The sequence below is a fragment of the Camelus ferus genome, chromosome 14 (genome assembly GCF_009834535.1).
Source record: "Camelus ferus isolate YT-003-E chromosome 14, BCGSAC_Cfer_1.0, whole genome shotgun sequence".
Classification (NCBI taxonomy): domain Eukaryota; kingdom Metazoa; phylum Chordata; class Mammalia; order Artiodactyla; family Camelidae; genus Camelus; species Camelus ferus.
This window is the reverse complement of record NC_045709.1, coordinates 29,811,252-29,868,255: the sequence shown is the minus strand read 5'-3', so window position 1 is coordinate 29,868,255 and position 57,004 is coordinate 29,811,252. Positions and strand designations below refer to the sequence as shown.

The 57,004-nt window shown below is 38.8% G+C and overlaps 1 long non-coding RNA gene across 1 annotated transcript; it reads right to left on the bottom strand.

The window, feature by feature from the left end:
* Positions 1-954: 954 nt before the first annotated feature.
* On the bottom strand, positions 955-44,479 carry LOC116668642. The gene is made up of 4 exons (XR_004325873.1): positions 44,347-44,479; positions 40,645-40,806; positions 16,129-16,312; positions 955-1,437 (listed from the first exon to the last, which is right to left on the bottom strand). It is a non-coding gene; the product is annotated as an uncharacterized LOC116668642 (long non-coding RNA).
* Between the last annotated feature and the right edge of the window lie 12,525 nt (positions 44,480-57,004).

Below are 57,004 nucleotides of genomic sequence, written 5' to 3'. Positions count from 1 at the left end.
TTCTTCCTTATGGATGCTCTCTTCAGCACTTTAAGTCACTAATCATCTTATCTTCAGTTTTTAAAGTTTCCTGTGCCACTGGTTTATAAAATATGAATGATGGAAAGGCCATCTATTGTCACTGCTGTATTTTTAAGGCATCATTTCATAACAGGGGTAGGGGTGTGTGTGTGTGTCTGTGTACACAGTGCTCCCCCTTACCCCTGGTTTCACTTTCCATAGTTCCAGTTACCTAAAGTCAACCACAGTCCAAATATTTTACATGGAAAATTCCAGAAATAAACAATTGATGAGTTTTAAATTGTGTGCCCTTCTGAGTAGCGTGATGAAATGCTGCACCACCCGGCTCTGCTCCAGGACATGATCATCCCCTTGTCGTGTACATTCACTCAAAGAAAATCACACAACACAAGAGCTGTGAGTTTAAGTTTCACTCGGGGCCGTGCTGAGGACTGCAGACCGGAGGACCGGCACTCAGTCAGCTCTGATGAAACTCCTCCCGGGCTACTGTCTTCAGCAAGGCCTTACATAAAACTTAAACTCACCGCTCTCATGCTGGGCGTTCTCCTCTAAGTCGAAAGGTACTATCCGGTTTCAGGTAGCCGCTTGAAGTCTTGGAACGTATCACCGATTGGGTAAGGAGGTATTACTGCACATATAATTGGGTCTATTGATTCTTCACAGTAAGCTGCTCTTAACTAAAAAACATAAATGAATATAAAATATAGTTAAAATAAATCTCTGCTGTAATGCTACTAAATCCTCCTAAAACATAATATTTAAGAAGTACAAAGAGGAGTATTATTGAAAAGAAAACATATTGGTGTTAAAAATAATAATACTGTTTTTTAAAAGACTAGTATCATGAAACTCATGTGCATATCCAAAGAACACATCAAATATTTTATTTAACTCTTCATTTAATTAGAGAACTAGTAAGATGCTATAGTCAGTTCAAGGCAGAATTCAAAATACCGACACACACATACACATAGGTGAAGGGAAACAGAACTTGCCAGTGTAAATTTTTGTCTCTTTGGCATATTAATTATATTTGAGAGGCTGGAGAGACAGGAGACATTCTGAAAACAGAGTAGATGTTGCCCTCTGTAAGAGCGATTTACATTATAAGGGAACTCCATTTTTAAGGGTGTCTCCCTCTGCAGCAGGAAGAGGATGACTAGATCTCTAAAAACTCTTACCAATCAAGAAGGCAGTGACTGAGCTACGCATACCCACCATACGCTGTTTACTGTGCTCTTCCTGGTGACCCCCAACAAAAGCCCCCTACTCCCCGCATTTCTCCTTTGTCTTTAGCTGGAGGCGGCAGTTTCCCTGGGTTTCTCCCATGTATACAGAAGGCATATGTGCTGTTGGACATCAATTTGGTTTTGTACTATTAATTTCTTTTATTTCAGGGGTGTCTCAGCCAAAAGCCTAGAAGGGAAGAGGGAAAATTATTTTTCCTCCTCTACACAGATAAATCAGAAATGCTGAAATGTATTTACAAACAGATGCAAAACTGGCTTTTCCATGGAGGTGTGTGCGGGGGAAAGGTGTCCAGGAATCAGGTGTCCTTCCTACAAAATTCATTTGCATTTCTATGGACAGGTGTCACTTTAACAACACCTGTAAAGTTATTTACTACTTACAAAGTTCTACTGGTTCAAAAACACTTAAAACAGATAACCCGAAAGGTTACCCTGAAATAGACAGGAAGCTGTTGGATTTTCTGTTTTGTTTCACTTTTTCCATTTCAAAATCTTTCACTGTCTCCTGACAATGAAATATGTGCCTTTGGCTGATGACTACATTCTATGACTTTGCCAGACGTCTAGGTCCCTGTCCATCTCAGAAAACCCTGCATGCCTACCTTAACATTAGCTTTATCTCCCTTCAAGTTGGAGCAATGGTATCCATATTATATGACTTTATGTATGTTCTTCAGTTAAGAGCAAACAGTTCTGAAAAATCAATGGATCCTACACACACACAGGCTCTGGAGTAGAACCCCTCAGTTATTCACTGTTCCATATTATGGTGGCAGTTCAGTTAAGCAGCATTGTAAAAACAAACAAACAAACAAAAACAAAAACAAAAACCTAGCAAAGCTTCAGGTGACTCTTTTTTGCCCAGATCTTAAATGGGATCTGTAACCTGAATAGAAAAGCTATTTTTCCTCTCCTTTCTTCTTTTTTTCTTTCCTTCTTTCTTTTGGAATTCTCTAAATTAAAAGAAGAAAGAAGGGGAGAAGGGGGAGGGATTAGGCAATAGGTCAATTAATTTCACCAACATAAACAAAGTTTGTGAGTGGGCTGAATTATCAAGATCGACTGTTCTGATTGATGCAGTTAAATCAAGGCAATTTCCAGCAGTCCGCTTCACTTGGTGATGTACAAATGCAGCCTTAGGTGTGTCTGAAGTTGTGACTGGAATGTAATCACAGGTAGGGTAGGAATAGCACACACATCAAAACCAAACAATGAGCATCTAGTACTTTACAGTCCTCATGCTTTTTCATTATTCCTTAGTTTTATTTATTTATGCCTTTAAATTCAGTCTTTTCCTAAAAACAGAAAAAAACTTAGTTTGCTTTATGAATAAAGAAGCAAAATAAAACGTCTCAAAAATCAGGAAAATGAGGCAAGTGAAATGAAGCTTACAAGGTTAAGAAGCCAGGAGCAAAGTTAAATCCATAAAATTTGCCTGTGAAGTCACCGACTTTCCTAACAAGGAGTTTCAAGGTCAACTCTAAACTTTTGGCAATGTAAGAGGTCTGCTCTAAATACTGAATAAAACAATTTTCAGATTTACTCCCCTAAAGAAGACACTCTGTGGCATAATGATTATCATCTTTAAAAATATCTTACACTGATTTCTTAAAAACCCTTTCAGATAAAGCAATATCATCACAAAGTCCAAATTAGCAAAACATTTTTGGGAGAAAGGGAAGAGGAAGGGCACTGAATGATGTCCAGATATTTAGGTCTCTGATGCTCTAACTTAATCCAGAAATAATTTCTAAACAGGTAGTGTAGAATGGATTTTACCTGTACATCTTCTGTGTTTTATCTACTTAATCTTTCTTCATTTTTTAAAATAAGGATTAACTCTTTGGTGTTCTTCCCTGAACGACTAACAAAAACCTAAACCTTAATAGCACAAATTATGTTTGTTGCACACACACCTACAAAGACTCTTATGATGTTATTAGTACTCTGTCGTAACCATGGGAGATAGAGCACAGTAAGTTTCTATTAAAAGTATAAAGCAATTTCAATAAATTGATTAACTCTAAGTCTTCTCTTTTATAAACTCCATACACTTTCTTCCTACTATCATCAGGGGAAACTTTGTCAAATGACTAGTTTCCTCTTCTTTACCTGCGATCATGCCCAGGTCCCCTGTCATGTGGTTTTTGCTGTCAGCAGACCACAGAACTTCTCAGGCAGAAGGCTTTCATGACCCTCCCAACACGGTGGACATCGCCCCTTCCTTACACTCAAACTCTCTAGGGCCTCTGATTCTGTCCCCATCAACGTCCCTGGCTGTCCTCATTACTCACGGTCTCCTGGGTCTCTCTTTCCCGAGCTATTCTTTTACTCATCCTGTGAAGGTCATAGTCCCCTAGCTTCCATCTTCAGCCCACAGCTTTTCTTACGCTATCGGATCAGCCAGGGGCTCGGCAGGAAACAGATAGCACCCTGCTGCGGCTTTTTAATTACCGAGAAGAGTTTAATAAAGGGACTATCTACTAAGGGGCAGGCAGGTTTGGGGAAACCCACAGAGGGTCAGAACAGTAGGGCTGGCAGCAGTTGGGAGACGTCATCACCCCTTGGCCTAGAGGGTCAGGGCCCCCGAGGGAGCTGCATAAAGAGCCCCGTCTGCTGGAGCTGCGGTCTCTGATAGACAATTATACTCACTGACCCAGGAGTGGGGAGCTCAGGAAACAAAGATGATTTTACTTACTTTCAACCTGATTTTCTCTCAATGTCTTCCATTGATGGATTCAACAGAAGCCAGAGCTCAGGAGAGCCCACTGATAACAGTCCACTTGGGTCAGTGTTCTGGGGTCCAGAGCACAGTGACAAGTGCACATCTAAAGGGCAGACGGAGGACATGAAGCCATAACGTGTACTCTTGGTTGACCTCATCCATTCCTGTGATTCCCACTGCAACCTTCGTACACGGGACTCTACAGCGTTAACCGCAGACCAGTGGTTCCCAAAGCCGGCCACATCTTATCATCACCCAGGGAGGGTTTTTGGTTTTGTTTTTTAATTTAAAAAATGAAGGAATAATACCAAGTCCAGGCCACACCCACAAAAACTATGATTTAATTGGTTTGAAGTTGGGCCTGGCCTTCATTAATTTTTAAAATTTCCCTAACATGCAGTCAGTGTTGAAGACCAATTTTAGGCTTAAAGTCTGTGACAAGTTTTAAGCTCACTTATGCAACTGCCTACTAAAATCCCCCCGAGACTTCCCATATGTGCTTCAACTAAACTTTTTATTTTCCCCCAAATATATTTCCCCGTTAATCTTCTTTTTCTTGGTCGGTGGCACTACTATCCAGCCAGGCATTCAAGATAGAAGCCTCAAGTCACCGACGACCCACCGCTTGTGCGCAGTTCTCTGTAGCCACTACGCTCTTTCTTACCCCTTTAGCTGTCCTGCCCTTTTCTTGACATAAATGAACTCCTCCTCTGCCCTTAAAATGTGTCTGTTATTTCTAAATGTTCACAACTATTCTTAGGTGTCTTCAAAATTTTATTTAACATTTTTATGTATAAGCAATATTCTTAGAAGTATAATTAAATACACCATGTACCCCCAAAATGAGTTATAAACCAAATTTCAGCCCATTAAAAAGCACTGGCATTCATCTCTATTTCTACTGATTGACTTTGAAATAAGTGAATTTTATAAATTTGAATTTATAAAAATACTAATGATACTATTTTTATGTTTTAAATTGTGTGTTAATGTGATTAGGTGTATTTGAGGGGGTGCGGAATGACAGAGTTCGCTATGCACTAGGTAGTGTGCAAGTCCCGGGGTAGGAAAATAAAACCATCTGAACCTACTCCTCACCTTCCCAAAGCTTTACAGTCCCACAGCTTGATTTACCACAGTTAATCAAGAGGCAAAAAAACAATAAAAATTTAGCATTTCTAAATTCAGAGTCAATGAGACTAGAGTCAACACATTAAAATGGCAAAATTTTTGATCCCATCAGACTTCCTTGCATTTGTATAAACTGAACTATTTACACTCACACGCCCACTTCTTGCACCCAGGACTGGTCTATGTCTGAGACGCTCCCTGGCGTGAATACTCCTCAAGACCAAGCACCTGGAGAGATGCTGCGGGTATGGTTCCAGACCACCACCACAAATCGTATATAAATAGCAATAAAGCGAGTCACATGAATTTTGGGGGGGGGGTTTCCCAGTACATATAAAAGTTATTTTTACACTGTACTGTACACTATTGAGTGTGCAATAGCATTATGTCTAAAAAAGCAATGTACATACCTTAATTTTAAGTTTTTTGCTAAAACACACTAACCATCATCTGAGCCTTCAGCAACTTGTAGTAGAAACATCAAAGATCACTGATCAAACATCACCATAACAAATATAATAATAATAAAAATGTCTGCAATATTGCAAGAACTAGCAAAATGTGACACAGAACCACAAAGAGAGCAAATGCTACTGGAAAACGGCTCCAACAGACTTCCTAACACAAGGCTGCCACAAACCTTCAGCTTGTAAAAAAGTGCAATGCTCGTGAAGCGCAATAAAAAAAAACACGTAACTCTTGTATTACAGACTGCCGGTGACTCAAAGTTTTACTTTTTCTCCTTAAAGAGATGGTATGACATGTGCAACGGAAGGACCACTAAACGGTAGGTCAGAAGAATTTCAATTACCTGATTCAGTCATAGCTTTGTCACTCCCATGACATGTAAGCTTTCATTACCCACTGGAACGTTCAGGGATTCAGTTTCCACGTGTAAAAGAATGAGTGAACCAAATGAACACTAAGATCTTTTTAGCTCAGGGACTTTGCACGTCAGTTTACTGCTCAAAGTTCTAGGATTGTTAGCATCACAGTGCAAAAATTCACTCTCAAGGTAATTATGACTACGTATAGCGCCTTGAGTATTGTCCTTTAACAGAAAATCAGACTGGGTTCGTTTTTACACTTCATGGTGTTTGAAAAACGAAACAAACGTCTAATAGTTCCCCTTAGTAGGTAAAAAGATGTGTTTACCTTTCAGTGCATCTCATTTAACATAGATTGTGAAGGTCTAGTAAACAATTTCCAAGTTGTTTTACTTTTAATTATTTGTATTGTCTCTGAGAATAAGTCTCAACCACAGATAGACACATTAAGTGGACAACAAGGATCAGCTAAACACTCATGTCATTACAGCGCACACACAAAATAGCACGTCGCAGTCCACATTTTCAGCTCTTATAAAACACTGTTTTTTCCTACATATATTTTCCGGATGCCATCTTTACTCAATTAAAAAAAACACATTTCTGAGGCATTACTGTGAGTTGCTATTTATGCCAGTCAATAATTCACGTCATCTGCAAAAAATATGTTTGTATCCTTTCGACACCCTTGAGAGATGAAAGGGAGGAATTTGTGTGCTAAAACGGCTTCATGTGCCCAGATCATGCAAATTCTCTCAGCCGCTTCCTCAGATTTGCAGATGTGTAAATTGCTTCTGTTTTTCTTTTTTTTTAAGAGTAGGTATACAATGGTATGAATCTCAAATCAGGTTTTGTCCCACCTCACAGTTCTGAAATGTTCTTCAAATGATTAGAACTGATTTATTACCAAGGGATTGTGAAATTCTGAATGGAGTCTAATCTGCCATTTTAATCTTTTATGAAGCAACTGGGTAAAAAAAATTACAAATGCAAAAGACGCGTGTCAGTGTATGTACGCACACATACTCATGTAAATATGCATGAATGACACACTGATGGGGATCAGATCTCAGGGAGCACCAGAGAGGCATGGGGGAAACCTTAGGATTTGGCACTGAATAGGAAAAAGACTGTATTTAATAAGATCTAGAATAACTGCAGGGCTCTACAAATGTAGAAGACACTCAATGAAGTGTTTTCTTACCATGTAACCCCGGGATCACCCTCTTTGTGGGTATATACAGAAGTAATGTTTTAAGTTGTTCGATTCCTTACACCTGTTTTTGTTGAGTTTATTTCTTTTATACAATATGCATGCAACTACTTCACCCGTTGAGGGGAAATTACCTTTTCAAGATAGCAGAGAAGCATTGATTTCTATGAAAGAAATGTTATTTTCAAAAGATATCCACATATCTTGAAAACAGTTCCTTTTTCCCAGTGAGTTTGGGATGGCCCTTCAAACCACATTAGAGCCTCCTTAACAAATATATAATGAGGAATGCCGTGGGGCTGAAAAGTCACTCCAGTGGAAAAAAAGACATTAACGTTGTTCTTGAGTAAAAGCTTGACAAACACTTGCATGTTGGTGATCAATACAGTGGGTCATGGTAAGGATGGATATGCATAAATTCTGACTTCCTAGGGGCCACTCTGGCCTGAGCAAAAGACAGGAACCCCTTTGTCTTTTCTAAAGAAAGACTCAAAGTACAATGGAATTTCCCTTTTTGAATTTTCTGAGTAGGTCCTGTTTTTGTTTTCTCCAAAATAGCCATTTACACTGTCCAGCAACTTCCTGGGACAAGAATGAAATCCACAAAGTTAAACAGAGCACCGCGAGGAGCCATCTGTAGCATGAAACAAGAGTTTGGCAGAAGCTAGGACAGGGATGTCATGCTGAATGGCTGGGTGTGGTGACCGTTCTCTCTCTGGCCTGGCGTACACCTGCGCTCTTGTTTTCTGAAGGACTCCTTACATGTTCCCAGTGTGTCCCCTGGCTGGGGATTAGCAAGCAAAAGCCACAAATAAGCAAGGGAGAGAGCTGGGGTTCACCGTCCTTCCTCTGAGTAACAGCACATTATCTTATGAGTAGAAGTCTCCTCAAGGGTGCTGAATCCTCAGACCTGGGGGAGGCTTGAGAAGATGATGGAGAGAGGAAAGGAAGGAGAGGGAGAGAGAAGAGAAAAGGCAGAGAGTCCAGCAGGACACTGGATACACTTTCTTTAACATTTCAACAATGGTTCCTGGGCAGCTTTCTGCTACATACAAGTTTGAATTGGGATCGCTTCGGTAAGGTGGGGAAATGTAATTCTCTCCCCCTCCCTGAATGCATATAGGAAATGCAGGCAGACCTCGTTTTACTGCCATCACTTCACTCCACAGATACAGCATTTTTCACACACTGAAGGTTTGTGGTAACCCTGCTTCGAGCAAGTCTATCAGAGCTATTTTTCCAAAAGCACTTGCTCACTGAGGTTCTGTGTCACATTTTGCTAATTCTTACAATATTTCCAACATTTTCATTATCATTTATCATTATATTTGTTACGATGATCTGTGGTAAGTGATCTTTGTTGTTACTACCATGACTTGCTGAAGGCTCAGATGATGGTTAGCATTCTTAACAATAAAGTACTTTTAGTCAAGGTGTGTACATTTTTAAAGACATATTGCTATTGCACACTTAACAGACTACAGTACAGAGCAAACATAACATTTATGTGCATTAGGAAATCAAAAAAATGTGCGTGACTGGCTTTATTGCAATATTCACTTTATTGAGCTGGTCTAGAACTGGACCTAGTATCTCTGAAGTCTGCCTCTGTCAGTGATAAAATAAGCCCACTTTTTTTTCTCATTTTTACTTGTTGATATCTGCAACATCACTCTATATCTACCTCAGAAGGGATCCACTTAATCTTACTTTGGAAAGTTTGAACTTAAATTGGAACTACACCACTGAACTACACCATTGTCAGAAAAGAGAAAGTAAGCCCAGAATGGAGTCACCTGTGTGAAGCCCCATGTCAGCAAATCCAGACTTAATACCTAAACTGACTGCAGTTACAGCCTCTACGAACCAATCTGGAATTACCCAGCCAGCGCTAATAAGATCATCTGCCTGACAGAGCCCTGCCTTCCCCAAAGGAAGGTGATCTTCCCTGAAACAATCCACCCTTTGCAAGGTAACTTTCTTGCCCTACCTCCTTCCATCTATAGAAGTCTTCCACTTTGTACAGCTACGAGGAGCTGCTTTCTGTTCTCTAAATGGGATGCTGACCAATTCATGAATCATTCAATAAAGGCAAGCAGATCTTCAAGTCTATTTAGTTTAATTTTGTTTTTTTAGTACCACCTTTCCTAATGGTGCCACCAGTGATGATCATCTCACCAATCCATTGTAAAATATTCAATAATAAAAGAACCAGTATTATTCCAGTGACATACATTTTAGCTCTAAGGAATATTAGGAACACAAGCTACTGCAAAAACAAACAAACAAAAAAAACCCTGTAATTTGCCAAAAGTGTCAACCACTTCATTTAATCATCTTTCTAAAAAATTCATTTTCCTTTCTAGCATGTCCTCAAATATTTCTGGTCTAAAACAGAAACGTAGAGAAAGATTTTCCAGAAACCCCTTCTCAGCAGTGTTAAGCCTCAGCTGCTGCTTGTTTTTTTAGCCCCTGGCCATCTTGGTTTCTGTTGCCCCAATTTATTAACTCCTTCAATCGCTCCTAGATGACTAATGTCCACAAGCACCACGCCATGGACCTCCTCTTGGCCATCATCATCCTTGGACCTGTGCAAAAGTTCCCATGGCTGAATGGTTTTTGCCTTCTACAAATCTCATCTACTTTGGCCTCTGTGGATCTCAAATTTTCAGTTCACCATGTCTCCCTCTTTTTAACTTTCTCTTACTGATTTCATTAGTCTCCCTCTTACATATGTTGAGAGCCCCCACATTTTACTCTATATGCTAATTCACTCAGTAAATGTACCTATGATTTTACTTCTATGTCTGGTAATCCTCACCCATCTGTCTACCTGTCCAAATGGTAATCTCCTTGGATAACTGACTGTCACCTCCGACTCCATGTGTTCAAACTGAAATTCATCATTTTTCTTCAAAAACTGGCTTCCCTTTAAAACAGTTCATTTCTGTCCCTGGTATGAAGTCATTGCTCTTGCAGTACGTTTGGGAATCATCACTCTTTATCTACTTTTTCTTTCTGACAATCTCTTCTCAACTTATTCATGTCTTTTCTTTAAAAAATGATTTGTGTTGGACCATTTCTCTCCACTCCTATAGCTATCACTTCACAACCAATCATCATTGTTCCGTAACTCCACATTTACATTATCTCACAATTCTTGTGCCAACACCACTCTGGCTTCCAAAGCCCACCACTCTCTCTCAGTACCCTGGCAAAGCTTCCTAGATCCTACCTGCTTCAAATTAAATCCTCTCTCACATGAATCAAGCCTGCCCTCAGTTGAGGGTGTTCAGTGTGGTTGAAAACTGTCACATTCAAACTAAACAGGGCAGTATCTTTATTCTATTACGTGTTATATATTATACATTTTTATGTATGTTATCTTATTAAAAATTATTTTTGGGCTGGGAAATGATTTCATATTCTTCGGTATAAAAATGATTTCTTACCATAGACTTAACTTAGATTTTAAGAACTCAAATTTTGTCTCTTTTAGCAGTTTCACCATTGCTTCCTTTGAAGAAAGCCAGCCTCTCCATCTATGTCTGTTTACCATTTTAATTTTATGATCTCCATAACCCTTTCCCTGAAACAGATACAAAGCCTAGAGTATCTCCTTTATTTCTTACATCAAATTATTAAGCATAAACGTAATTCAGGAGCCTCCAACATATTTTAATGCTTTTGACTTTTTTCTCTTACCACAGCATAATTTCTAATTCACTCTCTTTACAAATAAGTCCATTTTTCATCTCCCTCATCTCATTCCCACATCCACTGACGCCAGCCTTCACTTCCCTCCACTTTTCCCACACACCTTTCTCTGAACCCTCTGACCTGCCTACCCAAGCAGCTCCTTCCTCTCTTTCCCCTCTTGTCAGGCTCTCTTTAACACATTGCCTTCTGAGCTGACTTCGATCTGCTCTCATCACATTAATCGCCGGCCTTACCTGACTCTCAGATCCTCTCACAGTGTAACTGATCTGACACTGTGAGCCTGCTCCTTCCTCACTGGCCCTGGCCATGTCTGAAACTCCTTCAGTAAAGGCGGTTTGGCATTAACTGGTAGTAAGTTAAAGTAAAAGAAAAGGATTTTTTTAGTTATTTCATCTAGTATATAAGACCGGAGCATATTCTTATTCAATAAATATCATATGATACTGGCAATAACCTCAGGTTAATAACAGTCTAGAAGATTAGATACGATATAGTCAAATAAGTATATCCTTAGGTCCAAAAAGATAAGATATTCAAATTTAAGGAATACTGCTCAAAGCTTATTTTATCCAAAGACAGATAAGCAAATGTGTTTCATGGAAGACTGCTTCACCCCAGATTTCACCCCAGGCTCTCCAGTTCACAGCACAGCATGCACCACAGCCCCCAACCTAGCCTAAGTATATCAATTAATGAACTGGATTCTCGTAAGGCTTACAGTATTTCCTGTTGGCAGTCCACACGTTTATAAACCAAATGCTCTAGAAAGTGAGGTCAAATACAACAGGTGTAGCTACAAACAACACCCACTCCGAAAGAATCTAACTTTGTAATGGAATACAGTTTATACTTGGCAAATCTGCCTCAGTATGAAATGACAACCAAATTGACTATTTCCGCCTAGATCTGCTTTATCTGTGTTTCTCCACGTTCCCACAGAATACATTACATTCCTATTTTGGAAAATCCCTAACCAGTCTGTATATGTGGGCACCTCGAATTTTTTCACCTATGTTTTCCCAAACACCTTAGTAGATGTTTAATGCCTTGTTTGTGAGTGAAAGGGAAGGCGTGAGTATTTGTTGCTGACCCTTCTCTACATAAACTTCTGAATTACTGTTTGTTTTATCTCATTAAAAACAGTCATCAAGTAGCTGTGGAAGGACAAGCCTCTCAAAAGAACACTGAAGTAACACTGACTGCCATGACTTCAATCATGAATCATTATCAGATGCCACCCAAAAATATCTCTGGCCCATGCCCTCAGTTTGAGCTTGAAATCACATACCCAACCGCTTAATCTATATCTCATCCTGGGTCTCCTAGATATGGACAGACAACTGGAGTCATCAGCTCTTCTGCCCTGTGTCCCAACATCACTTCCAATCTGTGCTGAGTGAAGTGACTGGTACCTCTATCTACAAAGTGACTCAAGTCAGAAACGGGACACTCTTCTCAACTCTTCCATCTACCTTGTTCCCCAAGTTCACACAGTCACTAAATGTCACCTGTGCTTCCCCTCAAATGCCCTTCACATCCCTTCCTTACTGGCCCTATGCTAATCTAGGCCAAGCTGTTCTTGTTATAGTAACGGCTCTCCTCTCTGCCTTTATCCTTTCTCAATTGCAACCACTCCCCACACAGCATCCAAAGTCACCTTTATGAAAGTGATACCATGACTGTGGCTCTCCTGCTTAAGCCACTTTGTTACAAAGCCACAGGTTCAAAGTCTAAAAAATACGTGTCACTCCATAACACAGTCCCTTCTCCTCAAACTCTATTTCTTACCACTTACCCAATGCCTCCCCACTCCTCAGCTTTTTACTCCTATTAATTCATTTCCTTCAGCACCCTGAACACAGCATGCTTTCTTTTACTTGTGGGCCTTTTCAAATTTTGTTTCTTTTGCTTGAAATCCTCCCTACTGCCATATCCTTCTTTCAGGCCAGCCAGTCTTCAGGTTTCAGCTCAGACAGGACCTCCTGCCAAGCTTTTCTTCATCCTTAAACTCAGGTTCAGTCCCCTCCTCTGTGGTGCTTCCTCATCAGAGCCCTTGTGCTTTAATGCCACTTTAAATGCCAGTTCACTTAACAGCAGTGAATGATAATTACAGTATGGTGGCCACGTAAATACTGTTCTTTAAAGAGCCAAGCAGGAAATAATGATGTATTATTTTCATTTTTATACAAACTTTTGGTTTTCTTGGAATTTCTAATTGCCTTTTTTTTTCTTCTTTTATTCCTTGCTTTTTTCTTTTTCTTTCTTTAACAGTATAGCCTCTTATCATGTCAGTGATTTGTCCAAAGTCTCAGTACCATCAGGTACCTTATCAGGATATTTTCCTTCATTTAAATTTTTTCAAAGTCCTCACTCCTGACGGCATTTTTCTTCTTCTCCAATCCAGGCCAATTCCTCTACTGTTATTATTGTGGGATTTCCCTCCACTATTTTCCTAAATTGCTTCCACCTTTTTCCTATATTCCATATCATACTTTTTCTTAGTTGGTGCCTCTGTTTTGCTATAGCATATTGTAAAGTATTTAAGAAAATGTTGGTGAAAGTAAACTTCCAGAATGTTTCCACATTATGAAAATATCAAGATTTGGACTTCACACTGGACTGACACAACCCTACTAACTGAAATGCAGACTTCATCTGGGTTTTGCTGGCAGTCCCCTGGTGCCCTTTACTCTGTTCTAGGCGTCCATCCGGTAAACCGCACGCATCTCATCTCCCTGTCTTCAGTCTCCTTCAATCTGAGACAGTTCTTCAGTCTTTTGTTTTTCTTGGCCTTCACATTTTTGAAGAGTACTGGTCAGGTGTTTGGGAAAATATACCTCAACTTTGCCTTGGCTGGTGTTTTCTCACAATTAGAGTGGGGTTATGGATTTGTGGGGAGAATGCTATACAGTTAGTGGCTTTCTCTTCTAAGAAGATTTTGAAGGAAGTCTGATTCTTATTTTTCGTAGTTGACCAGATTTTTCTTTGTGGGTCTGTTCTGTGATTTCAAGTGTTGTCTCTAAGCATAAGTCTTCAGAGTCAACATGCTAGGTCTTCAGTGAACTCTTTTTGATGTGACTGTATTCGTAAGCTCTGGAAAATTCTTTTATTTTTCTTTGATATTTCCTACCCCCTTTTATCTTTATCCTTACTTAATCTTATTTATAGCAGCATTTATTAGCTGTTTGCTTACAGTATATCTTGAATTGCTTTTCTTTTTTGAGTAAATTAGTCTCGAGGATAATTTACTAATAGAGATTATCTTTTACTTGTCTTAGCCCTAAGTTTAAGAGATGAAGCAAATGGATTTTCTTTCTGATCTCCACACATTCAAAACTGAAGTACAGAGAGGTATAATTTTGAATTTTCTTCTTCTTTATATAGTTATAATAAGAAAAACAACCTTTGTCCTATTTTGTCCTCTGAATATTTGGAAGCAGTGATTCATAATGTACTGCATCCTTCATCCCCTCTGCCCCACAGCTGACGGGGTAGGCACACTGGATGTATGCCTTGGCTTTCTCTCCACAATCCTAAAGGGATGAGAGCCAAGAGCATGGTCCTTCTGACACCAGAAACTGTAAGCAAATTGTGGCTGTGTTTCCTCTGGTGAATAGGGAAGATGGACTGTAGCTGACATTGACAAGACGGGTTTCGGTTACCAGCTGTTGAGCCATGGGTCACTCAGGTGCCTGTAAGTCTCTGAGCCGCCAGCATGAGGTAACGTTTCCTTTGTCAGCAGCAACACTTTCCATAACCAAGTTTTAGACCATTAGATAAAAGCTAATTTTATGATTTTCATTTCCTCATTAAGGCAGGTCATATGCATAAAATGTTAATTGGAGGCTGTCTTCCAGATTTTCATGCCATGGTTTACTCTGGCTTGCCTAGTCCATATTGAGTTACTTCAAGAAAACATTTTCAACTGAAATTGTAGAGGCTCTTTCAAAAACCAGTCCATCAAATACATACAACTTGCTAAGAAAATTAAGGATTTTTAGTGTAACACAAATCTTAGTTCTCATAACTGGAGCCAACATATTTTTACAGCTAATTCTAGGTAATTGAGAGGCTGTTTCTCCAGGTTACACACTGCACCCACACAGTGCATCTAGCTACAAGCTGCCACCCAGCTTTACCCATCTCAGTATTAGTACTTCCATAATGATGGCAGAAAGGTATTAACATTAAGTTCATTCTTTCTGGAAGTGCTGTTTAAAAATATTCACAAATGAGGAAGTTCAAAAATGGCTAAAAGGAGATTTTAGATTATTAATGGATTACAGTAACTGCATATCAAACATCAATAATTACAAATGAAGCTGCGCTGTATTTATTTTGTGCAAGAAATTTTAGATAAATATAATGGAAAGAGGATGGTTTTGTTAGTTAAAGTGACACTTGACAAAATTCAAAAACTATGACAATTTCCTCATATTAGAAATAGCTGCTGCCGATACAGCATTTTCTTCAAAGTGTAGCTTAGCTCACAACATGAAGACACAAAACTTCATGACTGGGTCCGAAGGGTCAGCTGCCTGCACATCAGGAGGAAGCTTCCCTCCTCTTTACGCTGCAGAAGCCAAACACGTCGTTCAGCATCAATCCTGTTCCTACTCCTTTCTTCCCAGCTCAGCTAATGGCATCACCATTCGTGCAGCCTCCAGATCACACCACTGGCTACGCAAGGCTCTAGGAAAGTTTCGAGATTCTTTCAAGAACAAAACAAACATACAAACACCTCTGACTACGTTTGGTCATTTGGTCTACGACAAATCTACAATGTAAGGTCTTTAAAAGTGAAGTTTAGATGTTTTATTTATTTAAGAAGTATAAGGGATTTCTACGTCTGTGAATGTTCAGTGTTACAGGTCTGTAATGAGTTTTACCTCTGACAGATGCTCGAGGAACTCTAGAAAAGCCATGTGACTTCAAATCTCTCTCTGCATAAATGGGAATGCTTGTAGGTATTCAAATGTTTGTCAGGAGGGTATTTATTAGCAACAGATAAATTAAGTGACTTGTGCTACCTGGCATTCAGAAGTGCTCAGCAATTGTAGTTAGTTTTTTAAACATAATATAAAAATAAAAAAGGAATCTCTCCCCATTCTTGATGACACAAGTGATAACACAAAAAACACTATGTCTCCCAGAGTGTTAATAAAATGTAAGATTAGATTTGAATTAAAATTATCTGATAAAGAAATACGAGTATGAAGTGAAATCACGTTAAGTACTCACACGTGAACGAGCAGGCGTCTGGGAGGCTGGAGCAGAATTTGTATGCTTCTTAAGTGATTTACGCTCTGCAGGCATTAAGGTTCTCAGCAATTCTTGTCTCCCTCTGTGAAGATACTCTTGGTAAACAGTCCCATTTCTCCTTCGTGTCTTCTTTTCTTCCCTTCATTCTAACAATGACCTGTAACTACAAGAAAAATTACTGTCAGGTAAAAGCCTTTTTAATAGATTCTGCAATGAAAATTATAATTACTTTAAAGCAGTAAAATTGTAATCCTAACAGGTAATACTCAGAAATGTTCTTCCTCAGCACTCATTTGACTCTTCAGTATAGTTTCTGAAGCTCTGGAGTTTCCCCTTTCAAAGAACTGACATGTGAAATACACCCAGTCTCCCACTACAGGTAAAAGCCACTTTAATCCCATATTTTATTATCGTAGGGATAGATAAGTGGAAAGATAGATGATGTCAAGCACTCAGATGACCAGATCTATAAAGGTCTGGAGACGGGAAGTCATAATTTTTCAGACTTCTTCAACATTTGGCCTATTATCGCTCTACAGGATAAAACCCAAAGATACAATTCTAAAAATTAAGGTGAAAAAAAACATATTTCAGTTGAGTGAACACACAGCGATGGCCTCACAGTTGGCTCTCACTGTGCACTGTTGCTACTGGATTTGTCTACTTGACACTTAATATTCAGTTTCTGGGCACTGGGAAAGGTCTACTGCTCAATTGTGTGGAGCCGACACTTTCATAAAAATAAGAGTGAACATTTTACTTTAAAATTACATCATGTGCCAGAGCTATGCTAATTGCTCTACATGGATCATTTCATTTAATCCGTTCAACAGCTTAATGTTCTATGTATTATTGTCCCTTTCACTTTACAGTGTGGAATGTGAGGTTTGAAAAGGCTGGGTTATTCACCCATCCCTGTTTGCAGCAGCATTAGTCACAACAGCTAAAATGCGGAAGCCGCCCAAGTGTCCACTGATGGATGAACGTATAAGCAAAATGGGGTATATGCATATAATGGAGTATTATTTAGCCTTAAAAAGGAAGAGAAGTCTGACATATGCTACAACATGGATGGACCTTGAGGACATTGTGCTAAGCAAAATAAGCCAGTCAAAATAAGACTAACTCTGCATGATTCCACTTATGTGAGATACTGAATCATCAAAATCATAGAGACAGAGTAAAACAGTGGTTTCCAGGGATCATGGAGGAGGGGAAATGGGGAGTTGTTGTTTAATACTATGCTAAACAGTATTATTTCTGCAAGATGAAGAGGGTTCTAGAGATGGATGGTGGTGATGGTTGAACAAAATAAATGTACTTAAAACCACTGAGCTATATATTTAAAAATGATTAAGACAGTAACATTTACAGTATGTGCATTTTATCGGTTTTAAAACTTGGGGGAATAAAAGCCTAAATAACAGGACTAAGGGCACAGGTTAGCACTCAGGCAATCTCAAGTTGGTATGCACTCAACATCACGCTTGTACGCTCCCTTTTTATAGAAGATGCACTGCCCTGGACTTAAGAGGGTACTCTCTGGGCGTCTCGATATACACCCTTTTCCACTGCGGTCTTTGAAAGAAAACCTGCCTTTCTGATAAGCCAGAAGAAATTCTGAACATACTGAGATTACTCTTCTATGCTATGGTGCCTGCTTAAACTGTATACTAGAGGTTACCTATTTTATCAGCCTTTTCAGAGTGGATTTTTTTACAATTTTTGATACAGATCATCATATTGAATTATCTAGGTTTTAAAAACTGCTTTAAACTTGATTATCTGAAACAATATTTACAGTTGATTCTTGAACAACGTGGATTCGAACTGTACGGGTCCACTTAGATGTGGATTTTTTCAGTAGTAAATACTACAGCACTGCAGGATCCCAGGTTGGTTGAGTGTGCAGCCGCCGCACCGCAGATAAGGAGGAGTTACACGCATCTACACAGGGCCTACTCTAACTCACAGGTGTGCAGCCCAGGAGACAACCTGGGGTGGGGAATTTTTTTATGTGATCGATTTGTTTTTGTTTAGTTTCATTTTTTCTTTCTTTTTTTTTTTAAGGGCAGGTAGCTATCTCAGCATATGTAATTAGGTTCCAAATCTCCAATTTTGGTGTATTCTGTAAAACTGCCAATTTATTTATTTATTTTCAGTTCATTATCTTTAGTCACAAGATTATATTGAAGAGGAAAACAAAATCAATAATATTTGAGGAAAAATATGGAATTCAGACCTAAACATTTTTTTTCTCTTATCTATCCAGCTTCATTGTTATGTGATTTATAGCCTTTTGCTGAAGGACAGCCTTCAATCAACTCTTAAAGCCATCCAATTCATGGAGCATACTAAAGACACATTTTCCCCAATACACTCCTACACACGGCGGGCGGTGGGGGAAAGAGTTGGGCGGGAAGGAGGGAGAGAGGGACGGAGAGAGGGAAGGGCTAAAAATCTCTTACTTCTTACTTCCTTAAATTCCCATGACATTTTATCTATCCTTTTCACAGGACTTTTCACTCTCTTTTCTTTATTAATGATGCGCTAATATTATTGAGTATGTGCTGTGTATCAAGCTCTGTGTTATGTATTTTACAAACATCATTCAACTTAATTATTGAAATAATTTAGTTAAGGGTCCTTATCTTGTAGCCCTCTTTCCATACGAGGGCATGAAGTCAAAATTTACGTCTGATTTTTTTTTTCCAAACATGATATATAATATCTTCACATATATCCTTTCACACAGTGAGCACATAACTTGGTGTGTGCCTAAGTAAATGAATGAATAAAGGTCTTTAAAGGGGCACTTGGTTATTACTCTTAAACCAAATATTCTATTGGTAAACCTTAAGTGTGGTTATAAAAAAGAATTACAGATTTTTCCATTGGCACCCATTTGCAGCAATCATCATTTTCTCTTTTTATCCTATCACATGCTAAAATGAGATTTTTAAGCCATAATTCATAATTGTTTATAAATCCACATTCATGAAGCCCAAATATTGCCATAAAAGTACTTAAAATTATCTTATAGTCAACTGCTTTGTTAAGGAAGAACTGATACACTATGAAGTTCACGTTTGAAGTGTACCATTTAATACATTTTGACATTTTTAGATCACTTAAAATTAACATTCCAATCAAGATAATGAACATTTCCATAACCCCCAAAAGTTTCTTCATGTCCCATTTAAACCTTTCCTCCTATACCTTTTTGATTCTGACTCCTTCACCTCAAAGCAAACATTGATGTGCTCTAATATTAGTTTACGTTTCCTAGGACTTCATATAAATGGAATTAAAGAGCATATTCTTTTTTTAATCTGGCTACTTTCATTCAGAATGATTCTTTTGAGATTCATCCACATTGTTGCCTATATCAACAGCTCACTCATTTTTAGTACTTAGTAGTATGTCATTGCATGGATATACCATAGTTTGTATATCCATTCACCTGCTGATGAACATTTGTGCTGATTCCAAACTTGGGCTATTACGAATAAAACTGCTATGAACATTTCTGTACAAGTCTTTGTATGTAGATGTATTTTTTCCTCTACAGGGAAATACCTAGACTCTTAAGCAACTGTCCAAGTGTTTCCTAAAATAACTCCATGACTTTATATTCATACCAGAAGTGTATGAGAATTCTCGTTCCCTCCATATCCTGAATGAAAATGTTCATGGTCGGTGTCTTGAAATTTACCTGTTCAAATAGGTGTGTAGCTGTATCTCACTGCAGCTATCAGGCTGAGCATCTATTAATGTGCTCCTTGCTGCCCATACCTTCTTTGGTAAACTGTCTGTTCAAATTGTTTGTCCATTTTTAATTGGGCGTTTTTTTGTTTTTTTAATTTTAGAGTTATTTATTTATTTCAGATAGAAGTTCTCTATTGGATATATAAATTGGTAAATATTTTCTCCCAATCTTTGGTTTCTTTTCATCAACTTAGTATCTTCTGAAGAGCAGAAGTTTTAATTTTGATAAATTCCAATTTACCAGTTTTTTTGAGCATGCTTTTGGTGTACTATCTAAGGCATCTGTATCTAACCCAAAATTACAAAGCATTTTTTTCTAGAAGTTTTATAGTTCTTGGTTTTACATTAATATATTTTATATGGGGCACGGTATGGATCAGAGATTTTTTTTTTCACATGTGGATACCCAATTATTTCAACATTATTTGTTTAAAAGACTATCCTTAATCCACTCAACTGTTTGTGCAACTTTGTAAAAAATCAGTTGTCAGTAAGCGTTTGGGTCTATTTCTGGAACATCTGTTCTGGTCCCTTGATCTATTTGTTCTCATACCAATACATATCTTTATTACTATAGCTTTATAACAAGTCTCTATTGTGTTTTGCTTTCTATTGTCTTGATTATTCATTACTTTCTTTCTTCTATTTACTTTGTGATTAATTTGTATATCTTTTTCTAGTTTCTTATGTTGGAAAGTCGAATCACTGATCTGAGGCCCTTTTTTTTCTAATACAGAGGCCGAGTACCACACATTCCACCAGAAGAAGTTTAGCAGTAGCATCCCACTCACGTGGAATATTTTCTAACTTTCATTTTGATTTCTCATTTGACACATGGATTATTTAGAAGTTTGTTATTTACTTTCCAAATAATTGGGAAATTTTCAGAGATCTTCTTATTTATTTCTGGTTTAATCTATAGTCAATAGAAATACACCTTACATGAAGTGAATTATGTTAAATGTATTAAGACTTGTATTATTGTTCTGAATATGGTCTGTCTTTGTAAATGTTACATGTGAACTTAAGAATACTATGAATTCTCCAGGTGTTGACAGGAATGTTCTACATGTCAATTAGGTTAATTTGATTGCTCAGGTCTATATCCTCACTATTCTGTATTTGTTTTATTAATTATTAATATATAAAACACTTTTTATATGATTTTAATAGGTTACCTTAGGGTGACACAGTGTTAGCTCATCACAGTCCACTTTCTCATTTCTCTAAAACATTGTCCTGAAAAGTCTACCTACTTTGATCTTCTCCCCAGCTCGAGGGTTCCCTTGGATTCTGACTGGGTTCCCTCTCTATATGCCATGACCTGGAAACTCTCTTAAAGATTGTAAGTTGGGGAAATTGTAGCACTCACATTGTTTATTTTTGATCTTTCAAGGATTACTGTCCTTTTTTCCCTGATGCAAAGTGTCTTGTAAAACATTGTTTTATGCACTTTGTCCACCCTCTCAGTTTTTTGAAGTAAGAGAGTAAATCCATTTCCTGCTAATCCTTACCCATTATCTTTTGAAAAGCTTTTTCTTACATGGGTTGTATTTTTTTCATACTGATTAAATAGCCTATTAAACAGTTAACACCATTTCTGCAACCATGATACATTCAACATGTCTGCATCCATGATATTTTCTTTTGTAGTTAAATAGTTCACCATTGCTTCCATTAGATAATCAATCTGCATCACATCTGGATAAAAATATTTGTAACTTTGTAGGTTTTGAAGAACAGCAGTAAACTAATAATGGCAGTGCCTTTGAAATTCATTGCAATACCTTGCTAAGGACCCATGAGATACCATTTGCAAATGAGAAAGCTAAAGAATAGCTTTATCGCATAGCTTTTCATAAAAAAAAATTGGCAACAATTAAATCAGCATTTTGCCAAATAAATGAATATTAAAAAAATCACAGTCTGTTGGCAGCGATGGGAAAAAAAATTTCATCAAAAAATTATCTCTGCACAATCTTTCTTTTGTCCTCTAAAGTATTCAGGAAAAAAACATATAAGCAGCTAATGAAGAAACACTGTTCTCCTTTCAGGACAGTAAATACATTCAATGATCTGGGAAGTTGAAATTGCTGACAAATACACATCTATTTATTAGCAACTTTGGAATTCACTTCAGGAATGCCTGTTTTGTTTAATAGACTTAGGTCATAGACTTTTAGGATCACATATTTCCAAGGATTCTTTGGAAAATCACCCAATAAAGCAATGTCTTCCTGCAGGAGATTAGCTTCAGTATTTTGACTTCTTTTTTTAATAAATAAATTATGATAAATTGAGCAGAAATTGATGATAAATTGTGTGACAAAGGTGGGAAGTGAGATTCTTGTCTGTTGATATAAGTTGTTTTAACTGATAATAAATACCAAGACTTTTTTCTGTGCTTATACTAGAATTAAGCACTGTGAGATTTTCTCTGAGACCTCAAATACTTTCTATCACTAGGAGAATTTTACTGAATGCAATTTTGCTGGGAAACTCTTTCAGAGTTGCCTGAAAATACCAGGATGTCTGGATCTTGGTTTGTTTGGATGAAAGACAAAAGGAGTGATGTAAGAAAAGCTATTATAAGAAAAGGCCATTATTAACATTTCAATGAAACTGAGTAGGCTGAAGGGGTTCACATCTATGTTGAAATAGTTGAGTGACCTTGTTCTTTTATACCAGGAAATGTTATGCAGTCATTATTACTTATAACTATGACCATAGTTCCAATAAGTGAGCATAAGAGCTAACTGAAAAGAGTAATCCTAGTTATTAATGCCTATGGTCTAACAGAGAAGTCAACAGCATAAATACAGGACAAAAACTCCATGTTTACAAATCAAATGTGGTAAAAGACTTATTCCATATCTGCAGAGGAAGAGTGTCCAGTGACAACTGGGCAGGAGAATAAACGAAATCCTGTGCAATAGAGCCAGAACAAGATGTATAAATGAATTGCATCAAGTGTTCAATGTGTTTATATCACTAAGTTTATTAGACAGAGAGTAAGGTATAAATAGGAAAATTAAGATCCAATTTCTGTCTGCCATAAAAGAGAAAGAGTCTTGACACTTATTCTCCAACCTCATTCTGTAGAGAGAATGTTATTCAGAGCCAAGAGCGCAGTCACCACCATCATACTTTTTAAGGACCCCTGAAGCAATCACCAGACAGTTGTCTGCAAAATGTTTAAAACCTACTGAGACAGGAAGGAAGTGGGCAGGGCACAGGCATTCAAGGAATGACATAGCAATTAACACCAAGATGGCAGAAAATTCAACTCCCAACAGACCTTGAGGCCCAAGATGGTTGGAGATTTGACTTTCAGGAGAACTTTAGCTTCATTATACAGTAATTGTAATATATTAGCATGGGAAATGGCACTCCCACAGGTGCCATGACAGTTCTGAGGCAGATCATAAAAGGTCAAAAAGTGGGCAGTGGCCCAATTTCTGGGAGTCCCAGCTCGTTCCCCAAAGTAGCTGGAATAATCCTCTCTTGCTAGCATATGAAGTTACCCAGCCCATAAAAACTAACCCCTACACCTCACGGTCATTCTTCCAAGTGAGACAGACTGCACTCGTCTACAAAGAATGTATCTACTTGTACTTTAAACACCCACCCCCACACCTCGTGGCCTCTCTGGCTTTCGGAGATAGCCTACACTATCTATGGAGCATGTATCTCTCTGGATAAATCTACATTTACTCTACTATGGCTCACTCTTGAACTCCTTCCTGCACAAAGCCAAGGGCCCTCACCTTCATTAAATTTTGTCATAGTTTAACTTCTGCGTCTTTTATGTAACATCCTATATCAAAACACAACATGAAGGAAACAGAATTTTGGGGGGACTATGGTTTAGTAAAAACTCTGTTTTTTCATTTCCTTTACTTTTTTGTTTCAATTTGTTCACGTTCCTGATTAAATGACTAAAATTTAGCCAGAAATTACACTTTAATTTTTCTTTGAAGTTTAAGTTTCTGAACTTTTCTGGATTTCAAGATTCACTGTACCATACAGCAGGCTCAAAGCTATATAATTAAATGGCCCTATTGTTCTTTGTTTTGTTTTTATTATTCAAATGTTCTATATGAGTTTATGTATGTGGGTGGTATAACATGTATACATGCGTGTGTGTGTATGTGCTGGGTGAAGTCATAATTATCGTTTTCTCCAATTAAATGTTTATTTGGGTTATGGCTAAGTATGGTTCACTACTGAAGAAAGAAGTCACATTAAATGTGATTTTTCTCATGCTCCACAACTTCAGCATTCTGGGAAGCACTGGTGTTTCAGCCTTGCATAGGATCAACTAATATTCAGAGGTTAGCCAAGGTAAACATTTACCTGATGGGTCTCAATAGACCCACCAGGAGTAGAAAGGGAGGAGGAGAGAGGGCAGAACCATCGTTTCACACAATGCCTTTTACCACATTATTGAGTCAGGTAATTTCATGTTGGCCAAATACTAATTGGGTGGAAACAACAGGATTATAATGTTATGTATTTTATCCAAAAAAGAAAATGCAGAATGCCTTTCACATTTTATCTTTCATGTCTTTGAACTGGGGATTCCAGAGGGAATGAGGCCTTGGTGAGAACAGAAGCTCAAAGCCTGCTTCCTCTGTGGCCCCCTCAGGGTCACCTGTCTTTCTCCCACGAGCACACACCTGAGTCTGGAAATGAGGTGCATGATCTCCGAGCTTCTCATCCTCACTCCCAGATAATTTTCCCTCCTGTGTGTCTCTTGGATTCATTCTAATCAAATTCACCTCTACTCTGTGATCAAATACGTTACTATGAATGAACTCAATGAGCTGCACGTTACCAAAACCTAAGATCAACATTTCCATCTTATTTTTCTGTGCTGTCAGAAGAACTGGACACAGATGCCTATCTTTATGGAAGAAGAATGGTCTATTAGTAACAATGAGGAACAAAAACCCCTCCCCTACTTCTTTCTCCTTCAACACAGTCTTCCTTGTGGTCCCCCAATACCACCCTGCCCTGGTTCTCCTCCCACTTACTGGCTGATCCTTCTCAGTTTCATTTTGCATTTTTAATCTTCATCCTTATAATGCAGCAGAGACAACAGGGGCTCTATCTTTGGGCCCCTTCTCTCTTCTATAAACCCTTAACTTCATGCTAATTCCATTCAGTCGTGTAGCTTGTAATGCCTTTCATATTGTGCTCCAAAACTTATGTCTTCAGCCCTGACTTTTCCTTAGAATTCGAGACTCACATGTCCACCTATGTTTCAACATTCCATTTACTCAAACACTTATGCTCAGGACTACTTTTCAGTTTGATGCTCAGACGTTCAGATTTCATTTCTTCTTTACTGCTGTAGTTTGGCATCTTTGTGTGTGTCTTGGACTTCATGGCAGTAGGAAGGTTTACTCTAACCTGTACAATAATCTCAAACTCATCATAGGTTTATGCTGAAGAGTAACTAGTTAATTTGGCCCTAGTTAACTTAGTATGTGTTTGGAGTATGAAATAATGACAGGGAAATGAGTGTGGTCTTCACTTGATACATTTTTTTTCTGCAAAGCTTATATCTCTGTTATTTTAAAAACAGATTGCAGTGGGTTCTATTACTGTTTCTTAATCTCTAAAGGTAGCATGCCCCCTTGTTATCTGCACGTGGTGTTCTGCTTTACTATGGCCATCACCGAACTCACTGATCTGAAACAGCCTCGAGACTACGGTCAGTCATGAGAGTTCTGCACAGCCCCATTCAGGGTGGACAGCACAGGGAAGGGGGAAGGAAGGTGACCAGACCAGGTGGGCTCCTCACTGACCTCACAGCAACTCGCTTACCCTAGTATGCCTACTTCACACGTTTCTGACCCTTCCAGTATCTCCAACCCACTGTATTTAGCTTGTCTGTGCTGTCCCCAACCCTGGAAATATGAAAGGAAGTAATAACAAGGCCCTACTTTGTTTCTAGTTAAAATTAGAAAACTGTGCTTTACCAGGTGAAGAGAAATAAAAATATTTTTTTCTCTTCACTGACTTCCCAAACTAACCGAATTTATTTTTAAGCAGTTTTACAATTACACGAACATACTATTTGCATATTTATATATGGATGCCCATCTTTCCTTCAAGATGGAGAGAGACATCCTCTGCTTTTTTGTAACTGCCTTATGTTAGTGATTTCTCAAGAAAAGTCTGTAGAGTTGAGGAAGACAAATTAAACTCTCACAAATGCTAATTATAAATGCTAATATACAAGTTTATAGATGAACCCCATAGCCCATTTCCAATGATCTTCTCAATCCCCTACAGATACTATGGAGAAACGCTGTGAAGTATGATTTCTATTTTTGGCTCATGACAGCGTACTCAGCACATCTGTTGGTTCACAGTATGGCAGTGATTCGCTTGGACATAAAGAGAATCTCACAGATCATACACAAGGTAAAACTTGAAGCTGTGGTTGTGATCATATCCCAGAGCCACTCAGACTATGGTTATTTCTCTGAAAGCTTTGGACAGGAAAAAAAAAAAAAAAAGACAGAATTTCTCATAAGCTCTTATCTGATAAGGTCTGCTGGAAATTCTATACAACTAAGAGCAGGCTATACATAGTTTTTTGGTTTGTTTTTTTTTTTTTTGTAAATACCACTGTTCCTTTCTGCCACTACCAACAGATATTATCTTCCATGTCTATAAATTATACTCATTTTTGTGTTGTTATAGGAAATCTAAATTTAACCTTTAAAAATAGGGGGAAATACCAAACATATATTAGGAGAGCTAATACTGATCCTTCTCAAACCATTTGAAAAGACTGAAGAGGACAGAACACTCACAAATTCATTCTAAGAGGCCATTACCCTATTACTAAAACCAGGCAAAGATACTGCAAAAAAAGAAAATTATAAACCAATAACTTTGACAAATATAGATGCAAAAATCCTCAACAAAATATCAGCAAACTGAATCCAACAACATGTAAAAAGGAGCATAAGCCATGATCAAATGGGGTTTATTCCAGAGATGCAAGAATGGTTCAACATTCATAAATCAGTCATTGTGATATACCACATTATCAAATTGAAGAATAAAAATCACGTGATCATCTCAATAGCTGTAGAAAAACATTTAACAAAATTCAACATCCATTCATGATAAAAACTCTCATCAGAGTTGGTATAGAAAGAACATATGTCAATATAATAAAGTCCATTTATGACAAACCCATAGCTAACATCATACTCAACAGTGAAAAGCTGAAAGTCTTTCCTCTAAATTCAGGAACAAGAAAAGAATGCCCACTCTCACCACTTCTCTTTAAGATAATACTGGAAATCCTAGTCACAGCACTCAGACAAGAAAAGGAAATAAAAAGCATCTAAATCGGAAAGGAAGAATTAAAACTGTCACTAATCACAGATGACAGGATACTTTAAACAGAAAATCCTAAAGTCTCCACCAGAAAACTATAATAGATGAATTCAGTAAATTCACAGGATATAAGATTAACATACAGAAATCTGTTGCTTTTCTATACATTAATAATGAATTACCAGAAAGAGAGCAAAAAAAAAATAATCCTATTTAAAACCACATCAAAAAGAATAAAAACACCTGGGAATATATACTTAACCAAGGAGGTGAAAGACCTATACTATGAAAATTATAAAACACTGATGAAGGAAACTCAAGATGATACAGAGAAGTAGAAAAATACCCTGTACTCTTGGGTTAGAAGAATTAATACTGTTAAAGTGGCCACACTACTCAAGGCAACCTCAGATTTAATGCACTCCCTATCAAAATACCCATGACATTTTTCACAGACCTAGAACAAATGATCTAAAATGTACAGAGAAGCACAAAAGGCCCTGAATTTTCAAAGCAATCTTAAGAAAAAAAAAACAAAGCTGGAGGTATCACCCTCCCTGATTTTAGACTATACTAGAAACCTACAGTAATCAGAAATGATGGTACAAGCACAAAAAGAGACACACAGATCAATGCGACAGAATAGAGAATCCAGAAATAAACTCATGCACCTATGGTCAATTTATCTAAGACAAAGGAGGCAAAAATATACAATGGAGCAAAGAGAGTCTCTTCAATAAGTGGTCTTGGGAAAACTGGAAAGCTACGTATAAAAAAGTAGTATTAGGAAATTTCCTCACACCACATACAAAAATAAACTCCAAATGGATTAAAGACTTCAATGTAGCACATGAAACCATAAAATTCCTAGAAGTGAACATAGGCAAAACACTCTTTGACATAAATCATAGAAATATTTTGGGGTATCTGCCTCCTATGACAAAAGGAATAAATGCAAAAATAAACAAATAGGGCCTAATTAAACAGAAAAGCTTTTACATAACAAAGGAAATCAATGACCAAACAGAATGGGAGAAAATACTTGCAAATGATACAATCTACAAGGGGTTAATATCTAAAATACAGCAACAGCTCATACAACTCTATATCAAAAAAGCAAACAACCCAATCAAAAAATGGGCAGAAGACCTGAATAGACATTTTTCCAAAGAAGACCTATAGAGAGCTAACGGTCGTATTTAAAGATGCTAAACATCACTCATTATTTGAGAAATGCCAAACAAAGTAACAATGAGATAACACCTCACACCTGTCAAAATGGCTATCATAACAGCTGACAAATAACAAATGCTGAAGAAGATGTGGAAAAAAGGGAGCCCCTGTACACTGTTGGTGGGAACGTAAACTGGTCCAGCCATTAAGGAAAACGGTATGGCAGTTCCTCAGAAAACACTAAAAATAGAACTACCATATGATCCAGTAATCCCACTCCTAGATAAACATCGGGAAAAAACAAAAACACTAATTCAAAAAGACACATGCATCCCATGTTCATAGTAGCACTATTTACAACAGCCAAAACAAGGAAGCAACCCAAGTGTCCATCTACAAACAAATGGATAAAAAAGATATGGTTTATAATACAATGAAATATTACTCAGCCTTTAAAAAGAATGAAATTCTGCCACTTGTGGCAACATGAAAAGACCCAGAGAATATTATGCTTAGTGAAATAAGTCAGACAGAGAAAGACAAATAGTATATGAGATCACTTATACATGGAAAGATAGAACATTTGTCATTATGGTCCTTGTTCACTAAAATGTCCAGGAAGCACTGCCAAAGAATCCCAGTTTTGTGTGTGTGTGTGTGTGTCTCTACCTCCTTCCTCCAAGGGAGGCATGTACGCTCACGCCCTGCCCCTTCTAATGCAGAAATATTCAGGGTTGGTAGGTATAGGAATATACTTACTTTATTAATAAAATTTATAAGCAAGAAATAATCTGTAAAATTGTTTAAAGGAACCAAGAAGCTTCCTTCACTTTTTGGGAGACCAACTTACACTATTACAGAAATGAGGGGGAAATGAGTCCCCAGTTTGCTTGAAACAAAGCAAACCTATCAGTGGGGAAATTTAGGCTGGATAAACCATTAGTGACATCTGCATTCAAGGATACTGAATCTTATCAGAACATTAAATCTAAGTCTTCCCATTTTTTGGTTTATTAATAGGTTCCATTTAACACCCCTGAGAAAAGGAGGACAAAATCATCTGAGCTTTACTTGAGAGCACCCAATGGTTACCTCCAAGGGATGAAACTGCTGAACCCAAGAGTTGCCATGGTAATAAATGAGTCAGAGAATCAGTTCACCTTCCCAATCGGCTAAATGTTCCTGTTTTAAAATGTCATCGCTAGTAAATCTACTTTGTTTGGTTTTAAAATGTGTGTAGCAGTAACCCAGGGAAATAGCAACCCTTTTACTAGCCTCCAATACAGCAATCCTAAAAGTACATATATATTTCTAGATCTAATATGCTTGTGTAATATATATCTATACACACACGTATGTTTTATATATTCTGACTAACAAAAATATCTAAGCACACCTATTTTCATACAACTTTGTGATAAATTTCTACATCACCAGATTAAGAGCTCAAAATAATTTTTCTTGGAAAGCTGACAGCTTAACAAAAATCACATATATAAAATATGTATATATGAACATGTATATATATTTAATAGTTTTCCTCAGCTTATTTACTCTGAAGACAAAATGGGTCAATATACATTTGAAGTACAGTGAAGATATACAACCTTTTTACTTTTATGACTTTCCATGCCTGCTCTTCTCTGCATTTTATGGTGCCTAATTAGAAACACAAAAGAAAACAAGGAGAACGGTTTCAGCCCCCACATTCTACAGTTTATAAACCTCTTCAATGTTAAAGTCCCAGAGGAATGAGGATTATTTTATCTTCCTAAGGATATAATAGCTATTTTCCCCAGAGCTGTTGGGCATAATTTTATAGAGCATCATAATGTAAAGAATATTTTAATGTATTCAAAATATGGCACAGGAAGAACCACAGCCATACATACAATTCACAAAAATAAATCACATCATTTCTGGCTGTTAATTAAGTCTGTTTAAAAGCTTTTCTCTCTTAATGCATCTTTGAGGAAAAAAAAGAAAAATAAACTCATGGACCAAAATGTGCTAATATGCAGTTAATTTAAAAGATGAAAAATTTTAGAATCACTATATATCTAAAATTAATTACTGACAGGGATAGAGCCTTTTTTCAGTTTGACAGAAATAGCCAATTATAATTTCATACTTTAAATGCTACTTCTTTGAAATACAGAGACTTCAAAATTCATCCAAAGCAGCCTGATTATTTCTCAAGAGCAAATTTACCTTGGAAAACATGTCTTCCCTTTGGTAGCATACCAATGGATTAAATCCTCTATAAAACAGCCTGCGGTGGGTAAAAGGGGAAAAATTAATGATTCCATTTCATTAATTTTTTGAAACGTATTTAAGGCCTTGACGAAGGCATGTTCTTTAGAAAACCCAGAAACCATAACTTACTGTGATTTTTGTTAAGCTCCTGTCAACTGCCCAAGAACAGGTATTTTGAGCTCTTAATGTGGTAGGATAGAAATGTATCACCAAAATGTATGAAAATAGGTGGACATCAACTTTTTTGTTAGGGCAAAAGTAAACAACTCCTCAGATACGGGCATTTATCAAGCAGCCCAACAAAAGGTTTGGTTTCTCTCTGTGACTGGCCACCCACGGCTGTCCTGGTGGGAATCTGCGGCGTGTGCCTCCGGAGGTGCCCAAGAGCCTGTCCACCCTGCTCAGCGAGGCGAGAGAGGAGAGAGAAGCAGTAACCCACAGTGCACACACTCTGGCTGGTGAAACCGATACAGATGCCCTCAGCCCAGCCAACGTGGCTGGAGGCACCTGAGCCACGGGGACACAGACGCCAGCATCTAGAATGTTCAGACGAGTCTGACTACTGAGGCAAGGACAGAGGGCTTTTTCCCCAGTTTGCACAAATTTAGGTTTTATACAACTTAATGTTTTACTCTGTAAAAGGAAAAGTTAGAGAAGCATGGCATTCAAGGAAGGACGAAAGGAGACGGCTTCCTTGTCGACGGCTGTGTCTGAGCATTAGGCTTCCTGTGCCCACAATGAAGCTTCGTTCTAAGCGGTTTACACATTTTTACTAATTCACCCTGCAACTCTCTGACAGATGAAGAAATGGAGGCAAGAGAGACGTCAGTAGTTAACCCAAGGACACATCTAAGAGGCACAGGCAAGATCTGAACCCAGCATTCCAGCCGCTGTGACAATGTTTTGCCCTAACAGAAATGTTGATGTACACCTGTATTTAACTTTATAGATAAGGGTCAGAGCCCCCACCCATTGCTGTACCAGCTGCACTACACAACATGTCTTGCCAGGAAGACAAACCTGGTAAGAGGCAGGTTGTTTAGATCTGGCGTTTAAATTGACTAATACGGTTCTTTAATATTATTGAATAGTGTTGCTCGAAGTTTTCTTGGGTGTCACTCAATGTCTATACTAACATCACTGGACAATTGAATCAGTGCAATTTTAAATAATGGTTAATACAATGAAAATGCCATTCCACCAGTCATATGGGCAGAACATCCAAGACTGAATAAATATTCCATGATTCTTTGAGCGCCCTGAGACAACGTCACTGATGCAAAGGCAAGGACGGCCAGCATTAATGGAGTGTCTTCCACATGCCAGGCCCCAAACTGAGAGCTTCACTCATACTAACTTATTTAATCCTCACAACAATACTGTGAAGAAAGTAATATTTCTACCTCAGTTCTGTGGCTGAGAAGTGAGGACACAGAAATTAAATATCCTGCCCGAAGTCCCAAGCTGGTAAGCTATGGAGACAGGCTTCCAAGCAGCCAGCCTGCGTCCAGAGCGTGCATGACCAGAAAAACACAGGGCTTTTCCCTACAAAGAGTTACTCCTCTGTCCAGGGATGGAAGGCTAAAGTTCTGATTGTGTATCTGAATAAGCACACTCCAAAAAAATTCCATTTAATGTGCATACACCATGTTTTTTTCTTTGGGAAAGTTAACACGATAAAAAAGATCATCTGAAATAGAGCAGCTGCCACGACAGGGACTAGGTCTATCCTAGTCTAGTGCCATTTGGCAGATAACCTCCTTATCATGCAGAAAAATATCAGGGCAGACAAACGGAGCCCAGAGAAAATAAGACCATCAGCAAAGATGATAACGAAGTTTGGAAAAAGCACCTTTTTTTATAAATGGATGGCTGTCAGGTAAAAAATCAATTTCCTGTCGACAAGACCAACAGCAAGGCAAGGGGAAAATAAACCTGTTTAAACTATTGGAGAGTCTGTAATTTAAATACAGCGTCTTCTGTTGAGTGGCAGTGCGTATTGAATCAGTTCCAGGGATGGCCATAACAAACGCCCCGCTGCACTTCAGGAGGCACAAGAGAGGAAGCAGGCATAAGAGGAACGAATGCATGATTGATGCTGAATATTCCGAGTTGCCCCAAGCAAAGGAGGTCGGGCTGCATAAAACTAGATCTTTGAAGATTTAATAGATTCCTCATTCTCTGTCAGTTGGTCCTTTTAGATTTGTCAAGAGTGAGCTCTGTTTTTCCTTACATTTAAGTTATTCAGTTATGGCTTTTAGGTTAAAAAAGAAAAGCAAGTCCAATTTAAGCTAATGGACAATAAAACTTTAGGGTTAGAAGTACTGGTTTTATTCAGGAGCTAAATGAGGATCTGCAACGAATTAGAATTTCTTAAATGGATGTTTGTATAATGACACAAGCTGTATGTATCACTATGAAATGTTCTTAGATGGGAAATATTTGAAATTGTTGACATTTGCATAATAAATTGGACTGCTTGGCACAGGCAAGAGAGAAAAACTAAGACATAGCTCGACAGTCAAATTAAAGGTTACTTGCTCATGCCAAAGACAAAGTTCTAGTTGAATTGGGGGGGGAAATGCTGCTAATTATTTTTCTCTAGATGGAATGTAAAACCAACTGTAAAAAATTCATGAATGAGACCCAGGGACTGGCATTACAGCAAATTCAATGATTTTTGAAATGCATGCCTCTACAAAGAATGCACTGTTATTCTGTCTAGACTTCATGGCACAGTATAATAAATAAAGACTGACAGCATCAATATATTTCATAAATACATTACTGGAATTTACATTATTTCTGACTATTAATATCTTCTGAGCTATCCTAGGTAGACGCATATGCACATCTTACAAAATAAAATCTACTGGTAATGCCATTTGTTAGCAGACAAAGAAACAGTAATGGCATTTATTTCTCTGAATATATTCATCTTCTTAAATAAACTTAGGAAATCTGAACTTGGACCCATAGATAATTCATTAGCTTCAGTCCATAGGTTTGTTTTCTTAGAGTCTCCTCATACATTTAATATCCTAGCACAGTTTTTTGTAAGATTGCTTCAAGGGATTTTTTTTTTTCCTGAAAGGATATATCTCACACAAAATAAACTATGAAGGGTAACTTGTAAAGCTATCAACTGACACGAAGTTGAAATGACTTCTTTCTAAAAAATTTCTTCTACTGATACACACATTTTTGTAATGAAACCACTAACAACAGATGGAAGTCCACCAACAGGCCTCAAGTTTTTCAGTCTAACATTTCCTAGAGCTGTGGATTGGGAGAAGGAAACTAAAAATATGATTTTGGAGAACAATTAGTCATTCTCAGGAAATCTATAAATATCCTGGGAAAGCAACATGGTATAAACATTCTGCCCTAGAGAAAAGATGAGCTATATTATATTATATTATATTATGTCATGATTTGCAATTTTATGTGATGCAGACATGCTTCACCATTGTTTTTTTCCTACTTTTATTTTTAGAAATCACCAAAAAGGAAATAGTCCCTTTGGCTAAGAAATGTGCAGGGAATGTATGAATGCACCCTCCTCCCCCTCCTTTCAGAGCACTGGTAACCTCTCGAGATGATTCTCTCATCACTCTCACTAAAGAATGAAAGCTCTCGCCTGCCTCATACCTATGAAAAGTTCCTTCAAAAATACTCATTCCTATGAAAACAAACCAAACAGAGAGAGAAAGCTGAGCACATGGACTGTGCTTGTTTTTCAAATAGAACTAGCTGGAGTTTTCTTAAGAGATTTTAGGATACTGACTGGCACCAAAATTCACGGATGCAGTAAAATCAGGTACACGTCTGCACAAGAGTGTGGGTTAGTGTGAACCAGGTTACCTGTCTCACCAAGAGCTGGTGTCGCTCTAGATTTTTGCATATAGAAACTATAATTTAAAAAATCCAGCATATAATTATGAGTAATAGGTTACATCATATGATATTGCCAATATTTCTCTACAGAAGAGCAATTTCCTATGGCTCTTAATATCAGTTACCTAGAAGCGGTAGGTAAAACAATTAAGACTTTACCTTTTTAAAGCATGTTTATGTATGCCATTTCTTTAATTACTCATTAGGAATTAATTTTTCATATGCTTTCTCCAATCCCCAAGTATGATTTTACAAACGTTCATACTCTTGAGTTCAAATCTATCTTGACTTTCTTACTAAAGATCATAGCCCCAAATTCAGATTGGTATGTATGAGATGGACACATGAGAAGAAAAATGTAAGTGATCCTTACAATACCAACCAAAGGACTTGTGCTACTGATTTCCGACTCATGAATTCCAACAACAGTCAGCAAACTGCAGCCTGAGGACCAAATCCAACCCAGCAACCGCTCATATTAATAAAGTTTTATTGGCACAAAATCACTCATTCCTTTGCAGTTTATTTATGGCTGCGTTTGTGCTGCACAAAGTTGAGTAGTTGCAACAGAGACCGCATTACCCACAAAGTGCAAAATACTATCTAGCCCTTTCCAAAAAAAGGTTTGCTGAGTCCTGGTTTAAGACACCGATAAAATGTGATACTCAATATGAAACCAAACCTAGACTAGGAAAGTCTTGGAATACTTCTGGAACAGTCAAGGGGGACAAGGTCACACTGAAGTAATAAAGAAACCTCAAATGCCAGTGATTTGAAACAGCTCATTTCTTGTTCATACTAATCTCCACCGAGGCTGCCCGGGGCCTCTGTTCCATTTGGTCATCACATAGAAGGGGCTGGTGAAGCAGGTGCTATCTGGGACTCTCTGCCAGGAACCTCGTGAACAAGAAACAGCATCCCAAAAGCGCACACTGGTTCTCTAAGCATGTGCTGGGAAACGACACACATCCTTCCTACTCACGGGTTCTTGGTCAAAGTCATATGCTCTTGTGGCACCTGAGTTCAACAGCACAGCAAAGGGCAGTCCTTCTGCCAGGAAGAGGGCTTACAGGAGAACTAAATATTCAGTAACAGTGATGGCAACAACTATCATCTCCCAGCGGCCGTGAGGCCAGGGTTCAATCCTAAAAAGGCAAAGACATGAGTGAGGGAAAGAAGGAAGCGCGCGCTTCTGTTCCAGAAGCCGCACCTGTTACAGTTTCACTAGAAAGAGACATAGCTGAAGACGCAGACAGGCCCTCAACGCCCTCCCAAGGAATTTCACCTGGACTCTGAAAGCTACAGGAAGCAAAGGAAGGGTTTTGTTTGTTTGAGGTGTTTTGTTTTTTTTTTTTTTTTTCAAGCAACAGGCCTATTTGGAGGTAGTGACATAGCAACGGAACTCTTCGTAAAACTTTATAAAAATATTCATTACTTGTTTTGTATTCATCTAAGAATGTTTACTTTCAAAAAGCTCTACACTGAGATTCTGATAGGAAGCTTGTGTTGAAAATCACACCTCAGAAGGATGAGTCCATTGTTTATCAGTGTTTTTAAACATCCTCAGATGTAAAAAAAACACCTATGGCCTTCTTTCCAGACCCCACGGTCCAGCCTGCGTTTCTTCCACAGCACAGCCATTCTCAAAGGCCAGTCCCCCCACTTAAGAATCCATGTATCTTTTCTTCAAATTCAGTCATCTTTATTCTAATTAGAAAACAAGAGTAGATTTAAAACGAACTAAATACACAGCAGTTCTTAAAAACTAGAAAGCACGCTTGAAATACCCTTCCACTCACTCTCAGCTCAAATCACATTTCTTGATAAAACCTTACCCCGCGGCTCTAGGCCTCCGGGACCCGCCTTCCTGGACGCTCCATCAGCTCCAAGAGTCAAGGCTGCTCATCCGCTTCCGCGTGGCCCTGAGCGCCGCATCTCCTCCCAGGGCCCATCCGGGCAGGGCCCCAGCCAGCTCCCTGCAGCCTGCTCCCGAGACGACATTCTTCCCAAAACCTTGACGGACGTGCAGGGCCGAGGCCGGACCGGCAGGGCGGAGTGTGGGGTTTCCCAAGAAAGCAAACGCGGCTTCGGGTGGGTGGGGGCGGTCAGCGGGGGTCCTGAAGCCGGGCAGGGAGCGGATGCGCCGCAAGGCGCTGCGAGTCAGCGGCGCCAGGGGCATGACTTAATCAAGCCTGAGGGGCTGCTACCCAACTTCCTAGAGGAAGCCAGATCTCGCGGGATCTCGGGGATATCGCGGGATTTCGCGGGATCTCAGGAGTTAAAACAGGCCAATAGGCACCTCCCGCGGGGAAGGGCAACACCTGGATGCTTTTGGTGTCAAGGCTTCCTCCTCTCGGACTTGTCCGTAGGGGTCTGGCAAACCCCAATCCTCGTGGACACGTCACCACAGCACCTCCAGAGTCCCAGTGCAGGGGTGTTTCTCAGGGGCCTGGCCTGGTGGTCGGGGAGCTGGGGAAGGGCAGGACTGCCTTGTGCGGCCGGAACCGGAGAGTGAGCTGCGCATGCGCAGGCCGCAAAGTCACCTTCCAGGGACCCGGGCAGCTCTGGTGTGGAAACCTGGGGCTCCGCTCAGTTCCCAGCCAGGCCAAATTGTTCCTCCAGTCAGCTGTGAGGTGGCTGGAGTTCCTCCCAGGAGACGATCACTGCCTGTTTCTCCAGCCTTCCCCCTGAAGAACAGACTCAGCATTAGGGGGACGTTGTCTCCATCCTGCACTGGTGGTTGGTTGCTGGGTCCTGCAGTAATCCTGTTGCCTTGTCAGGGTTTCGACCCAAATGAATGTGAGAATCAATTCTGGTCAAAGAACTGCGTGGGTAAGATTACTTGAATGCTTAAAGGAAGATGTCCTGCCTCATAAGAAAGAACCACCGTAAGGTCATTGTCGTTTCTGCTAAATTCGGTGCTATTCATTAAAACCCTCTGGAAAGATGTAGATGTTCTGTCTTTGTGCTGTCCAACATGATGGCTCCTCGCTGCATGTGGCTTTTGATCTTTCAAATGTGGCCACTGAGGAACTGAGCTTTGAATTTTAATTTAATTTTGATTAAATAGTTGCATGTGGCTAGTGGCTACTTTACTGAAGAACTTAGTTATACAGAAACACTCACAGGCTTAGAAAACAAATTTATGTTTACCAGGGAGGAAAGGATGTAGATGGAGGGATAAATTGGAAGTTTGGGATTTGCGATACTAATTACTATATATAAAATAGATAAACAACACGGACCTACTGTATAGCACAGGAAATTATATTCAATACCTCATAACAACCTATAATGAAAAAGGATATGAAAAGGAATATATCCATGTATGTATAACTGAATCACTATGCTGTACCCCAGAAATTAATACAACATTGTAAACTGACTATACTTCAATTAAAAAAAAAAAAGAGAGGAAGAAAAGAAAAAAAAAAACTTAGTTCTAGACAGTGTCATGTCTGGATTTAAGGTCACTGATATGCTACCAGCCCACAAAAGAAGACAACACTAGGGATGCCAAAAAGGAGCAATGGAACACACACACACACACACACACACACACACACACACACACACACACAAACACATCTGGGTACATCAATGAGTTTCTAAATAACCAGCCCAATGGCTACCTTAATTCTAATTCTTTGTTAGATATTTATATTTACTGTTTAATTTCTATTTTTATTACATACACTTAAGACATCCCAACTAATACAAATTAGCCCTTAATTTTATACTGCCCTACATCCTCCACCCTTACTCTGACTCAAGCATTTCACTGCAGGAGTTATGCCTTAGTCTTCTTTGTGTATCCCACACGCCTGCAGCATGAGGCACCCACACTGGATGTATTCACTGAAAACAGCCAAGGCAGGTGTAGTCTTTTCTGACATTTTCAGTATTGGGCTCGAAGGGGCAGATTGCCCTGTGACAACAGTACATCCAATAACTAGAGGTGGAAGGCTTAGCTTGTATGCAAACAGAAGGTTGTGTACAGCCCTGAGTATAGGGAAATACAGAGTTCCTTCTAATATTTCTCTCAACAGCTCTCCTGCAAGGCTGAAGTGTCATCATTGGACAGCATTTCCACCATTTAAAGCAGTGTTTCTTGCATTATTGAGACATGATTGTCACCTAAATAAAAATTGGGGGGGACGGTATAGCTCAAGTGGTAGCACACATGCTTAGCATGCATGAGGTCCGGGGTTCAATCCCCCATACCTCCTCTAAAAATAAATAAACCAATTACCACCACCACCCCCAAAAAAAAACTAAAAAAAAAAGAAGAAAAAACTTTGCACAGCAATTCACTATAAAAGACGGCAGATGAAAAGTGCAGCTGGTCTAGGTAAAGGCAGTGGTCAGAGTCTGAAAGCCCCTCCTTCTCCAACTGCCTTCACTGCCCATTTCTGTGGGTCAAAGGCACTTGTGAGCGAGCTCCAGGTTTTGACTAACCTTGGTTTGAAAAATTCAGATCTATAGGTAAATTTGTACCTTGCTAAAATGCAAAACTATAAATAAGAATAATGAGCTTTTGAAAGGTAGTAAGTTTTTAGTTATAAAAATGGTCTATCCAGTGTTTTTCATAACATTAAAAAATTATAAACTGACAAAATATGTTCAAGATTTAAGGGAGTAATGCCCCTCTTTTCTTTTCTTTTCACGCTAGGAGAATTGACATGAGGCTATTGTGAAATGGTTGCATATGAGCCTAGATTTGTAAACCACAGTATTCCTAAAATGATACATTTTGTTTCTTCCTCATTTGTTTCCTTTTATTTACTTTTTTTTAACTCCCAACATAAAAATAATATATAATTGAGAAAATCTAGAAAAGTAGGCAAAATTTTCACCTATAATTTTACTAACAATGAATCACTGTCAAAATTTCTATATATATTCCATTCCAGTCTTTTTCTATCTATGTCTCTATTTTTTTCAGTTGCAGTCATATTGCAACCTTGGGGAATTACCTTAATTTCCCAAATGTGCCATATCTCAAATTTACGTACAAAACTAAACTCTTTATGTTTGTCCCCAAAACTGATCCTCCCCCAAAGCTCCCCTCTTAGTAAACTGCATCTCAATTCTTCCAGGCGCTCAGGCTAAAGTAGTCATCTTAACATCTCATTTCCTCTTATACAACTCATTCAGTCTATTAAAAATATATATACCATTCTGTCTTCAAAATAGTCCAGAATCTAATACTTCTTAGATCCTCCACACCTACTCTCTGATAAAAGGCACCATGATTTCTCACCTAGACCGTTGCTGTAATTGCCCAACACGTCTTTGTGCTTCTGCCTTCTCTCCCTGTGGTTTAATGTCCACAAGGCTGCCAGTTATCTTCTTCCTTTTTTAAAATAGACTATTTCTTAGAGCAGTTTTAGGAAAGTACAGAGATTTCCCACATATTCCCTGCCCCACTTCACACTCAAAACATCCTCCACTATCAACATTCCCCACCGGATGAACCCACTGTCCTTTTACTGACAGAGCTAAGTTGGCCAGTGAGTAGCAGCCCTTCCACGACGGCGATAGTTGAGTGAAAAGACAGCTGGTTCTGTATGACATATAACGGAGAATGCGTGTCATTACGCATTTGTCCAAACCTATAGACTGTACAATACCAAGAGTGAACCCGAAAGCAAACTGTGGGTTTAGGGTGATAATGGTGTCAACATAGGTTCAGGGACTGTAACAAATGTCCTATCTGATGGCGGACATTGAGTTACCCAGTAAGAGATGTGTTTGGGATCTAATCCCAGGACGCTCTAGTTTCAAAGACCTGCTCTTTTCACCATGACATGAAGCATGACCTTCAAGGATGGGGCTTTGGGGGAACATAACTCAGCATAAGTAAACCCCTACTGTAGAGATGGGAGTGAGGTCCAGAATCGGTGGCAGTAACTCCAAAAGGCCGGGCTGACCTTGAGCAGAGAAACACGGAGGGTCCCGAGCAGGCCACACTGCAGGGGTTTTTTGTTATTGTTTTCATTTGTTTGTTTGTTTGTTTGTTTGCAGGAGGCTTACCTGGAGGGCTGAAGTGCTTCTTACTGAAGTGCTTCTTACAGGGACAGAGAAAATTTTCACTGTTTTGCAACTTTCACAAAAACATGATTAAGTGTGAATGAACAGCTGACATTTTATGCGTAGAAAAGTGCAGATCATCTAGTTGAGGTAAACGGATATATCCTGTAATATAAGATACACAGTAATAGACCATCTCATTGTTAGAATTCCACTGGCTGTTTTTAAAATATCTGGTTGATTAATTGTCTTCAACCTTTTTGTTTGTTTTTGTTTTTAAGGCTGAGTATATGTGTGTGTGGTTGGTTCTTCCTTCCTCTAAATTTGTCCCAGGTATCTTATTGCGACTACCTTTCCTTGATACACTATCATTTATTTAACCCTCCTACTACTGTAATGACAGCCCATTTCCAGTTTTTGTTATTGAAATGCTTTAATGACTGTCCTTAAACATATAGTTGCCACTTGTGTCTAAGTTTCAGTAAGATAAATTCCTAGAGGTGGAATTGCAGAATAAAAGGTATGCATGTTTTATCCTTGGAATGAATTGGCTAAATTGTCCTCTAAAGCTTCTACTGAATAGATCCCATGTAAGAAGGCCTCAGAACATCTCCTCCCCATAGGCACTCAAATTTGGGGCCATTTTGGGGAATGTGCACATTTTAGAACAATATAGGAAATTAAGTATCCTATACTTTATTTTAAAATTGAGTTGAAAACACTTTTGTGCACAGTGAACTTTATTCAAGATGTTGTTGGGGACTATGGTACAACCACCCTTAATTCTAAAGCAAAACAGTAATGAAAAAGCTACAAGAAATGGCTGCCCTAGCTTAGGTCCCCTTTGGCAAATGCAGTGAAGAACTCGGGAGAAGTGAAGCATTGTTGGAGGAAATTATGCTGAGTGTGGCTTTTTCATTGTTGCTAGCTTTTGACCTATTGTTTGAATAATTTTAAGGGGGTAAAAAAATTCCTTCTTGAGAAGGAAATATAATAAATACCACTTAGGAAATACAGAGATATAAATATAATTAAGAGAAGAATGTCTTATTTCTGCCAAATTACTGGTGGAAATCTAAAAAGGAAATTAAGGCTTTTGAAAACCCATCAAAAATGTTCACTTCACAAAGAGTAAATCCTGCTTAAACCCAACCTCAGGTGAGATTTGTGAAAGATTGACTCGGCAGCCATCTCCTAAGAGAAAAATAATGGGAGAGTCTGAGTGCAGAGGTGTTGATGGCTGTGCTCTTACAATAGGATGTGACATCAACCTATGTGTTTTTCTATAACAACAAAGATCACTTCTATTCTTTTGTACATTTCCCTCTTAACAATCTATTTAAAACTATATATATATGTATATATGGCTTCCCTCAAGTAACATATAGAGATTGACCCTTACCTTCATTAAGGTTTAAATAGATTTCACTTTATTTTCAGAAAAGAAAATGTTTGTCCAAGGGATCAACTCTAGAAAAACAAAATTCAGTCTTTATCATAGAAGAACACCTCCAAGGCAAGGATTTTAAGATAGAGGCATAGAAGTTCTCTACATGGAAATGGAATTAACTTTTTCAAATCATTACTTTTTACCTTAATATGCCCAATTTTTACCTTTTCAGTTATCATTTGTTTCTGAGTAGTTAATGATAGTAAATGACTTTTATATGCATTAGTAGAGATTCAATGAGAAAAAAATCAATATATTATTTTATGTGTATCCTTGATCTGCCAAGAGAACATTTCACAGCCTTCCTTTCACCCCATATCTTTTGCAAAATGAACCAGATCAAAAGAAATATGGGAATAAATACACCACTTCAGAAATGAGAACAAGTGTTATGCTTATCAAAGTAGCCTATAGATGGATTGAAACAATGTAACACTAATCCATTCAGCAAATACTGAAGATCTGCTGTGAACTAACCATACAGAAGGTGTTGTAAAGGGTGTCAGGAAGTATTGGATAGCTTTTTCTTAAAATCTGAATGAGATAGTACGTGTAGGTGGACTATGGGGAAAGCCACAAAAATATCAGTCCAAACTTAGCAAAAGAAAGAGACCATGGACAAGCGTAAAGCCCTCCGCTTTAAAAATCATCTGCTTCATAGGTTCAGGTTACAAAGAACTGAGACCTAGCTGTGAACTGAAGATGAGCAGTCTGTGCAGCAGCTGCTAAAACCCCCAATACAAACCTCACTTAAAGTATTTATCATTATCCCAAACTGAGACTCAAGGCATCCACTAAAGTGCAATAAAGTTCTCACAATCTAGTAAGAAACACGAGCCAGTATCAGATGGGGAGACAGCATCAGTGCTCCCGGCACGTGGTAGGTGCTCAACAAACGGGCAGGGATGAAGGTATAAACAATTAGTCTGCAAGTATGTTTGCAATAAATATCTGAGCTCATGTGCACTGATTCCCCAATTTCATTTTTCTAGGGAGGAAACAAACATTCTGGAGAAGAGGAAGGAAAGCAGGTTTCTCAGGACGTTGGCTGTACAGCTCTAGACCAGGGGGCAGCAAGGTACAACCTCCAGACCACAGGCAGCCTGTGGCCTGGTTTTCTAAATAAAGTTTAATTGGAAGCAGCCAGGTCCACTCATCTGCCTCCGTCCATAGCTTCCCGTGACACGTAAACTATTTACGTGTGGTCCCTTCCACACGTCCTCTGCACCAGCAGTGCCCCAGCAGGGCCCGTGGCAAACTTTTTACTATAGAGCTGATGACTCTTTATAATAAACGGATGCAGCACTGAAGGGAGGAAAGGGGAGGTGTCAGCAGCGCCTTCCCTGTCTGAGCATCTCCTTTTTTTTTTTTTGCAGCATTTCCGAGCTTACTTTCTCTGTAGGGTAACTCTCAAAAAACGTGTATTTCTGTGACCAAATGCATTTGGGAAGAACCAAATACAATAATCTCCTACTGGAGATTCTTAACAATCTCTAATTGTGTCTTTATTCATATTCTGAGGCCATCCACAGCCAGGAGCCAGTTTCACTTTATTTAACCCATTATTTGCCAGTTGTTTTTAAGGGTGAAACCCCCGTTGGTCTTAGAGAACTTTCCAGAGTCTCTGGCACCGGTGCACATGCTACATTTCTTAGAGAACATTGCTCCGTTCCTCTGTTTAAAGGAACTGTCCTAAGTAGGGTGGGCACGCAGTTAAAGATAATAATGACAAGATCACTTGCCAGATGCAAATGTCTAGACTGCTAATAAAGCACTGTAAAATGATAATGAACTTGGTGATTAGAACTTTTTCTACACTAGGATGGTATTCTTCCAAGCAGAACCACCTGGGATACTTGTTAAAAGTGCTGACCTCCAGGCCCCATTCAACACAGAATTAAATCAGAGTATTTGTGGTAGTGATATGCATCTGGAATTTAACAGGTTTCCCAGTAATTGTCATCATGTTTACCTATTACTAAAGAATCAAGATCAGTAGAAATTTCTCAAGGGAGAGAATCTCAGAGCCCACTTGTCCACAATATTCCTACTTTCCCGAGAGCTTTTGTAAATTTGCTGTCATTAAATCATGAAGGACATCACCCGGGGATAACATCAGTGAGGCTGTGCAAGCAGGTTAATCCAACTCTAGGAAGAGCACAAAGGAAAGAATTTCACCTATCATAGCAATCTCTCTACCATAATATAAGAAATAAAGAAAATTTATCTTTTAAAAAAAGCTTCAGCTTTGTTACCTTTCCATGAAGATCTGGGTTCCTCAGTCCTCCAAGATTTCCTTGTGCCTCAAACTTGATTGCAATTTTAGTTTCTTCCCAGTTTTTAAGATAAATATTTATACTATATTTAACATTGCAATATTCTTTTACATTTGCTAATTCTTATCTCCTTGTTGCATATCCTGAAAAACATGTTTGATTGTACATTGTGAGACACAATGGGGAGAAATAAACCTGTTTTAATAAGTACATGTGACACATTTGATCTGCTAATAGATGGTGCCAAATAGAAAATAACCTATGTATCAACTTTGTAAGTAGCCTTGGTCACGGCATTGTGAAGACAACGTGGAAATGTAAAGGATGGAGTGACCGTGGAGATTCGGAAAGGAAACAGAATACCATGAAAGAGGCAAAGTCTGGTGGTGGAAGATCAACGAAGATCAGAGCGCTCAAGAGCAATACCAAGAGGAAGCCCAGAACAGACTGTTTAGACTCTAGCTTTTCAGGCAAAGAAACCAGTGAGGGTCTGCATTCCTAGCGTCCAATAAGCAGTGAAGCCCACGGTTCCTCTGAGGGAGACCCGGGGCCATCGGCAGGCCAGGAGTTGACGTGCTATGTGATGAGGGTGTTTCCCGGCAGTCCGCCAGGTGGGAGTAGCCCACTTCTGCAGGAATCTCTGTGCTTTCCAGAAAACGGCTTACGGGTATGAGGGTAACTTGATTGAACGAGTGAGAAAAAATAACGTAAAAGCAGAAAATATCTTTTTGGGATTTAAAACAGTCTGTCATGAAATGTAACTTCAATGGGTCTGTAATTTCATAAGAACAGGATTCCTTATTCCTTCCATATTCCTTGTGGCCACAGCAAGCACACAGAAATTACGTTTGCAAGAGAATATAATTATTCCACCAAACTTTCTCACAGCAGCAAAAATTCATTATGCCTTTACACAGGCAGCCTGAGGAGAAGCGAGCTGCCGCCATTAAAGAGGACACACGAGAGGAAGACCCGAGGGCTTCCAACTGCATGTTAGGACAAAAATATATAGATAAGTATAAATATATATTGATTTTATATGTGTGTATACAAAATACTGATATTTCATATACTGATTATGTTTGTATATATACAAATATAGATATTTTAGATACTGATTATATATGTGTGCATACAACATACTGATATTTTATATGCTGATTTTATTTGTATATATAAAAATTTTGATATTTTATATACTGATTATTATATGTGTATATTTATACTATTGATATTTTATATACTGACTCTACATGTATAGACATAATATTGATATTTTATATATGACTAAATACGTATGTAATGGAGATAGATTAATATCAACACTCATCAGTCTACTGCTTCTGCAAAACCCTCCTTTCCATATTTGTCCCCAGCTTCCACTGAACTGTGGCAACAGAAGGAGGGTTCAAACAGAGCTATCTGGCGGGGGCAGCCTATATTTGGAAAATAATTAAATGTCTTTGCAGTGGCTTGTTCATTTTCTTGGGATGGAGGAAATATGTGTCCTGTATTAGTGAGCACAAAAGAAGGAAATGGAGAAACAAAAGAGAGATGTGAATGATGGACCCTATCAGTGAAAGTCCTGAACTCTCAAAGAGCGATGCCAGCATAAGACTGTTCGTTGTTTGTGTGCTTCTGATACTTCCCTTCTTTTGCCCTTTTTCTGAGTCCTTTCAAGGTCAGCGGCTTCTGAGCGCTCTCCTGTCCCGACTCCTCCTGGTGCCCAGAGATGAGTGACGTCTCAGTTAGTCCCAAGCTTTGGTTGCTGATCAAACGCAATAGCATTGCTCCTTTCATGGTACATTTACTGAGAATTTGAGAGCAATCAAATGTATCATGAAGAGTAATGAGCTCTAATTTAGAGTGAATTGAACAGGCTAAATGCTGTATTCGCCAGAAACTCTATCCTTCAGAAACCTTATTTTGTGGTTCGATTTTATTGCCTTAAGGCCCTATCGCCCTCTAGGCTGATTCCAAGGCACTGAGCTCCCTCAATATGGCACAGCAAATATTTCACTTCTTTAAGATTACATTTAGTAGTTTTCTTTTTAAAAATTTTATACCAACTTTTTAGGCAGTAATTTTCAAATTTGATTTGAAAAGGAGAAAACAGATTAAATTACTTCTAACAGTATACCTGCCAGTTTAAAGGTGCACTTTTCCCTCCCGCCTGGCCTTACCTACTTCAGTAGCCCTGACTGTCTCTGTAGAACCCAAGGTGTCTGAGCAATGCGATTTCATCATGTTCAGATAACAGGAGTATTTAGTGCCATTTGAAACCAGCATTGATATCGTTTTGTGTAAAAGTTCCAGCTAGAGAATGAAAGCTGAGATCTACTCAGGATCTTTTCTCCTGTCTCCCCTCCTGCTGGCAAGAAACAGCCTTTCATTAACACTAAAATAAATCGTTTTAATTTTTAAGTATTTGTAGCCCACACGATTATGGCTGAAGTGAAACAATTGAAAGAAACTAGTTTAATCATTATCTTCAGAATATCGTATGATATTTATGTTTTCTTACAACTTAAAAACAAAATTGTTTTTAATGGAGATACTGGGGATTGAACCCAGGATCTCATACATGCTAAGCATGCACTCTTCCACTGAGCTGTACCCACACTCTGTTTTATTACAATTTTATGATAAATTCCAAGTCATTATTTTTTTCTTCTCAGAAAAATCTGTTGAACTTTGAGAAAATCCATCTTCCTAGTGAGACTATTCTGTCTGCCAAATGGTGAGAGTTGGCATTTGAAGACGAAAGTAAACAGACAGTGAGATAGTGAGATAATTATTTTTATAAAAAGTACTATCACTTAACGATCGTACCAAGTTTGTTCTTTAATAACTTGGGACTGTAAATAGGCAATCAGAAGAGGAAGATGGGAAAGAAGATTCCAGATTTCTGTTTGAGTTCCACTAGTCGCAAAACATAAGATTACTCCACCTTCTCCCAGAGAGCAGCGCCGCTGGCAAACAGCAGATGTCATTGTTTATGGACACTTGCTCACGTGTCGCATGAGAAAGATGGACTAACTGGCTTGATCCAGACGTCCGTGCGAGGTCACTGGGAATCTGAGATGGTAAAATTGCTGAAGAAATATGAAAAAGATACTAAATTTTAAAAGTTGGTAATTCGTGGGGCATATCAGTTCCAACAAGGGATAGTACTTTTCAAAAAAGGGGGGGAGGACTTAAAAATTCACACTGAATAATTTCAGATGAGATAGGGTTAAAGTAATGCCACCACTGTATTTTGTTTTACAAGACACTCAATTAGTCTAAGATGGTAACGTTATTCCATCAGAAAAGATGCTTCCTGGGGCACATTAGATCTAAAATGATAATGAACGTGTTACTCTGTAGCTCCAATTCTTCAGAAATCTAGCTACCACCCGTTTTTAGTCTATGAGATGTGTCACAGAAATTCCTGTGCAGTTTCTTGTTCTATCAAGACTCTGAACTTAGGTCTGGTTATTCCCAAGAAATCTGAAGACATAAGCCTGCTATTCTGGCCACACAAAGCCAACCCTTTGTCCATCAGGGTTACTGTTTGGAACAAAAGAAATTAACTCAGCTAACAGAAAGAAATTAATCATAGGCATACAGGTAACTCAGAGAATCAACAGGGAACCCAGACAACCAGAGTTGAGGACCCAGGTTCGGACAGAAGGTGAGCTAACAAAAATTAAAGTCACACACGGAAAATACTGAAGTCATGTAGGGTCGCCACAAGACCTAGACCACCAACCAACTGCTGTCTCTGGACCAGGGAGCTGCCAACTCCGGTGGAATAAACACTAAGTCTCTGCTTGCCATTCTACATGCAAAGACCCCACAGAGTCACAGAGTCATTCCCCTGGACACACTTAGATCTCCTAGACTTGCTGGGGCTAGCCACGTCCTGGAGAGAAAGTACCTCTGCTTTCTTTCTTTCCATCTTTCTTTCTTTCTTTGTTCTAAGGCACACTTAGAAAGCTGAGACACTGGACATCCAAAGAACCGAAGTACTCACTAAGCACATGAATGATACCCTTTCTCCACTGTCCCAGCCCAGTGGCAAGGACAGGGGGTCTCTTAACTGCTGCTGTTTCATGGTCAGTTGAGAAAGAATGGTAGGTGAAAAAGTAGTGTCCGGGCTGAGAAATATGTGGGAGATGGGGTCATGGAGGACACGTGTGCAAAGGCACCATCCTTTCCAAGAAAACATTTGAGGACGGAGATGAGGAGATGGTCGTAGAAAAAGAAAAATATACTAAGGAAGTAAAAACCAAGGAAGCAGGAAAAAAAGAGAGATTACTTCCAGATAAAGAAGCTTTTGTGAATTGCCATTCATATTTCGTTGTCTTTTGAAAGATAGATAAATAGGATTTTGACATTAATAGATTGTGGAAGAGAAGGCAAGGGAATTTTTCAGTCTTAAATTTGCTTGCTAATTGGCTGGACTCCATTCTGAAAATCTCCTGTGTGACCATCACTGTTTCACATTCTGGTTGAGCCTTGTCTTTATGAAACAGTGCAGAGAGGGGAAGTCACTTCAGACTCCAGTCTTGTAAATATGTTTTTGGTTTATAAAAACATTACTTGGATGGGTCCAATTATAAGTCAGCTGCTGGTAATGACAGGATGTTAGCTCTGTCAGAGTCAGATAATCTGGAACTTTTGCTTTCATATAAAAGGCAATTAGATAGCCCACTTTGATCCTGTAATAAACCCAGCCTGAAAATTTATCCTAAGAACATGATTATACATTTTCTATAAGGACGTTCATTGTAGGCTTGTTCATAACAGAGAAAAATATGAAGACAAATTCCTGAATGGCCACAATAGCAGGATGGATTAAAATGAATTACGATATAGTAGTATAATGGAGTTTATGTGAGTAAATGGAAATAATGCTGAAGAAGTGCGAAAATGTAAAAAATGTTTAAGGTGTACTATTCGTTTCAGTTCCTAGGATGTCCTGAGATTTGTTCCAATTGCATTTATCTTCTGCTGATCCCTTGATAGTATCTTGGTAATGAAAACATGCAGACTGGCTCGTTCTTCATCACTTGCTCCTCCAGTTGGAGAAGGGTCAGAGTCAACTTCCTCAAACCACACAGGTGACCATGGAGGAAGGGGTGGTCTGTCAGGAGACAGGTCCTGTTACCGAGAAGGAAGGAAAGTGGATACAGGTGTGCACTGCTGCTCTGTCTTCTCCACACCCACTGCCACTGTCCAGACTTCCTTCATCCTTGGTCAGGACACTTCAGGTCACTCCCATGCTCGTCCACTGTCCTGCGGAGGATATTCCTCCTCTTCTTCCCCCAACATTCTCCATTCGGATGAGATCACTGATTTTATAAAGACAGGTGCAGTCTTGTCACTCTCCTTTATAACATCTTAAGGGGTACTTGTGACACAAATACTCGAATTCCCAAGCAGAGCCTTCGGGCTATGCCAGTGTCCATTTGAGGCTCCATGTCTAATCACAGTCCCAACTAGACTGCTCAGTCTGCTCAGAAATGAGACTCATTTTTTTATACATCCATAGTTTGGCTTAAGTCATTCTCTTATATGGAATGTCATTTGGACCACATCATTTTTCCTGGTCCTCGTCTCCAGGAGTCCACCACTTCCTCTGATGGCCATAATTGCTTTCGAGTCTAGATTTCCATGAATCTATATTTCCACTTCAGACATCTCTGCTAAGGCACTGATCATGTGAATATGCAGGAATTAATGTGTACATTTCCTCTCTCTTAGCCCACAATGAGTTGCCAAGTTTAAGTCTTCTCAGCTTTATAAACCAGGATGCCTCAGAAAGTGCTTTGCATGAAACACAAACCCAATAAACATTTGCTAAGCTCAACTTTTGTACACTTAGCAACAGAAATATTTCAGAGTGGTTCATCTTATTTTTGCTAATCCAGTTAGCTTCGATCCTGCAGCACAGAGAGAGAAGCTGCAAGCTACTCCATCATCAGTGACATAAAAGTATCATAGTTCTTTGTTGGTCAAATCTACTGGGAAAATAATGTGTACGATGAGCATGCTCTACAGCCTTTACAGACTATTTTCTTCTAAGCAAACACAGTTATCAAACATCTAAGCACAACGCATGATGCTAGACTCAGAAGTTGTTAATATCTTATATAAACTCGACATCAGTGAGATGCTCCCCTCTGGAAAATTGAGGGCTATGAATAGCATCAATGATGAAAGGCCAAGTAGAAAACATCTCAGAGACTGCGATACGCTGATTTCTCTGTGCACAGACACTACAATTCCAAGTTGCAATGCACTCCATTAATTAAACGTCTCCATGCCCATAATTTAATTTGCTGAAAGAATTCACAAGAGGGATGAGAAACTGGGTTCCCTGGCTTCCCATAAGTGTAATTGGCATAATGAGCAGCTTTCCTTTTTGAGTCACAATGCCTTACAGTAAGACCTGCCCCATGTGACACCAAGCTCTCTTAGAGCTGCACAGAGAAATAATTTTCTAAGTGCAATTCAACTCAATGGAGATAGATATCAAATCGCATCAGAGACTTCAGAAATAAAGGAAATGAAAATGGCTTGAATGAGCTTGGTGGGTGGAAATGGTAAAACCTGAGTCAAACAAGAATTCACATGAACACAGCCTACATATTTCCCTCTCAATCTAGGTATTTTCAACACTTGCAAAATTTGAGATGGAGGGGAAAAAAAGTCTTAGACTGAAATGTGAACTAGATTACATTTTATTTTCATCAGCAGTTTACAAACACTTTTATATGCATTAGCTTGGTGTTTTATGCACCAAGTGTGTGAGTGAGACATTTTTTATCGTCGCCGTCATCATCCTCTTTTACAAATGATAAAACAGAAGATTCGAAGGATTTAGTCATTTGACCCTAATTCTATGCTTTTCCCACTATGCAATTTTAAGATTGGTTCAAAACTTATCATTGAACCAGGATCATAGTGGATGCTCAGTAATTATCTATGCAGTGAATGGATGCAATCAAATAAAAAACAACTTTTATCATGTCACTTATTTTTATAAAACTTTTAATTTATTTTTAATGCTGACCACTACTAAATGAAATACCCTTTATCATAAATTTCAACCTCCTCTAAGATTATAGTCACAACTCTTCAGATATTTTTCTTAGTTAATTTGAAAATGGTATTTTTAGACTTCTGAGATAAAATAACCCATAAAAGAGAAAATGTGAATTGTTTATTTTCTGAATTCCCTTTACACCTCTCACTCTATTAATGTTTAATTTCATTCTTTTGTTTCTCTCATTTTTCTCCCATTGGCCATTTTTTTCCAATTAATCATTTGTAGGCTTTTTAGCTTTCAAATGCAATCCCTTTCTTCCCTTCCTGGGCTACGTTGTTCACAATCATAAAGAAAATAACCAGGGAGCCTAATAAATGTCATTTTTCACATGTTGTAGAAAGTATTTGTAAAACAATAAGTTCAAGTATCCTTAGAATTGGCCATTTAAGACTTAAATACCTGGCACTGAGAAAAATAGTACTTTGAAAGCTTTCATTTTATACCTATAGAAATTTCTATAGAAATTTCATCACCTACTGATACGTTGTGAACATTCACAAGTGAATGAAACAAATTAAATGACAAACTCCTACCTATGAAACATAATATTTTAGTGGCCGTTTTATTTATCAAATAAAAATAGAATACTTAAGCAACTACCTAGTTAACTCAGTTTTATGATTCTTTGAACCAACTGGGTTAAAAATTCCATTACTATGTAGAAAGGTGTATTTTATATTTTCCATTAATGCAACCCATGTCTGAAGTGTGTAAGGTCTGCTGCCAGGATCTCTGAGCATCAGAGAGGCTCTAAGTCTGTATCTACACATCTGGATCTATATCGCATCAGTCCTTCCAAGAAGGTTATTTGGAACTGCTAACCTAGGCATTTATAGTTACAGTTTTTTGTCTCTCTTCTGCTCCTGCAACCCATTTTAGCTAATACCTTAGGCCTTACAAGGATACCAGCTTCGGGCAGGAATGACACAGCAGGAAAAAGAATTAATTTCAAGCACCATTTGAAAGAAAGGTTTCCAAAGCGTGACCTGTTGATATGAAAGGATTCCCAACATAATGTGCATGCAACTTGCTACAGACAGACAGACGGGGCTCCGACGGGGTCTCTGAGTCTTTCAGTTGAGTTCTCCTCCTCTTCCCCACCTCCTTTCCCCATCGTCAGGAATCACGTCAAGGGGAGTGATCTCAGAACCTAGGTAAGTTTAGGGATATGAAAGTACAAAGCAATCACATCCCACCTGCTACTCGGAGATGAAAGAAGAGAAGCAGCCACCTAAGAGCTCTCAAAAAAGCCGTGGCATGGAAGCCTAGGGTGTTGAGTCTGGTGTCAAGGTCCTGGGGCCTGTGCTGGCCCTGCAAAATTCACTGGTGTCCCAGAGAACTGCCTGGAAAGCAGCCAGTGTTTCCTGTGTCCTCGGGGAGGAAATGCACATGAGCAGAGAGTGGGCAGCACCCTTGGAAAGGGTGCAGGATTGGGCTGACGAGCACGCCTGCAGGTGACAGTGTGGGCCATAGGTCAGGTTGCTTATGAGATCAAAGTCATCTTGGTGGCTGCTCACAAGGGTCAGACAGGACAATGCCATGTATGAGGATGCCAGTGTGGACCAGACATTCATACGCTGATACTGTTATTATAAAGAGAAAGAAAGGAAAACAGACAAACAAAACAAAACAAAACAAAAAAACCAGAAACAAAAGATACTGTCTAGAATTGCAGATCATCCCCAGGGAGCACATGGCTTGGATTCAGGCAGCCCCCAATGAACGACATCAAATTTCTTCCAGAAGAAAAATAAGTTCAAAGCAAAGTTGAGTTTGAAAAGACGAGCTTATGAAAGGTTGCATACCCACATTTTTATACCAAAAATATTATACCTGTCAGAGAAACAGCCACTCTAAACAGTGGTATAAGGAAGTACATAATCAAGTTCTTCAAGGATAGGTGTCAAAGTTTAATAACAGTTCGAGAATAAAGCACAAGATAAAGAATTAAATAATGTAAAGATGTACTTTAAGAGATAAACTTTGGGGCAAAATTTTAATCGAGTTTGTGTGCCATATTAAAATGATTAGACTTATGCCATTAGAATAATGAGAAGCTACTATGAGTTGTTGAATGTAGGAATGACATTATTATATCTATGATTTAGGTAAATTTTGAAAAAAATGTGAACTATGGATGTGAAGTGAGATTTGGAGATTAGAGTGTTAATCGAGAGGTTGCACCACTTGTCCACAGGGGATAAAAAGAGTAAAAAATAACATACGAGAGGTATCACAAAGGTGGAAAGAACAGCATTGAATTTGGTGATTAATTACAGGGAAAGAAAGTTGTCAAAAACAATTCAGGTTTCAAAAGCTAGGGGTGCATGTGTAGGATTAATGAAGGAGAGGTGGTTGAGAGCATGATATTGAGCACTTTTAGTCTTCGGTCATGGAGGACATCTAAGATGGTAGGTCAGAAATAGATCAATATGGGAAACATCTGCTAGTTGCAGATAAGGAAGGAGACAGGATTGCTGAAGGCTGTCATGTAGAAAAAGAAACTTGCCTGGGGATAGGGAGCAGGAAGAGAGAGAAGACAAAGCAGAGATGGTAAACAGTTGGGAGATGAGCAGGATGTGAGGATGCCAAGCAATCCTAGTAAACCATCTCTCACCTTGGCTGAGAAGTAATGTGACTCCCTGTAGCACTGCGGGTTCCCAGGCATATCCGGGTAACAAAGAAGCTCGTAAGTATCTTAGGAGCAATTGACGATGATGGCGCTGCTATTGAATTGTTCGTGTTTCTCCTTCTGGATTTTCCAAGAAGACGAAAGCTTTTTTTGTTTGTTTTTCATGTGTATGTTTTAATTGCAATTTTTGTGTTTCATCCTGAAATTTTTATTTTCCAAATGGTTTTCCATTTTAAAGAGACTAAATAAAGATTCTGTCTGAGCTGTACTCATGGGAATCCCTAGGTCTTTTTATAGGAAGTTATTTTAGTCAAATGGAGTTGAGCATCAGATTTCCAGTTGGAGAGAATAACAGAGACATGCAAGTCTGGGATAGAGCAGCAAGGCACCCTTATGTTAGTGAAGACAGAAAATTGTGAGTCATCCGGATATTAACCATTAAACATCTGGATGTTTTTAAATGTTGAGAAAGGAAAAAGAAAGCTGTGCATTAGCCAAATTTTTATTTAACTTAGTGAACTTTAGAGGGTAAAGACATACTTCACTGTGACAGAGACTGCTCTATGCTCATTTGAATCCAAGGCTCTTTCTGCTACGGGACACACAACAAGGCCTTCTGTTTCAGGGTCCCTTGTAGTTAGCTGTGGCCAGGAGACTGAGTTGCAGCCAAAGGAATGCCTGCGAAGCAATGTATGACATCTTCAAGCCTGACTCCCCAGCCTGTAATTACCTTGCAATCTTGATCATGCTCACTCTTTCTTCATTAGCTATTTGGGTAGAACAACCACTGGCATCTTAGAAGTTAGAGACAGAAGATTCCCTATCAGCTTGATTCCTCAGGGAATTCCTCTGTTCCCACCATGGATGTGGCAGCACTCATGCTGGGCAATAAAGAGACTCAGATTACTATTGTGTTTGAATCATTACGCATCTTAAGGTTGATTTGTTAAGTAGTTTGTGTTGTTTTTAATTTAGACACCGTCTATCTCTTTTAGCAGCATTCAGAACCTTTCTTTAATCTCCTCTCCTCCCCCATCCCCTCCTCTCTGCTTCCTCTCTCCCCCCTCCCTCCCCTCTTTCCGTCACTTCCATCATTTAACTATTTTGCTCATTTCCTCTCTCTTATTGTCCCCCTCTGACATCAAGAGGTGGGGATGCTGGCTACTGCTCTGACTACTTGTTGCCGTACAGTTCTTCCTATAGCTGATTCACATCACCCGGCTGACATTCCCGCTGTGGGCCCAGATGCACCGCGGTGCTGACATGAAGCTCGTAGCCCTCCTGAGTGTCTGGTCTGGGAATATGTCCTCCAACACATCCAGCCTCAAAACTCTTGGCATCTTTTACTGCTGCCTCATTTCTGCTCACTTCATCTATGGAGCTCATTCTCACATACACATTTAACTCTTTGTCTTCACCTAAAAGCATTTGGATATTTCAAAATCTGAAATGTATTTCTTCACAGCTTCGTGCTTCACCCTGTCGCTCACTCTGCACGTGGGTGGTATCACCATTTCCATGGTCTCTGCTTATTCTCTCTGCTACAAGCCTGGCCTTGACACAGCGTTCATCTAGTATCATAGTGTCTGGATATTAGTATCCAGCATCTGGCTCTTACAGTCAATCACTCCAGTCACTACTTCACCCCTCATAAGCCCCTCATTTCTTTCACTGTCCATCACCACTGCCACGTTCATTCAGTTACTGAGCACTTGCTGTGAATCTGGATCTCAGAGGAGAGGTCCAGAGCACAGTTAGACATGTAGGAACCATGAGCCCTAAAAGACATAAGTCAAGAGACTAGAAAATGTCTCATAAATCAGAGAGTGTAATTAGACAAGAAGGCCCCCTCAAGGAAGGGCTACCAAACAAAGAATGAGGAAGAGAGTCTGGTGAAGTTGAAAGGAAAATCCAGGAGCATTTGGTATTCCTGAAGGCAGAATAGATGTATCACTTCAAGTTCTTCGATTGTAAGCAACAGAAAACAGATTAGGATAACTTCAGGGAAACAAATTGATAGGGAAAATATTTTGAAGGGCACAGAACTGAGCAAAGACTCTAGAAAACTTTGAAGATGCTGAGGATCTAGGTAACAGGAACTTATGCACCGTCTCATCAGCCTGTCACTGCTGCAATTGAGCAGGTCTAAGTATTTTTGATCATTGTGTTATTCTATTTAAAAGTTACATGCCCACAGATTTGTTAGTTCAGTAAAAGCAGACATGAAGGCCCCCAAACCATACGTTCAAACAGCTGAAAGTTGTATGTCTAGCTAAAAAATGATTAATTGAAATATATAATTTTCTCCTCCCTGGACAAATATGCCTCCATATGGAGAAATCTGTGTGAAAATATGATTTTATAACTGAAATTTGGCAAGACATGAAATATGACTGAACCAACTCATTATTGAGCAGGTACAGATGAATAATGATATTGACACATGAAATATATAAATTATTATACGGTTATTCATAACATAACAAACAAACTTACAGTTACCAAAGGGGAAGGGGGGGAGGGATAAACTGGGAGTAAGGTATTAATATACAACTACCACATATAAAACGAACAAGGATTTACTATATAGCACAGGAAACTATATTCAATATCTTGTAATAAACTAAATGAAATAGAATAAAAAAAGAATATACATATATATATGTATAACCAAATCACTTTGCTGTATACTTGTAATCAACACAATATTGTAAATCAACTATACTTCAATTTAAAAAATTGTGCAGGGAATTGTGAGTAAAGACATAGGAGAGTTATGTAAGACTTTTGTAGTGCATGAGCACAATTTTGTAAAATAGGAGACAATAAAGCAATTTATGATGCTGAAGGAAATAATCCAGCATAAAAGGATAGACGGATGACTCAGAAGATAATGGGAGTACTGG